This window comes from Bos taurus, chromosome 9, assembly GCF_002263795.3.
Source record: "Bos taurus isolate L1 Dominette 01449 registration number 42190680 breed Hereford chromosome 9, ARS-UCD2.0, whole genome shotgun sequence".
Lineage (NCBI taxonomy): Eukaryota > Metazoa > Chordata > Mammalia > Artiodactyla > Bovidae > Bos > Bos taurus.
Window position 1 is genome coordinate 64,122,700 of NC_037336.1, and position 72,089 is coordinate 64,194,788.

Genomic DNA, 72,089 nt, shown 5'->3' on the forward strand with positions numbered 1-72,089 from the left:
CAAGAGGCTTTTTTGTTCCTCTTCACTTTCTGCCATAAGGGTGGTGTCATCTGCATATCTGAGGTTATTGATATTTCTCCCAGCAATCTTGATTCCAGTTTGTGTTTCTTCCAGTCCAGGGTTTCTCATGATGTACTCTGTATATAAGTTAAATAAACAGGGTGACAATATAGAGCCTTGACATACTCCTTTTCCTGTTTGGAACCAGTCTGTTGTTCCATGTCCAGTTCTAACTGTTGCTTCCTGACCTGTATACGGATTTCTCAAGAGGCAGGTCAGGTGGTCTGGTATTCCCATCTCTTTCAGAATTTTCCATAGTTGATTGTGATCCACACAGTCAAAGGCTTTGGCATAGTCAATAAAGCAGAAATAGATGTTTTTCTGGAACTCTCTTGCTTTTTCCATGATCCAGCGGATGTTGGCAATTTGATCTCTGGTTCCTCTGCCTTTTCTAAAACCAGCTTGAACATCAGGAAGTTCACGGTTCACATATTGCTGAAGCCTGGCTTGGAGAATTTTGAGCATGACTTTACTATATAGGTATATACAGTATATATACACACACGTATGTAACTCTCTATATAGAGTATGTTAATGATATATATATATATATATATATATACATACATATGCTATACAGTATGTATATACACATATACATACTGTATAGCACAGGGAATTCTACTCAGTGCTCTGTGGTGACCTAAATCATAAGGAAATATAAAAACGAATCTGTATATATGTCAGGGAACATTTAACAGGAGGATTCCTGCATGCTGTTTTCTATTTCTCAAGGATTCTCTGTTCCTTATCCATATCTATTCCAAGAATGAGTAAAACTGCATGCTGTTCTCAGGACTGAAGTCATGGGATGAGACATGCAGTGACTCTTTCAGCGTCAGAGACCTTGTATGTATTAGACTATCCATATTGTGGCTATTGATAAAATTTCATCCTGTGTAATCATCTTACTAAAGACAAATAAACCTGCATTTCTGCTAATAAAGCACCTTTGCTCCATCAGAGCTTGGGTCCCCGTGTCTTTCTTTCTTTCTCTCTCTCTCTCTCCTTGGCTAATTCTCTGGAGCACATAAACCCATCGTGCTCACTCTCCTGCCCGGGCTTCTAAGACTCTCTTGAGAAGGCACCCTGTGCCTTAACCCCCCACTCAAGAGGGTGCCCAGTGCCTTCGTGAGAGATACAAGTCCTGTGTCAAGGACTTTATTGGTTATCTGCGTAAACCAGGGAGTATCAGCCTCTTTCTCTCTTTCACTTTCTTATCATTGCCTCTGGACTGCCAAGGCCTGGTCCATTAAAGGACCCTAACAAGTGGCGCCCCAGAACAGGGACACTGGTATGTATGGCATTTCGGACGGAGGGACTCGGGACCTATTGAGGTCGGTAAGTACTAAGACACGGGTTATGCTGCTAGAAAGCCCCATCATTTCTCTATTTTACTTCACCATTTGTTTAAAGCTCAGGGACTTTTGGTTCCGTGCCAATGAATAGAGGCTTGCTTTCAAACAATGGTTAAATGTAATCCTTGGCTCCCTGATAAATGCAATTTTGATTTAGAAATTTGGTACCAGGTCAAAGAAAGTGTTGAATGAGCCACCAAGCAAGGAAAAAATATTCCAATTGATTTCTGGCCATTTCAAGGTAAATTCTAGCCCTCCTAATATTCGACAACAGACAGAACACTTATTGCATGAATATGAATCAGATGATGAAACTTTACAAAAGGCCCAATTATAACAACATAAAATATTTCAAAATTTTCTTGCGAGCCCTGCCCCGGCTGCTCTAAATGCTCCTCCTCTGCCAACAGGTGCAACTCCAAAAGTCTCTCCTTTGTTGGAACCTAATGAAAGTTATGCTAAAATTTTTGCTAGATTAGAAAACTATTTCCCATACTGTAATTGCAGAAGAAACCAAGAAACAGCTAGAGAAATTACTTGTTTATGAGAATGCAAATCAGGAATGTCAAAAAGCTATCGCTGCAATTTTTGAGACTGGGACTATTACTGATTATTTGAAGGCTTATCACAATCTAGGATCAGAAACTCAAAAGATGCAAATGCTAGCTGAAACAATGGCTACTACTTTAAAAAGGGAAATGAAGGATGCTCTACATGAAGAGATAAAAACCATTTAAAAGGGGACTGCCCTAAGAAGGCTAATAAAAAACCTCCAAGAGTTCGCCCTCGCTGCCATAGAGGAATGCATTGGGCCAAAGGTTATAAATCTAAATTTGATACTAAAGGAAAACCTATTCCAAGAAACTCCAAACAGGGGACCCCCCAGGTCCCCTACAACAAAAACCAGGGGCAAATTCTATCTTTTCCCTCAAACCCTCAACATCCGGCAGTGCTGCCGTCAATATACCAGCCCTAAATGATTTTTTCCTTTACCCTGAAGCAGTCCCTTCTAGAGTACCTACTGGACTTTTTAGACCCCTGCCCCAACAAACCTTCAGTCTTTCATTGGCTGATCTAGTTGGCTTCTAAAGGAATTATTGTTCACCCTGGAATAATTGATTCAAACTATAAAGGAGAGATTCAAATTATGATGTCATCTCAGATTCTATGGCAATTCAAAAAAGGGGACAAAAATTGCTCAATTACTTCTCTTGCCTTACATTTCTATTAACTCCTCTAATAATGTACGGACAAATGGGTTTGGCAGTACAGATCAAAAACAATCCTTATGGACATCATCGGTATCTGAATATGCCGGACCAAATATAAATATCAAAATTAATCATAAAAGATTTCCTAGTCTCCTCGACACTGGATCTAATATTACTATTATTTCCAAACACTTATGGCCCAAATCCTGGCCTATACAAAAAGTCTCTTGCCAGATTGCAGGAATTTCTCAAACCAAAGTACAAGAAATTTATCAAAATGTTTAGATCTACCCATATGAAAGACCAAAAGACCAGCCTGCAACATTAAGACCTTATGTGATAGATGCACCCCTTAATCTAATAGAAAGGGACTTACTTATGCAATGGCAAACTCAGATATACATCCCACATTTTTCCTAAGGGCCACTGCTCATTTAACAAACAAAACAATTATTAAAATAACTTGGAAGAATGACGAGCCTATTTGGACAGAGCAATGGCCCTTTGCTGCTACTGCTAAGTCACTCCAGTCGTGTCCGACTCTGTGCGACCCCATAGACGGCAGCCCACCAGGCTTCCCCAGTCCCTGGGATTCTCCAAGCAAGAACACTGGAGTGGGTTGCCATTTCCTTCTCCAATGCATGAAAGTGAAAAGTGAAAGTGAAGTCACTCAGTCATGTCCGACTCTAGTGACTCCATGGACTGCAGCCTACCAGGCTCCTCCGTCCATGGGATTTTCTAGGCAAAAGTACTGGAGTGGGGTGCCATTGCCTTCTCCTTACGAAAGATAAATTTCAGGCTACTAAAGAACTTATAGACACACAATTAGAATTAAAACATATTGAGGAATCTTTCTCTCCTTAGAACTTTCCTATTTTTATTATAAAAAAGAAATCTGACAAATGGTATCTCTTAACAGACCTTAGAAGAGTTAATGCATCTATGAAACCTATGGATACATTACAACTAGAGATCCCATCACCTATTACTATTCCTCAAAATTGGCACATTATTATTACTGATTTACAAGATTGCCTTTTTAATATACCTTTACATCCTTTAGACCAGGAGAGATTCACTTTCTCTCTCCCTTATCCTAATCATATCGGGCCTCATAAAAGATTTCAATAAGCTATATTACTTCAAAATATGCTTAACAATCCTAATATTTGTCAAAAATTTTGTAGCCAAGGCTTAACTCCAATGTGACAGCAATTCCCTCATGCATATATCATTAATAATACACTGTAACTACAAAAAGGAGAAATGATATTTTTGACACTGAATGGCCATGATATTCTTTAGACTCCAGAGAAAACTGATTAAAGTAAAATCTTTTTTGAAATTGCAAAACCAATTCTTCTTACATGTGTGGTTAAGAAAAGGTTAACTTCTTAAAATATTTTTTGGAGCTCCAATTCTGTCTGGGAAACAAAACAGGCCTAAGGAAAAAACCTAAAGTTAACTCTTACCATGTCCTTTGGATACACAACCAAAGGATACATAAACCAAAGTTTATGGGACTCCAGCCATAAACAAGTTGGTGAATAAAAATAAAAATTTTTTTAAGCGGAAAAGGTATTTCAAGCTGAAAACTATGCCTATCTATGTCTCAATGTATGTCTTTTTTTTTTTTTGGATAATATGAAGTTAATGAGCTCTATTTAAATTTAGGTTCACATGAACTGAAAAATATTCAATATTAAATATAATGTTTATTTAAATATAAATATAATTTAAATATAATTGTTTCCTAATCTAATTAAGACATGTCTTAAATCATCAACACTATGTAATACTTTTATTATGCCTAGGTTTAAGGTAAACTAAATTTGTCAACAAAAGGGTAACTTTATATATATATATATATATATATAAGATGAAAACTTTTGGATAATCTCTACTAAAAATAATGATATTTTTCATAGAATAATGTATTATTATAATCTAAAATAATCTCTTAGGATCGGGGTAGCTTAAGTTTCTGGAGTTATACTAAACTAAATTATAAAAGTTTATTAAACAGCTAGGTCATTTCCAAATAAATAATATTTTAAAACATTAATTACTGAACATTAACTTCCTCTTACAAAAAGTTTTTCTTATAGAAAAACTAAAGATATTTTAGACTATTAATAAATATATATATTATAATATATAATATGATATAATAAATATATTCACCAATCTATAAAATACTAACATATAAGACACTTCATAGTTGCTAAAGAAAAGTAAGATATATACTTTTAATAAAAGGATATAAGAAATGGCAAATAAAATGATGAATACAAAAATACAAAAAGGGTTTAACAAATGAAAGAAAATTTTATGACAAATGGATTTAACTCATTACCCTGAACTTACTTCCTCTTCCTTCTTACATGTCTTGATTAATACAAATTCTTCTTTTATATGGGCCATGCCTCTCCAAGGTAAAACTACACAACATGTTATAACCTACCTATCAACTTATTTTGCAATAATGAGAACACCTAATTCTATAGGTTCGTGACATTGTACAGGAGACTGGGATCAAGACTATCCCCATGGAAAAGAAATGCAAAAAAGCAAAATGGCTGTCTGGGGAGGCCTTACAAATAGCTGTGAAAAGAAGAGAAGCAAAAAGCAAAGGAGAAAAGGAAAGATATAAGCATCTGAATGCAGAGTTCCAAAGAATAGCAAGGAGAGATAAGAAAGGCTTCCTCAGCAATCAGTGCAAAGAAATAGAGGAAAACAACAGAATGGGAAAGACTAGAGATCTCTTTAAGAAAATAAGAGATACCAAGGCAACATTTCATGCAAAGATGGGCTCGATAAAGGACAGAAATGGTATGGACCTAACAGAAGCAGATGATATTAAGAAGAGGTGGCAAGAATACACAGAAAAACTGTACAAAAAAGATCTTCACGACCCAGATAATCATGATGGTGTGATCACTGACCTAGAGCCAGACATCCTGGAATGGGAAGTCAAGTGGGCCTTAGAAAACATCAGTATGAACAAAGCTAGTGGAGGTGATGGAATTCCAGTGGAGCTATTTCAAATGCTGAAAGATAATGCTGTGAAAGTGCTGCACTCAATATGCCAGAAAATTTGGAAAACTTAGCAGTTGCCACAGGACTGGAAAAAGTCAGTTTTCATTCCAATCCCAAAGAAAGGCAATGCCAAAGAATGCTCAAACTACCGCACAATTGCACTCATCTCACATGTTAGTAAAGTAATGCTCAAAATCTCCAAGCCAGGCTTCAGCAATATGTGAACCGTGAACTTCCTGATGTTCAAGCTGGCGTTAGAAAAGGCAGAGGAACCAGAGATCAAATTGCCAACATCCGCTGGATCATGGAAAAAGCAAGAGAGTTCCAGAAAAACATCTATTTCTGCTTTATTGACTATGACAAAGCCTTTGACTGTGTGGATCACAATAAACTGGAAAATTCTGAAAGAGATGGGAATACCAGACCACCTGACCTGCCTCTTGAGAAATCTGTATGCAGGTCAGGAAGCAACAGTTAGAACTGGACATGGAACAATAGACTGTTTCCAAATAGGAAAAGGAGTACGTCATGGCTGTATATTGTCACCCTGCTTATTTAACTTCTATGCAGAGTACATCATTAGTAATGCTGGACTGGAAGAAACACAAGCTGGAATCAAGATTGCTGGGAGAAATATCAATAACCTCAGATATGCAGATGACACCACCCTTATGGCAGAAAGTGAAGAGGAACAAAAAAGCCTCTTGATGAAGGTGAAAGAGGAGAGTGAAAAAGTTGGCTTAAAACTCAACATTCAGAAAACGAAGATCATGGCATCTGGTCCCACCACTTCATGGGAAATAGATGGGGAAACAGTGGAAACAGTGTCAGACTTTATTTTTCTGGGTTCCAAAATCACTGCAGATGGTGATTGCAGCCATGAAATTAAAAGACGCTTACTCCTTGGAAGGAAAGTTATGACCAACCTAGATAGCATATTCAAAAGCAGAGACATTACTTTGCCAACAAAGGTCCATCTAGTCAAGGCTATGGTTTTTCCGGTGGTCATGTATGAATGTGAGAGTTGGACTGTGAAGAAAGCTGAGAGCCGAAGAATTGATGCTTTTGAAGTGTGGTGTAGGAAAAGACTCTTGAGAGTCACTTGGAATGCAAGGAGATCCAACCAGTCCATTCTGAAAGAGATCAGCCCTGGGATTTCTTTGGAAGGAATGATTCTAAAGCTGAAACTCCAGTCCTTTGGCCACCTCATGCAAGAGTTGGCTCATTGGAAAAGACTCTGATGCTGGGAGGGATTGGGGGCAGGAGGAGAAGGGGACGACAGAGCATGAGATGGCTGGATGGCATCACTGACTAGATGGACGTGAGTCTGAGTGAACTCTGGGAGTTGGTGATGGACAGGGAGGCCTGGCGTGCTGCGATTCATGGGGTCACAAAGAGTCGGACATGACTGAGCGACTGAACTGAACTGAACTGAACTGAACTTAACTGACTGAATTCTATGAAAACAGACAATGGCCCTGCCTATATTTCTAAGCAAATTGAAACAATTTTTACATTCATCCTCTATTAAACAGATAACAAACATTCCTTATAATCCACAAACACAAGACATAATTAAACAAACACATTACACACTGTAACTGCAAATAAAAAATTAAATAAGAGGATATACACAGGAACACTTTTATCTTCCTTATCCAGAACAGACTTTACTACATTCTAATGCAGTATAGTCTTTAAGCCTATAACTATTATTAATATAGCTTTATTTCTGTTTCCAATCTGTGAGATTCTTAAAACAAAATAACATCAACTTCAATGCCTGTTTCACAATACAAAACAAAAACAACATAAAAAAGACACCAGTTGCCAAATAAGTTATTTGTTCCTAAGAATATCAAAAGTGCAAAATATTCACCTTCTTTTCAGGTCTGTCTTGAAAATATAATCATCTCCCTTGACACACTGAACAGAGAGATTCAACAGCTACCAGGCTGCATTTCTTTTCCAAGAACAAGGTCAAATATATTTAGATATGAGCAACATTTCATTTATCAAGTTGTTCTGCATCAACTTTTCAATAATTTCACTTAGGAAAAAATATTTGAGTGTTTGCTCCTAATCTTTTGCCCCAAATAACACAAACCACTTAAAACACAGTCAGATTCCATTTCTCTTTATATCAGAAAAATGTATATACTGAGTGAAGAGAAAATCAATCCATTAATTCAAAACCACAGCCAAATACCAGTCCCAAACAGATTTCTAGATGATTTTTTTTTTTTATTTTGGACTGAAATATTTCCTAAGTGGACTTCCCTGGTGGCTTAGATGATAAAGCATCTGCCTACAATGCGGGAGACCCAGGTTCGATCCCTGGGTTGGGAAGATCCTCTGGAGAAGGAAATGGCAACCCATTCCAGTACTCTTGCCTGGATAATCCCATGGACGGAGGAGGGTTGTAGGTTACAGTCCATGGGGTCGCAAAGAGTCGGACACGACTGAGCGACTTCACTTCACTTCACTGTTTCCTATGAATGTTTTCATCATTATCACTTTCCTTTCTTTCTATAACTATTGTTAATATAGCTTTATTTGTTTTAAGTTTTTTAAACTTACCACAAGGAAATATTTTGACTAAAGCAGAAAAACATTATGAAACATTAAAGGACACCTCCCTTCCTTTGACCATTTGATATCAAGATGGATTAACTAATCAATAGAAATCTAAAAAACTAATCTCACAGGGAAAGGGGTATGCTTCTATTTCTCCAGATGGATCCAACGAACTCATATGACTTCCTCTTCAGAAGATTCAACCTAAGGGGGCCCCCAACATTCAAACTAGAGACAAAACAACAAAAACCCCAGGAAGAAGAAATTCCAATACAAGCCATGGCAGCTTTAAAAATTTCCAAAAAACGCCATACTTGGCATCACCGACCTTATGATCTCCCTACTTGGGGACAGATAAAAACCCTTACTAATCAAGCTGAAAATGTGATTTCTCAACAGGGACTGCCTTGGAATCCTGAAAATATTTTTCTTCACTATGGTTGCTTTGCTTGCTTTTGCTTCCCCCATGCAGGCTGACTTGATTGATCACACTTAATGGGTTTATGCACCTAACTCCCTCTTTTTTATTGTAGGTTATAGAATGGACAGATATAGGACCAATCATATCCACTAATAACTCAACACATATGCCCCCTCCTTGGAGCTTGGAGGGGCCCTTTCATCATGAGAAAGTAGGAAAACTAAGATTTCTCTAGGCTATGAAATCCTACCCTTATGCATGGGCTCAACAAAATTATATATTAGTGTGAATCAACAAACTTGGGCTTTCATCCTGCCTCCAAAAGAAGACTTTCGGACACTGCTTGGATTATTTACTGCTCTTTCTTTGTCCATGAACCATGTTTATACTACCGAAACTTTAGGGAAAGAATTAAGGAAAGACCAAAGAACACTATGCAAAGGGTTTGCTAATAAGAACTTTAAATATATTCCTATTCATTGGGACAAATGTCAGGCCAAATCAGGAAAATTAATGTTAATGCTAATCATACAATTGACTATTAGGGGCCCAATGGTATGTGGTTATCTAACTGCTCAGATGATATTAACAGCCTGTGTGTGATTATGTTACTCAAGTGGCATAGAAGGTTACTAAGACTACAATGGAGCATTACCATGACAGAGGACCTCTTGGATGGCTTGACGGTGGAATGGACCCCCCTCGTCCTCGAATCGTCCTTGATAAACAAATTGGGCCTGAACAATGGGACATCTGGAAACTTGCTGCAAGCATTGAGGAACTTGGGACTTGGACTGGACGTTTCACAGGGACCAGTCATAGCCATGGCCATTATTTCTTTTGCTATGATCAATCATATTTTGTACAAGCCTGTGTTCCACTTCCTTTTGTTGTAGCTATAGGAAATTTACAATTCAATAAGACTTTACATTCTGTAACTTGCATAAATTGTAAATTATATACTTGTCTTAACTCCTCTATTTACTTGAGAAATGACTCCCTTTGGATTCTTCGATCTCGACATAATCTGTGGTTACCAATAAATCTCCAGTGGCCCTGGGAAGAAGGTCCCATGGCTGGACTTGCTTCCCGGTTACTTACTAAATTGCTCCGGTGATCTAAACGATTTATTGGATGGCTGAGTTTTGGCATTTTGGGATTAATAGCTATCTGCACCACTGCTGCTGTCACTGGTGTTGCTTTACAAACTTCAATTCAAACACATAATTTTATTCAAAATTGGACTAAAGATGCCCATACTATGTGGGCCACTCAGGCTCAGATAGATGAGAATATTCAAGAGAAAATACAGGAACTAAAAACAGCCATCAAATGGGTTGGAGATCAATTAACAGATGTACAAAAACAGGTAATGCTAAAATGTGATTGGAATTCTACTCAATTTTGTGTTACTCCTGTTCATTTCAATAATAGTGCCTAAATATGCATAATAATGCCTCTCTGAATGTACAATTATTACAAAAAGAAATATTTGAAACATTTTCTAATAATCTTCCCTCTTCCACTAATTTGAAAACTTTAGCTGAACAACTAGCTGATCAATTATCTGAGTTAGATCAACACGGATGGTTTCAAAGCATTACTCACAGCATTGGGTCTAAAACTGTAATTTTGGTGATTGTCTTAACAATTATATTTGTCATCTACCATTGCCTTCATGCAAAGATTGTTAAACTAAACAAACTCTAATGGTCAGAACTCTTTTTACGTATATTATAAATAAATAAGGGGGAATTGTCGGGGAGTGTTTAACAGGAGGATTCCTACGTGCTGTTTCTCACAAGTCCTTTGTTTCTTTCTAAGCAGAACAGTAGGCTGCTCCCAGGAACTGAGGTCATTGTGTGAGCCAGGCTTGAATCTCCTTTAGTAAACATTCTCTTTACGACAAACTCAATTAATCAAGACCCTTTTTACAAATATAAAAAGTAAGGGGGAATTGTCAGGGAACATTTAACAGGAGGATTCCTGCATCCTGTTTTCTACTTCTCAAGGATTCTCTGTTCCTTATCAGTTCCTATTCCAAGAATGACTAAAGCTACATGCAGTTCTCAGGACTGAAGTCATGGGATGAGATATACAGTGACTCTTTCCAGCGTCAGAGACCTTGTATGTATTAGACTATCCATATTGTGGCTATTGACAAAATTTCATCCTGTGTTATCATCTTACTAAAGATATATAAGCCTGCATTTCTGCTAATAAAGCACCTTTGCTCCATCAGAGCCTGTGTCTTTCTTTCTTTCTCTCTCTCTCCTCGGCTAATTCTCTGGAGCACAGAAACCTGTCTTGTTCACTCTCCTGCCAGGGCTTCTAAGACTCTCATGAGAAGGTGCCCCGTGCCTTCATTTCCCCCTTGAGAGGGTGCCTGGTGCCTTCTGAGAGACGCAAGTCCTGTGTCAAGGACTTTATTGGTTCTCTGCGTAAACCAGGGAGTATCAGCCTCTTTCTCTCTTTCACGTTCTTATCATCGCTTCCGGACCACCAGGTCCCGGTCCACTAAAGGACCCCAACATATATGAATACCTATGGGCTTCATGGTGGCTCAGTGGATAAAGAATCTGCCTGCAATGGAGGGGACACTGGTTCAATCCCCAGGTCAGGAAGATCCCCTGGTGGAGGGCATGGCAACCCACTCCAGTATTCTTGCCTAGAGAATTCCCATGGACAGAAGGAGCCTGGAGGGCTACAGTCGATAGGATTGCAAAGAGTCGGACATGACTGAAGTGACCAAGCGTGCATGCCTGTATATCTATAGCTGATTCAATTTGCTGTAGAGCATAAATACAACATTGTAAAGCAACTATATTAAAAAAAAATCCAGGGGTTGGATAATGGACTTTTGGTGTCTGTAACTCAGGGACATGGTGCTCACCTGAGGGAAAGGACTCTATACAGGTGTCCAATCAAACAAGCCACCATGTTAGAAGGTAGCAATTGCATTCACAATGGGAGGGGGAATGAAATCTTGAAAAAGATCATAGCACTTGGCATCTGATGTGCTTTTCTTCTAGTTGAGATACACCTTGGTTTTACTTGGAGGAGGGAAGGGATATGTGTGCAGTAAAAGTGAGGTGAACAAAATTTGGAGTTCTAGCAACTACTAATAGTTTTTACAAAATGGTTTCAACCTTATTATTTTTCTTAAAGAGAAAATTATACTCCTCAAGTTTGGTCTTATTAGAGTCAAATTGTATGCTTTCAAATGTACATTTCTAGTTATAATAATTGTACATTTTTAGCAAACAAGGAGCTTGATGATTCATACTAATAGGGATGTGTTTGAAGATCTGAAAGATTGAATAATTGTTCTTGATAAAAATACAAATACCCTGTGAGTCTTGCTGTGACCCTCAGGAGCTGTGAGCGAATCAAGTAAGCACAGAGTTACCGAAGGCTCAGAGCAAAGCCCTCAGAGAATTTGAAACTAAAAGTTGAAAATAAGGCTTAACCACCCAGGATTAAATGACAGACAAATGGAAGCCAAAGCTCTCCACGCCTGCTGCTTAGAAACAGAAAACAAGCAGAACCTGGGTGATTTCCAGGTGAATCATAAAGACCGTGGTGTTAAAAGGAGCAGAGGGGTAGGGAGTAATGTAGAAGTCCTCTCTGCCTTTGACTCTAAGTTACTTTGACCTCTTTCCATATCCATTAAAACAGGAACATAGCATATGATCCAACAGTTGTACTCCTTGGTATTTACCCAAATGAATTGAAAACTTAAGTCTATGCAAAAACTTATACACAGTGCTTCCCTGGTGGCTCAGTGGTAAAGAATCTGCCTGCCAATGCAGGAGACACAGTTTCAATCCTGGGTCCGGGAAAATCCCACAAGATGTGGGGCAACTAAGTCCATGTGCCACAACTATTGAGCCTGTGCTGCTCTAGAACCTGGGAGTTGCAACTGCTGAGCCCACATGCCACAACTACTGAAGCCCGCCACCCTAGAGCCTGTGCTCCACACTAAGAAAAGCCACCATAATGAGAAGGCCATGCACCTCAACAAGAGAAAAACCTGCACAGCAGCGAAGACCCAGAACAGACAAAAACAAAAACAAACCCTCCCACCAAAACAAAAAAAACACTTATACATAGATGTTGATAGCAGCTTTATTCATTGCCAAGTCTTGGAAGCAATCAAGATGTCCCTCAGTAGGTGAATAAATAAACAAACTGTGGTACACCCAACCAGTGGAATATTATTCACTGATAAAAAGAAATGTGCTATCCGGCCATGGAAAGACATGCTGCTGCTAAGTTGCTTCAGTCGTGTCCGACTCTGTGCAACCCATAGACAGCAGCCCACCAGGCTTTCCTGTCCCTGGGATTCTCCAGGCAAGAACAATGGAGTGGGTTGCCAGTTCCTTCTCCAATACATGAAAGTGAAAAGTGAAAGTGAAGTTGCTCAGTCGTGTCCGACTCTTAGCGACCCCATGGACTGCAGCCCAACAGGCTCCTCCGTCCATGGGATTTTCGAGGCAAGAGTACTGGAGTGGGGTGCCATTGCCTTCTCCGATGGAAAGACATAGAGGACCCTTAAATGGATGTTAATAGGTGAAAGAAGCCAATATTAAAAGGCTGTATAGTGTATGATTCAAACTATATGGCAATTTTCAAAAAGGCAGAATATAGAGACAGTAAAGAGATTGGTAGCTATCAGAGTTTGAGGGACAAGGATTGGTATTAATTAATAGGCAGAGCACAGGAATTTTAGGGTGGTGAAACTAATTGGAAAATCTGTTGGGCTGACTTCCAGGTTTGCATTTATAAGGTACATATTGAAATCTCTGAAAACTCAGCTACAGTGATAGAAGACCCATGTTACCTGAAACAAGCCATATCTGTAGTCTGTGTTCGATAGTCTTCCAATCAGGCTCTGATGTGGATGGAGAAGATCAATCTGACCAGCCCAGGAGTTCTGGTTTCCTGCATCAGAGCGCATTTCATCTGAGTGAATGCTTTGGGGAGGAGTTTCCCTGCCTCTTTTCTGTTTTTCCCTAGTCTCTTATTATTTTTCCAGCTTTTATACAGATTTTTCAGGCCATTAAGCAAGGTTCAACCTCTTCCTCTTCCAAATTCCAGCAGTACACTTTTATGTTGTCTCCAGCCATTTAAAAGGCAGAGCTAAGCACTATGAAGATTCCTATGGGAATCCACTCTCATCAGTCAATGACAGTTTGAGACTTGGAGTTTGAGTATCTGTTTACACTGTGGTGTGGACTCCACCCAAAGTTCTAAGCTCAAAGGGCAGAAATCCCAGAATCCCAGAAATCATGGTACCTAAGACTTCATGGCTCTAAACATTTTATGTTATAGATAAGACAAAGAATTTGAAACTTACAGTTGTTAAAATAACACAGATAAGATTTGAAAATGGAAAGCAGTTTCCAAAAGTGATACAGGTTTCATTGGCATATTTTTGTATTAATAGCTCAAAATTAAAACACAGTTGAGTCTCACAGGAAAATATCCATAGCCAACAGTTGTTTTCCAGGAAAATTAAACTTTGGGAATTAGAAAGCTTTGTAATGTATTTCCTGAAACTTTAGGAATCAGATGGAAAACCCTAAAGAAGTCTTGCAGAAGTTGCTAAGTGATTTGTGTTGGTTTATAGGACATGACCCTGGCTTCTCCGAGCTTGAGTCTGGGCGGAATGTTCGAGGAGTGGGTAACAGTCACGGGGCGTCAGAACTCCCATAAGCCTCAAGTCCTGGGAATCAGTGGCCACATGTGGTCAGTGGCTCCCATACTGGATAGTGTAGATAAAGAACGTTTTCATCATCATAGAGAGTTTTACTGGATGGTGCTGCTTTATAGGAGGGGTTGGCAAATGTTTCCAATAAAAGACCTGGCAGTATATGTATCTTAGGCTTTGCAGGTTGAGACCAAATCGAAGTGACTGTGTGTCTCTGTGGCAATGACTCAACTGCTCAGAAGCAGCCGCAGATGCTGTGTAAACAAGTGGGTGTGGCTGTGTTCCATTAAGACTCATTGCACAAATAGACACTGGGCCTATTTGCTAAGCCCTGGTTTATGGAGTTGGCTTCTGCAGTACTTGTGGCGTCAGCATAAACCATCCTGATCTGTCTAATGCTTCTGTCTCCAGTGGGTGGTCAACAAAATGTACCTTTGACATCATTCCAGCAATTTCACACAAACATTATCTACATGCACTAAAAACAAATGTAAAGAATTAGAGCTTAAAGTTTCTTTTGGGGAGGGGGGATTAAAAATACCCCCGCTTCAGCCCAGTTCTCTAATTTTATCAGTGTGTAAATTCTTCATCTCTGGTTCTTTCCTCAAGCCTTAACGTCATCTTCATGATGAACTAAGCGTCCAGTTGAACATGATGAGATCTTACAACTGGCACAAGGGATCATTAGTATAAATATCACCCATGATCCGATTTAGACTAATCTTATTTCTTTTGTCTGCTGTACTCTGTGCAGGGCTGCTAACAGACCTCCCAGAGTGCTGAACTGGAAGTCAGAGAGGGTAAACATTAACTAGCTTTGTGACCTTGGGCAAAAATGCACATGATCAAGTTTGTGGTTTCTGATTTTTACCTTCTAGCACTTAAAATCTCTGTCAGAGACCTTTCGCAATAATCTAGTTGTCCAAAGCCTCCCCCTGCATCTGTACTCTTTTTACTAGATGATGTCGCCCTCTTCTGGATGCCTTCTGTATCTGCACCATGGTTTCTTTCCAGTGCACCCTTTGCCTTGTTGCCACTTGCTCAGGCTGAACTCCTTTGTATTCTCATGTCATGAGCCGCAGTATTTCATTCATGATTAATAAGACATAAGTGAAGAGACAGAATTTAAATAGTCCCTTCACTTGTTATATTACTATAATAAAAAAGCTACACTGTAGTCTAGATTTACAGTTTACAGAAGCCCTTAGACAGCCTTCCAAAAATCTCCAACAAATACCATATACTGCTTTCAAATAAATAATTACACTGTGAGAAATTTTTTTAAAAAGGCATAAGCAGTACATATCAACTTCAGGGCGGAGGTTGCTCCTGGGGAGGGAGAGAGGTAAGTGGTATTCTGAAGAGGCATATGTGCTGTCTTTTCAGTCATGTCCAACTCTTTGCAACCCTATGCATGGTAGCCCACCAGGCTCCTCTGTCCATGGGATTTTCCCGGCAAGAATACAGGAGTGCATTGCCATGCCCGCTTTCAGGGAATCTTCCCGACCCAGGGATTAAGCCCACATCTCCTGTGTCTCCTGCAGGTGAATTCTTCACTCGCTGAGCCACTGGGGACTGAAGAAGGGACTTTGTTAAATTTTATTTATTGAATAGAAAGATCTGAGGACAGAATTGGAGGACAGTATGACAAAATATTTAGTAGCAGCTGGGATTGGTGGAGGTAGACCTCACAGGATACTTTTATGTTTTCACACTACTTTTTTTTCATGTGTGTGTGTAAATCTCCTTGTCCTACCCCTGGATAGTATTTTGGGCAGATCCCAGAGTTTTTGCTGTCACTTTTAGGCATTAAAAGTTGAATACCAGAAGAGGGGCTCAAGAGGGAGGGGATATATGTGTAGATATAGGTGATTCACTTTGTTGTACAGCAGAAACTAACACAACATTGTGAAACAACTATTGATCTGTTAGTCTCTCAGTTGTGTCCGAGTCTTTGCGACCCCATGGACTGTAGCCTGCCAGTCCCCTCTGTCCATGGAATTCTCCAGGCAAGAATACTGGAGTGGGTTGCCATTACCTTCTCCAGGGGATCTTCCTGACCCAGGGATTGAACCCGGGTCTCCTACATTGCAGGCAGACTCTTTACAGTCAGATCCACCACTATACTCCAATAATAAAATTAAAAATTTTAATACCTTTAAAAGTTTTCAAAAAGCTCAATCTGATTTAAACAGAAGCTTTAACATGTCCTTCAAGCATCCCCCTGCCATGTCTGGTGCCTGGACCTACAGGCTCAGCATCTCTCTTGCTGTCTCCTGTTCCTTGAGCACCAGCACAGCTGCACACACACATGCGTGCACACACTCTTACACACACACATGCCCATACACATGCAAAGAAGAGGCAGGAAGGAGAGGTCAAGAGAGAAAAATTGGGTCCAACTCACTCAGTTGTGGTGTGTGTGCTGATACCCACTGGTTGAGCAGATGTATACGTGATGTGGGACACATCTGGGCTATTTGGAGTATCCTCCTCATCAGGGAACCTCCCGCCACGTGCTGTCCTCTGTTCGTCTTTCTGGTAGTTCTCCTGGCCCAGGGCCTTTCTGCTGGGGTCCCACTGTCTTTCACGGGTCCCTTCTGGCCAGGGGAAACACACTGCCTGGTGTCAGCTGCTCTCAGCAAGGTCTCCTCCCCTCCCTTGGCCACTGGGTGGTCACTGGGGTAGCACATACTCTTACCTTAACTTGCTGATGTGTCCCCTGGACTCCTGGGGCTCAGGCAAGCTCTCTGTGCAAGTTGGATCTGCCCACCCTTGGTGTGAATCCCGGGGAAGCTCAGTCCTCTGACATCTCTCTGGCCAGAGCTCTTCTCTGCCGATCTTAGGGAGCTTTAGCTCTTCCTTTCATAGCCTGGAGGTTGATGGACTTAAATGGCAGAATATATTTTGGGATGCCCTCAGTCAGTCCTGCATCAATGACCTTGTGCCTCTTTTTAGAAAAGGTGACACATAGTATTCTGTGTTCCCAGCTGAAGTCCAGAGCCCCATTTGAACACATCTGTTTACTCAGTCACTTCTTGGCCAGGTGCTTGAGCTCTTGCAAGCACCCAGATCCAAGCAGCAGATCTCTGTCTACAATCCTGTATCTATAATTTCCAGCTATAGGCACATGAGTTCCATGCTATTCAGGGCTATTGTCACACCATTCCACCTTTTATTGGATTGGCCTAAAAGTTCGTTCATATTTTTCTGCAAGATGTTATGGAAAAACCCAAATGGCGTTTTTGGCCAATCCAGTATCAGTCTGGGCCCTTTTGTCTTAACTTATTTATTTTTAACTGGAGAATGATTACTTCCCAATATTGTGTTGGTTTCTGCCGTATATCAATGTGACTCAGCCACTGTTGTTGTTCAGTTGCTCAGTTGTGTCCAACTCTGTGATCCCATGGACTGCAGCACGCCAGGCTTCCCTGTCCTTCACCATCTCCCAAGGCTTGCTCAAACTCATGTCCATCGAGTTGGTGATGTCATCCAACCATCTCATCCTCTGTCATCTCCTTCTTTGCCTGCCTTCAATCTTTCCCAGTATAAGGGTCTTTTCTAATGAGTCAGGTCTTCACATTAGGTGGCCAGAGTATCGGAGCTTTGGCTTCAGCATCAGTCCTTCCAATGAATATTCAGGACTGATTTCCTTTAGGATGGACTGGTTGGATCTCCTTGTAGCCCAAGGGACTCTCAAGAGTCTTATCCAACACCACAATTCAAAAGTATCAATTCTTCAGCACTCAGCCTTTTTTATGGTCCAACTCTCACATCCATACATGACTACTGGAAAAACCATAGCTTTGACTGTATGGACCTTTGTCAGCAAAGTAATGTCTCTGCTTTTTAATACGCTGAATAGGTTTGTTGTAGCTTTTCTTCCAAGGAGCAAGCATCTTTTAATTTCATGGCTTCAGTCACCATTAGCAGTGATTTTGGAGCCCAAGAAAATAAAGTCTGTGACTGTTTCCATTGTTTCCCCATCTATTTTCCATGAAATTGTGGGGCTGGATGCCTTGATCTTCATTTTTTGAATGTTAAGTTTTAAGCCAGCTTTTTCACTCTCCTCTTTCACATTCATCAAGAGGCTCTTCTGTTCCTCTTTGCTTTCTGCCATAAGGGTGGTGTCATCTGCATATCTGAGGTTATTGATATTTCTTCCAGCAGTCTTGATTCCAGCTTGTGCTTCATCCAGCCTGGCATTTCGTGTGATGTACTCTGCATATAAGTTAAATAAGCAGGGTGACAATATACAGCCTTGACATACTTCTTTCTCAGTTTTGAACCAGTCCATTGTTCCATGTCTGGTTCTAACTGTTGCTTCTTGACCTGAATACAGGTTTCTCAAGAGGCAGGTAAGGTGGTTTGGTATTCCCAACTCTTGAAGAATTTTCCACAGTTTGTTGTAATCCACACAGTCAAAGGCTTTAGCATAGTCAGTGAAGCAGAAGTAGATGTTTTTCTCGAATTCTCTTTCTTTTTCTATGATCCAATGGATGTTGGCAATTTGATCTCTGGCTCCTCTGCCTTTTCTAAATCCAGCTTGAACATCTGGAAGTCCTCTGTTCATGTACTGTTGAAGCCTAGTTTGGAGAATTTTGAGCATTACTTTGCTAGCATGTGAAATGAGTGCAGTTGTGCAGTAGTTTGAACATTCTTTGGCATTGTCTTTCTTTGGAATTGGAATGAAAACTGACCGTTTCCAGTCCTGTGGTCACTGCTGTTTTCCAAATTTACTGGCATATTGAGTGAAGCACTTTCACAGCATCATCTTTTAGGATCTGAAATAGGTGGAAGTAGGAAGTCAAGGGATACGTAAAGTAACAGGCAAGTTTCCATCACCTTCACTAGCTTTGTTCATTGTGATGCTTTCTAAGGCCCACTTGACTTTAGACTCCAGGATGTCTGGCTCTAGGTGAGTGATCACACCATCGTGGTTATCTGAGTCATGCAGATCTTTTTTGTATAGTTTTTCTGTGTATTCTTACCATCTCTTCTTAATATCTTCTGCTTCTCTTAGGTCCATACCATTTCTGTCCTTTATTGAGCCCATCTTTGCATGAAATGTTCCCTTGGTGTCTCTAATTTTCTTGAAGAGATCTCTAGTCTTCCCCATTCTATTGTTTTCCTCTATTTCTTTTCATTGATCACTGACGAAGGCTTTCTTATCTCTCCTTGCTATTCTTTGGAACTCTGCATTCTGATGGGTATGTCTTTCCTTTTCTTCTTTGCCTTTAGCTTCTCTTCTTTTCTCAGCTATTTGTAAGGGCTCCTCAGAAAACCATCTGGCCTTTTTGCATTTTTTCCCCTTAGGGATTGTTTTGGTCACTGCCTCCTGTACAGTGTTACAAATCCCCATCCGTAGTTCTTCAGGCACTCTGACTATCAGATCCCTTAAATCTATTTGTCACTTCCACTGTATAATCATAAGGGACTTGATTTAGGTCATACCTGAATGGTCTAGTGGTTTTCCCTACTTTCTTCAAGTCTGAATTTGGCAATAAGGAGTTCATGATTTGAGCCACAGTCAGCTCCTGGTCTTGTTTTTGCTGACTGTATAGAGCTTCTCCATCTTTGGCTGCAAAGAATATAATCAATCTGATTTTGGTATTGACCATCTGGTGATGTCCATGTGTAGACATCTTGTGTTGTTGGAAGAGGGTGTCTGCTATGACTAGTGTGTTCTCTTGGCAAAACTGTTAGCCTTTTCCCTGCTTCATTTTGTAAAGGCCAAACTTGCCTGTTACTTTAGGTATCCCTTGACTTCCTACTTTTGCATTCCAGTCCAGATGAAAAGGACATCTTTTTTTGGTGTTAGTTCCAGACGATCTTGTAGGTCTTCAGAAACTGTTCAACTTCAGCTTCTTCAGTGTTAATGGTTGGGGCATAGACTTGGATTACTGTCATATTGAATGGTTTGCCCTGAATCAGCAATAGGTATACACAGGTCCCCTCCCTCTGGAGCCTCCCTCCCACCTCCCACCCCATCCCACCCTTCTAGATTGTCACAGAGCCCTGGTTTGTGTTCCTTGAGTCATATACCAAATTCCCACTGGTTATCTATTTAACACGTGGTAGTGTATATGTTTCCATGCAATGTCTCCATTCATCCCACGTCTCCTCCCACCTGCCCCATGTTCATAAGTCTGTTCTCTATGCCTGCATCTCCACTGTTGCCTGGCAAATAGATTCATCAGTACCATCTTTCTAGATTCCATATATATGCCTTGATATATGATATTTATTTTTATCTTTTTTACTTACTTCACTCTGTATAATAGGCTCAAGATTCATCCACCTCATTAGCACTGACTCAAATGCATTCCTTTTTAAGGCTGAGTAATATTCATTTGTATATATGTACCACAGCTTCTTTATCCATTCATCTGTCGATGGACATCTAGGTTGCTTCCTTGCCCTAGCTATTGTAAATAGTGCTGCAGTGAACATTGGGGTACAAGTTATGGTATTCTCAGGGTATATGCAGTCTGGGCCTTTTTTGATGATCCCAGGTAACAGGGTTACCAATACATTTGTGAAGTCTGGTTTTTTAGGTACATGATAATTGTCATACTACTTTTTATTTTCACTGTATGGAAATACTTTAAAATATAATTTAAGAAGTTTTTCTAATCCATTACAGTCTATTCTACTCTTAATAGTAAGGAGACTGAGATCCAGAAAGGCTGAAGCCATCTGCCCTGCATCGCACACCCCCAGATCCCCAGCCTTGGCTTTGTGACCTGAAAATTTGTTATACATTTGGCCAGAACACAGAAAGAGTAGTTCTGTTTTTTTGAATTTGTATGAGTATGAGGTTAAAAATATTCTTAGTTTATTTAATAGCAAGAGACCAGCTATCATGTATTCTTAGAAGGTATTAAGTTAGGGGGTAACTTCCTGAGTATGGGAGTATTTGGACTCTTCAGTTCAGTTCAATTGCTCAGTCATGTCCAACTCTTTGTGACCCCATGGACTGCAGTACGCTAGGCTTTCCTGTCCATCACCAACTCCCGGAGCTTGCTCAAACTCATGTCCATCGAATTGGTGATGCCATCCAACCATCTCATCCTCTGTCATCCCCTTCTCCTCCTGCCTTCAATCTTTCCCAGCATCAGGGTCTTTTCTAAGGAGTCAGTTCTTCACATCAGGTGGCCAAAGTATTGGAGCTTCTTACTCATCTGGGAAAGAATAGCAACACACATACAAATAAAGGTCCTGAGTGTACACACATGGTGATTTGTTGAAACCAAAGATATATTGTTCCCGTTACATAAGGGTTACGGTAATTAACAGTTAGTCTCATTTCATAAAACGTAAACATGTAAGTTGTGGTCCAACACAGAGCCCATTAGCCACTTTATTATGGTACTGACAATGTGAACAACTTTCTTCCATCTTCCTGGGATACTCATCCATTTGTCCATCCATGAATCCAACACATTTATTTAGAGCCTTGTATGTCTGTCTCCCTCCTGCCCCCATCCCTGATAACTTTGCTTTATGAAACACATCCCACCTGGGTATCAGCTTCCTTGGTCAGCTAGCCACTGCTGGTCATCTTTTCTCTACTCTGCCAGAAGACGATGACTTCAAGTTACTGGAGCTTGTTTAGGGTCAGTGATGAGAATAATTGTGAAGACTCTCTGAATGGAATTTTAGTAAGTATTGGATTTTTAAAAACTTTTAACTTTGTGCTGGAGTATAACCAATAACAATGTTGTGAGTTTCAGGTGCACAGCAACGGGACTCAGCCGTACATACACATGTATCCACTCTCAATACTGGAGGTTTTGATTACATTTCTCTCCTGTCCCGTCTTCCTGCTTGTGAACAGATGTGCCTGGCATTGAGGAGGCATGTGTGTTGCCAGGCCAGGGGTGTATGCTCGTGCAAGTATGTATGTGTGCAAAAAGCCCAGAGTTCCAACTTTTAAATGAGGTTCCTCTAGAAATCTCTTTTACCTTTAATGAATTTTTAAATAGCTGGAACTCAGAATGCCTCCGAGCGCAGCCACATTTTCACAAATCATTTTTAAGATTTTTAAAGTTATTTACGAAGTTCATTGTGTGATTTGAAGTAGATTCTGTAATTTAGTTATATATTAGGATGAATTATATTCTCTTAGGAGAACAGCTGCTTCCTTCAGTTCGTTGATGGAAAGAGACTAAACGCTTGGATATTTTGGATCTCTTGTTAATAGTTTGTCAGCATGTGGAATGTGTGCGCGTTTGCAGGAATAGAGGAGGTTGCAGAGAGAGGGTGGGGTTGAGGAGCGAGCACAGCTGGCTGTCTAGGAAGGTACTCCCAGAACACGCCTCATGGTGCAGCCACGGAGGGCGCAGGGCAAGTGCTTGGCTTTGTTGTTCTTGTTCAGTCTCTTAAGTTGCGTCTGACCCTTTATGACCCCATGGACCGTGGGACACCAGTCTTCCCTATCCTTCACTGTCTCCCAGAGTTTGTTCAGATTCATGTCTATTGAGTCAGTGATGCTATCTAACCATCTCATCTCCTGTCGCCCCCTTCTCCTTTTGCCCTCAATCTTTCCCAGTATCAGGGTCTTTTCCAATGGCTCTTCACATCAGGTGGCCAAAGTATTGGAGCTTCAGCATCAGTCCTTCCAATGAATATTCAGGGTTGATTTCCTTTAGGATTGACTGGTTTGATCTTGCAGTCCAAGGGACTCTCAAGAGTCTTCTCCAAAACCACAAGCTTAGCCTGACTCCCCCTGAAATGAAAATGTGTGAGTGTTGGGAGTTAATTCTACTAACATGCCATAGATTTACTTTTTCTTGAAAATCAATTTGAGAAATTCTGTTCTTGGTGACAAATAATGGTCATTGTAATCAGCACCTTCTTTTTCTAGAATGGCACCAGAAATTACCATGGGATTTATAGACTCTCTCTCCTCTGGCATCAACGAACTCTATCTTTCTGTGTGGATACACATCTCAATCATAGAAATAGTTTATAAAAACAGCTTACGTTGTGGTTTCCTTACAGAGATTTGGAAGATACTCCTCTCCCTGTATGAACTGCGGGAAGCATCTCATTCTCAGTGGGGTACTCCTGTAGGTGACTCATCTCACTTCTGTATTCATGTTTACTGGCTTCACGGTTGGAGGCTGTAGTGAGTTAATAGTGTCTCTCCCAAATTCATGTCCATCTGTAACCTCAGAATGTTCTTTATTTGGAAATAGGGCCTTGGAAGATGAAATTAGTTAATGAACTTGAGATGAAGTCCTCCTGGATTTAAGGTCGATGGGTCCTAAGTACAATAATTGGTGTCTTTGTAGAGGAAAGAAGAGGAGGATTTGGATGGAGAAGAGACACAGGTATGATGGCTGTGTGAAGAGACAGCAGAGGATGGAGTGAAGCAGCTGAAAGCCAAAGAGTGCCTCGGATTGCTGGGAGGGACCAGAAGCTGGAAGAGCCTTCAGAGGGAGTGTGGCCCCCTGACACCTTGCTTTCAGCCTTTTGACCTCCAAAATGTGAGTGAATAAGTTTTTTCTCATTTTAAGCCACCACATTTGTAATAATTTGTTGGAGCAGCCCTACAAAACTAACACAGAGGATGTTATTTCTTGGTATTTCTTCCCAAATTATTCTTTAGCTTACAACTCTTTGACTACATCCAGTGCAGGTGTTCTATTGAACAAATTGGACAAAGTTTGGAACTTAGCCTACGTTTTTCACATAGATTACTAGAACCAACCAGGCCTAATTTTTTTAAAGCATTGTTTGGTCAACGTCCTCCTCCTTCACCTGCTTTAACTCTACCCCTAACTCTGCCTGATTCCAGAAAGGATGCTATGCTCTAAAATTATTATTGTCATCACTACCCATTCCCACCCCGACCTTGCAAACAAAGTTCACTCCCTGTGCAGTTTGTATTTTATGATGTGGTTAATCAGATTGCTTCTAATTCTAATGGATGAATTCTTGACTTTCTTATAAATCAGGAACATTAGCCTTTTAAGAGGATACTTAGGTATTTGTTACCTGGCTTACTTCTAGCCACTGAAAGGTTGGAATGATCCTTAATGCTTCATCTTTTTTAAAAAGTTAATTGAAAAATTGAATTGTTAATTTACAATATTGGGTCAGTTTCAGGTGTACAGCAAAGTGATCCTATATATATTTAAATATATATATAAAAAATATATATATACACATACATTGTTCAGTTGCTAAGTCATGTCCAACTCTTTTGCAACCTCATGGACTAGAGCCCACTAGGCTCTTCTGTCCATGGGATTTCCCAGGCAAGAATACTGGAGGGGGTTGCCATTTCCTTCTCCAGGGATACACACACATATACATATACATATACATATACATATACATATACATATATCTTCTTTTTCAGATTCTTTTCCATCATAGGCTATTATAAGATATTGAATATAGTTTCCTGTGCTTTACATAGTAAATCCTTTTTGTTTATCTGTTCTACACATAGTAACCAGTATTTGCTAATTCCATACTGCTAATTTATCCCTCCTGCTCCATTTCCCCTTTGGCAACCATAGGTTTGTTTTCTATGTCTGTAAATCTGTTTTGTAAATATGCTCATTGGGATTATTTTTAAAATTTCACATATAAGTGATATTGTGTGATATTAGTCTTTCTCTGACTTACTTTGCTTAGTATAATAATCTCTAGGTCCACCCATGTAGCTGCAAATGGCATTCTTTGTTTATGGTTGAGTCGTATTCTATTGTATACATGTATCACATCTTCTTTATCCATTCATCTTTTGATGGACACTTAGGTTGTTTCCATGTCCTGGCTATTTTAAATACTGCTGCTTTGAGCATTGAGGCACATGTATCTTTTCAAATTAGTGTTTTCTCCAGATATATGCCCAAGGGTGGGATTGCAGGATCATATGGCAGTTTCTAGTTTTAGTTTTTTGAGGAACCTACATACTGTTTTCCACAGTGGTGGCACCAATTTACATTCCCCCCATCAGTGTCAGAGGGTTTCCTTTCCCCCACACCCTCTCTAGCACTTAATGCGTCATCTTTAAAAGCCAAGCAGTTTCAGCAGAATGCTGCAGTGCCTTTGACTGTTCTTAGATTGGCCTGTTGGGAACCAGAGTTGCACTGTCTCTGGGATGGGGGTATCAGTCAATGGTCTGAGGGCCTCATCTGGAAGACTCAAAGAGGGGCAGGGTCTAGTTTCAAGCGACTGAGGCCAAGTGGAGGAGACTGGGCACTGGGTAGTGGGTCCAGTTGTACAGACTAGGACGTGGATCTCATCATCAGAGCTCTAGCTGGCCTGGTACTGGGGACTGGGCATGAAGGTGAGGAGAGGAGCCAGGCTAGTCACCCAGCATCGTGGTACGGAGGAAAGAAATAGAAAAGAATGACCTCGTATACTCTCCCTTTTTGTGTAGATTGAGATCTAAAAAAGTTAATGCCATCCATATCTTTAAAAAGTCCAAATTGGTTTTTTGATCTCAAATACAAGTAAAACATGCTCAATCTGAATAAAGAAAAAGTGACAAGTATGACCTTGTTCTCTCCTTTCTCATCTCCTCGGGGTGACTAACCAATCAACAGCTGGTGCTTTTCCTTCCATGTAGAGACACACATGTTGTTCTTACTGTTGATCTTGTTTGGCTTGTTTCCACAAAAATGAATTATGGCTATAAACATTTTGTGACGCTTGCTTTTGCTCAGTCATATATCATGGACATCTCTCTGGGCAACATGACTATGGACCTTGTGTGCTCTGTTCAAGTGTTAGGACCTATTGAACTTTATGTAGTCATTTCCTTATGAATGGATCCTTAGTTCCCCCTCCAGGTTTTTGACACTAAAAATGTTCTTGCACAACATCTGTGTATATTCTTTGTAGCATAAGATTCCCCTAAGCGGAATTCCTGGGCAACAGAATATGTGTATCTTAATAAATACTTCCAATTTACTTTCCAGAAACATGATCACATTTCACACTCTGATCCACAGTATAAGAAGGTCTGTTTCTGATAATCTTGCCAGCATTGGATGGTATCAGTCTTTTCTATTCTTGCCAGCCAGATGAATGAATGAGTGATGTTTTCTCCTTGCTGATTTTACTTGTTTTTCTCATCTGTAAGGCCTCAAGAAGAACACTTTTGGGCTTTGGAAAAAAGTGATAGATCTAAGTCCTGACTCTACTAATTCCTAGCTGTGTGGTCTTGGCAAAGTTAGTTAACTTTTTTAGTTCTCAGTCTTACAATCTGTAAAATTGTTGAAATTATTAAATGAAATACATGTAAAACTCAATGCAATCTCTAACAGCTACCAGAACTCAATACATGGTAGCTTTTATTGTTATAATTAATAAATAGTGGTATAAAGGGCTGGAGATTGAATTGCAGATTATTACATTATTTCTCTTGATTGCTAATGTGGTCACCTCAATTAACAAACTAAGTTTAAATGAATTAAAATACGTCTAAACTCTCTATATTTGACTTTATCCTGTAGGGGTAATTTATTATTCATTAAGTTATTAATGCAGTTACTCGTATCTTTGCAAACCATTCTAAAATCTTGGTAGTCTAAACAACATGGCTTACTCCTCGCTCTCACTGTGTGTCTCCTGGGGGTCACTCTGGGTCATCTAGTCTTGACTTGGGGTATGGTGAGAGAGTAGCTGCTCTCTGGCAGAGAGGAAAGACTTTGTGGCAAATGCACATTGATTCACTGGCCAAAGAAATTCATGATAGAAAAGAGCCATTCTACTGGGAAGGAGATACTTGGATTATTTAACTGTCCTGGTGACAACCACAGAATATAAAGATGAAAAAGACATGGTTTTGACTTTGAAGGAGTTCCCAGTTGGAGGAAGGGAAGAACAACACTAAGAAAAATTATTTATTTTTTTAATGAGAAGATTTAAGATTTTTAAAAATTGAAGTATAGTTGATTTACAACATTGTGTTAATTTCTGCTATACAGCAAAGGGATTCAGTTATTCATATACAGATATCCTTTTTAATATTCTTTTCCATTCTGGTTTATCACAGGATACTGAATACCTTTCCCTGTGCTATACAGTAGGGCCATGTGGTTTATCTATCTTATGTGTAATAGTTTGCATCTGCTAATCCCAAACTCCCACCTCTCCCTCCCCTTTGGCAACCACAAGTCCGTTTTCTGTCTGTGAATCTGTTTCTATTTCATAGATACATTCATTTGTGTCATGTTTTAGATTCCCCATGTAAGTGGTATCATATGGTATTTGTGAGACAAATAATTCTAATTAGGTACTAGGTGTAGTAAGAGCTCAGAGGAAGGAAGGACAAATTCTGTTGGTGCTGGGAAGTGGGAAAGATTTTCACAGAGATGTTAATACTTGAGGTTTAAACATTTACAATTATTTTTAATGCTCCAGTTTTTAAATTAAAAAATTGTAAAACACACATAAAATTTACCACCCTAATCATTTAAAAATGTACAATGCCACTAAATACATTATCATTCCTGTGCTGCCATCCCCACCATCCATCCACAGAGCTTTCATCTCACAAAACTGAATCTCCACACCCAATAAACAATAAATTCTCATTCTCTCCTCCCCAAGCCCCTGGCAACCTCAGCTCTACTTTCTGTCTCTATGATTTGACCACTCTAGATTCCTTAAAATAGAATCATACAATATTCATTTTTTTGTGATTGGTTTATTTCACTTAGCATAATGTCCTCAAGGTTTATCCATTTTTGTAGCATATGTCAGAATTTCCTTCCTTTTTAAGGCTACATAGTAATCCATTTTATATTCACACCCCATTTCTTTATGTAGGCATCCGCTGATGGACACGTGGGCTGTGTCCACATTTTGGTAGTCGTGAACAGTGCTGCTATGAATACGGGTGTGCCTATAACTCTTGGAGTTTCCACTTTCAGTTCTTTTGGGTATATATCCAGAAGGGGAATTGCTGGATCTGATGCCTGTATTTTTTTTTTTTTAATTTTATTTTATTTTTAAACTTTACATAATTGTATTAGTTTTGCCAAATATCAAAATGAATCCACCACAGGCATACATGTGTTCCCCATCCTGAACCCTCCTCCCTCCTCCCTCCCCACACCATCCCTCTGGGTCGTCCCAGTGCACCAGCCCCAAGCATCCAGTATCGCGCATCGAACCTGGACTGGCAACTCGTTTCTTACATGATATTCTACATGTTTCAATGTCACTCTCCCAAATCTTCCCACCCTCTCCCTCTCCCACAGAGTCCATAAGACTGTTCTATACATCAGTGTCTCTTTTGCTGTCTCGTACACCAGGTTATTGTTACCATCTTTCTAAATTCCATATATATGCGTTAGTATACTGTATTTCTGTTTTTCCTTCTGGCTTACTTCACTCTGTATAATAGGCTCCAGTTTCATCTACCTCATTAGAACTGATTCAAATGTATTCTTTTTAATGGCTGAGTAATACTCCATTGTGTATATGTACCACAGCTTTCTTATCCATTCATCTGCTGATGGACATCTAGGTTGCTTTCATGTCCTGGCTATTATAAACAGTGCTGCGATGAACATTGGGGTACACGTGTCTCTTTCCCTTCTGGTTTCCTCAGTGTGTATGCCCAGCAGTGGGATTGCTGGATCATAAGGCAGTTCTATTTCCAGTTTTTTAAGGAATCTCCACACTGTTCTCCATAGTGTGATGCCTGTATTTTAATGGATAAGAAATTCACTAGGCAGACCAGTTGGGAAGGGTGTGCCAAGCAGGGAGAAGAGAGAGTACCAAGGCTAGGAAATTAGAGGGGCCTGAGCCTTGGGGAGCAGTAGACAGTTGCTGTGGTTGGAAGACCGAATGGTGGAGAAGTGTTTGGAGCCAGGCAGAGCCAGAGGATGGAGACAGTATCCCACTAGAGGGTGAAGGCAGAGCCTTACGTGCTGGCTTAGGGTCTTGGCTTTGACTCAACAGCTATGGGGGGATGGTCTTAATGACAGTGTCACCCTATCAGCTGAACACATGCTCTGCAAGGTCTGAGGAGAGCCCTTCTTAAAGAGTTTGCATTATTTTTTTCTTAATCAGTCCCTTTCAAATAATTTAAAAAGTGTCTAGTATGTTGTTGACACTCAATAAATTACTTAATAATGGTAATTTTATAGAAGAAAATAGAGGAGAAAATTCCTATGATCTTCAAACTCTGAGTTTCTTTAATGCGCCACAGACTTCCTGCATCCTTTTCCAATTAAATAAAATGCAATATCGGGCAGCTGTTGTCACAAATGGCCAAATTGCTTTTCTTAAGTGGCCAAGTTTATACCCTTTTCTGCTGCCAGACAGAACTTTAATAGCATTAAGTCCACTCAGACAGAAGAAAGTAAATAAAAATTTCCAATAGCTGTTAACTTTGGACATCTAACATGTCACGGTCTCACGCCAGCTCCACTTACCCAGAGGTTCTCGGGACTCGTATCAGAGAAAAAGTTATTAAAATCTTTATAAAGGCAAAAATGTGCCATGGAAATCTAAATGTGTCAGTATTTTATTAAGAACCAAGTAATTTGTGTTAAATGTATACATCCAAGGTGCTTGTAAAAACCACTAGCTGGAGAGAGGGGGCTGGTAGCAGTCCAGAATCATATTCTTAGAAATAGTATTAGAAATAGGCCAGCATTCTCTACTGGCCTTCCTCAAGTCAGGAATTTGTTGGTTCTACCACAACCATCCTTTTCAGGGCCATGTGTTATTTAAGGACAATGTTTGATTTTCTTAAACAGACTTGGGAAAAGGCAGGTGGAAGAACCCATGTTTCAGATGAACCCACAGAAATGATTTTGTCCCCAAAGATTGAGCTTAATGAATGTGCCATCTTTGGAGGGGGCAAACCTTGGGAAAAATCAGTTTCTTCCCAAATTCCCAACCTTAGTGGAGGCAGAATCAGGCCTAATGAGCAATAGAGCAATGTTGGTGGAGAGAAAACATCCAAAGAACGACTTGAATTAGAAGGTGTGTTTTGGTGGTGGTGGCAGCTGGATTTTATGGAGCACATGAGTGCTTATGCTTATATTTCCGTCTTTGTATGTTTCTTTCTTCAGTGAAAGAAAGCATGACTGCCTTTTTCTAAACTTGTGTGGTAGTATTTGGGGAGAAAATATTTCATCCTTTGGTTGGAATCTTTGTAGCCTGCTTTCATAGGAGGCCAGAAAGCTTTTGGCTCATGAGTTCTTAGAAAAATGAGGATCTTTTGTCTTTAAAATGAAATGTTTCCTGTGTTGTCTGTTTGATGAGGATGGAGGGTGAGTGAAGACTAGTTCTTTTTTCCTCTCTTTTTAAATTGGAATTACTTTACAATGGTGTATTAGTTTCTGCTGTACAACGAAGTGAATCAGCTATATGCATACATATATCCCCTTTCTCTCAGACCTCCTCCGGCATCCCACCCCATCGAGGTCTTCAGAGAACACTGAGCCGAACTCCCTGTATTATACAGCAGTTTCCCACTAGCTCTCTATTTTACACATGGTAGTGTATATATGTCTAACCTAATCTCCCAGTTCATCCCACCCTCTCCTTCCTGGCTGTGTCCATGTCTGTTCTCTATGTCTGCGTCTCTGTTCCTGCCTTGGAAATAGGTTCATCTGTATATATGATGGAATATTATTCAGTCATTCAAAGGAGTGAAACTGGGTCATTTGTAGAGATGTGGATGGACATAGAGTCTGTCATACAGAGTGAAATCAGAAAAAGAAAACCAAATATCATATGCTGACGCATATATGTGGAGACTCGTTCTGACTGACTGTTCTCTGGTCAGTCAGTACAGATGTATTGGCACTTCAGCTGCTGGTCGGAGGTCAGCCTTCTGTTAGCATAATCCAGTATCTACCAAATGCACAGTCAAAATGCTGATACGTGAGCAATGAAATCATTGTTTTGTTTCTGTTAGCATGTTAAGCATGAAGTCCAGGAGTTCTAAGCTCCAATCCCATGTGGAGTGAGATGTGCCTAGGAGATCCAGACTCCAGTCAGAATTCCCCTGATGACTTGTGTGACTGGGATTTGTTTTCAACATCTGTATAAAGGGACCACTGCTGCCTGTTGGGCTGACCTCACAGTGTAGCTGTACATGTCACATAGATGTGAAATATGAAGTCCCATGCAAGTGTAAAGGACTTTTTGGGAAATTAATATTCTTTTTTCTTAGTTTTTAAGTTTTTCAATTAGAGGATAATTACTTAACAATATTGTGATGGTTTTTGCCATACATCAACATGAATCAGCCCTAGGTATACATATGTCTTCTCCCCCTTGAACCCCCTTCTTACCTCCCTCCCCATCCCACCCCTCTATGTTGTCACAGAGCACTCACTGGCTTTGTGTTCCCTGCATCATACATCAAACTCCCACTGGCATCCATTTTGCATATGGTAATGTATATGTTTCAGTGCTATTTTCTTAAATCATCCCACACTCCCCTTCCTCCACTGTGTCCCAAAGTCTGTTCTTTATGTCTATGTCTCCTTTGCTGCCCTGCATGTAGGATCATCTGTACTATCTTTCTAGGTTCCATCAGATCAGATCAGATCAGTCGCTCAGTCGTGTCCGCCTCTTTGTGACCCCATGAATCGCAGCAGGCCAGGCCTCCCTGTCCATCACCAACTCCCGGAGTTCACTCAGACTCACGTCCATCGAGTCAGTGATGCCATCCAGCCATCTCATCCTCTGTCGTCCCCTTCTCCTCCTGCCCCCAATCCCTCCCAGCATCAGAGTCTTTTCCAATGAGTCAACTCTTCGCATGAGGTGGCCAAAGTACTGGAGTTTCAGCTTTAGAATCATTCCTTCCAAAGAAATCCCAGGGCTGATCTCCTTCAGAATGGACTGGTTGGATCTCCTTGCAGTCCAAGGGACTCTCAACAGTCTTCTCCAACACCACAGTTCAAAAGCATCAATTCTTCGGCACTCAGCCTTCTTCACAGTCCAACTCTCACATCCATACATGACCACAGGAAAAACCACAGCCTTGACTAGACGGACGTTTGTTGGCAAAGTAATGTCTCTGCTTTTGAATATGCTATCTAGGTTGGTCATAACTTTCCTTCCAAGGAGTAAGCGTCTTTTAATTTCATGGCTGCAGTCACCATCTGTAGTGATTTTGGAGCCCAGAAAAATAAAGTCTGACACTGTTTCCACTGTTTCCCCATCTATTTCCCATGAAGTGATGGGACCGGATGCCGTGATCTTAGTTTTCTGAATGTTGAGCTTTAAGCCCACTTTTTCACTCTCCACTTTCACTTTCATCAAGAGGCTTTTGAGTTCCTCTTCACTTTCTGCCATAAGGGTGGTGTCATCTGCATATCTGAGGTTATTGATATTTCTCCTGGTAATCTTGATTCCAACTTGTGTTTCTTCCCGTCCAGCATTTCTCATGATGTACTCTGCATATAAGTTAAATAAACAGGGTGACAATATACAGCCTTGACGAACTCCTTTTCCTATTTGGAACCAGTCTGTTGTTCCATGTCCAGTTCTAACTGTTGCTTCCTGACCTGCATAAAAATTTCTCAAGAGGCAGATCAGGTGGTCTGGTATTCCCATCTCTTTCAGAATTTTCCACAGTTTATTGTGATCCACACAGTCAAAGGCTTTGGCATAGTCAATAAAGCAGAAATAGATGTTTTTCTGGAACTCTCTTTCTTTTTCCATGATCCAGCGGATGTTGGCAATTTAATCTCTGGTTCCTCTGCCTTTTCTAAAACCTAGCCTTTTCTAGGTTCCATATATATGCATTAATATACAATATTTGTCTTTCTCTTTCTGACTTACTTCACTCTGTATAATAGGCTCTAGGTTCATCCACCTCATTAGAACTGACTCAGATATGCTCCTTTTTATAGCTGAGTAATATCCATTGTGTGTATATGTACCACAACTTCCTTATCCATTTGTCTGCTGATGAACATCTAGGTTGCTTCCATGTCCTAGCTATTGTCAATAGTGCTGCAGTGAATATTGGGGTACATGTGTCTTTTTCAATTCTGGTTTCCTCCAGGATTATATGGGCTTCCCTTGTGGCTTCCCTCCCTTGTGGCTCAGCTGGTAAAGAATCCACCTGCAATGCCGGAGACCTGGGTTGGGAAGATCCCCTGGAGAAGGGAAAGGCTACCCACTCCAGTATTCTGGCCTGGAGAATTCCATGAACTCTATAGTCCATGGGATTGCAAAGAGTCGAACATGACTGAGTGACTTTCACTTTCAGGGTATATGCCCAGTAGTAGAACTTCTGGGTCGTATGGTAGTTTTATTCCTAGTTTTTTCTTTTTTTTTTTTTAAGGAATCTCCATACTGTTCTCTATTATTTGATAAAAATGAAAATATAGGCATGGGTAAATGTGACTAGGGGGAAAGGAGAGAGCTCGAGTGGACTCACAGGGTATCACTGCACTTGCAGTTAGGAAGACTAGAAGGATGCCTGTTTCCTAAATTGGTGTGGAATCTGCTTCTTGCCCTTTAAGCCATGGTGACTGACCCACACTCACTTCACGCTCCAGGTAACTTGGGCTTCTTTTTTCCTGGGGTCAGCTTCTCTTGCTCTGGTCTTCTTTTTGCCAGATGTGAGCTCCTGGCTCCTTGCTCCTGTTCTGATTCTGCATCTGGATCTGCTGTTTGTAATTTGTTCTCCCCGAGGTCGGAAGAGTCTTTAGAATGTACAATGCATACAATCTGACATTCAGAGAAGTCATAGCTCTGCAGATTAGGCAAAGAAATCTAATGTCTTCTTGGTGGATATAGCCTCATCCTTTCCTTTGTTGAGTGGATGACCTCTGGCGGTTGCCACAGCCCTCTCAGCTGACAACTGGTCTGGTTCAGCCACTGCCCCACCATGAGTAGGGAACTGGCCCCTCTGAGGGTTAAATGCTGGAACCAGCCTTCCTGTAGGGTGAGACAATAAACTTGGATTGGCTCTGTAGAAGGATGTGAGTGGAAGCCTTGATGTTCTGGGATTTTTTTCTATTTCAGTGATTTCCCAACTCCCTTGTAAGTCTGCTCAACCTCAATAGAGATGTATCCTCAGTGTGGGAGCAGATGCACACAGGAGCCATCTGACTTGAAGGTGTAGCTTGATGTGCTGGACAGGGCAATGAGGGTTTCTGTGGTAGACCCAGATTTTATAGTTTTAGCTGCAGATTTTATCCTAATTATCAGTGTCTGTAGAGACCTTCCCTAGTTCTTTGTCTCTGTTTTGTGAATATTCTTATCATTCTGTCTTCTCATCTGGCCCAGCACTGGGTGTGAGAGACCTCTATGTTCCAGAGTCAGGATATGATGGGGGTGGTGATGCCCAGACCTCATTCTGGGAGAATCTGGGATGATACACTTCCATTCTGTGTGGTACCTATGGCTGGGGAGGGACACGGAGAAGGAGGAAGGCAGCAGGATGGGAGGGGGGACAGAGTGGCTGTCTCAGTTTACAAACACCTTACCCTTTCTTACTGTGTGCACAGTTCTCCCATGTGTATTCCAGTACCTCATCACTCCCTGTGAAATGGTATCCCTGGTCCGTTTTTACAGAGGAGGAAACTAAGGATTTAAAAGGGCTACATGACAATTCACAATCTCATAGTTAAACTGTATCTCCTACTTTTGGGAACCCTTCCTCATGCTGCTCCAGCCACAGTGGCCTCCTGGCTGTCTCCCAAACCAGCCTAGTGTTCTCCTGCTTTAGTGCCTTTGTTTTTGCTATTCTTTCTGCCTGGAATGCTCTTCCCCCATTTATCTACCGCATATACACAAATGCCCTCTGCTCCAGGACACTTGATCACCTTTCCCATTTTTACTTTATCCACAACAATTTCTACCCTCTAATATATTTCACTTGTTAATTTTATTTATTGTCTGTCTACTTCAAATAGTTTGTAAACACCGTGAAGGCTGGGATTCTTGTCTGTTTTATTAACTGTTGTGTTCCTAACACTTTGCCCTACTCTTGGCAAGGAAGAGGTCCTCAATAAATAGTTGTTGAATGAATAAATGAAGGTAAAGATCCCAGGGCCAAACCCAGTCCAGCTGACTTCAAGTCCTGCCTTCTATCAACATTACATGAGGCCGCTGGATTCTGAAATGATATACAGATTGATGCAGACATGTGTTGGCATGACTGATGGAAATGGCAACTTACCATCCTGGAACACCTTCAAATAGGTTGATTTCTTTTGGCTCTAATACTTTAGAATGTAGAATGCATATAACTTGACATTCAGAGTTGTCATAACTCTGCAGATTCTGATCAGATCAGATCAGTCGCTCAGTTGTGTCCAACTCTTTGTGACCCCATGAATCGCAGCACGTCAGGCCTCCCTGTCCATCACCAACTCCCGGAGTTCACTCAGACTCACGTCCATCAAGTCAGTGATGCCATCCAGCCATCTCATCCTCTGTCGTCCCCTTCTACTCTTGCCCCCAATCCCTCCCAGCATCAGAGTCTTTTCCAACGAGTCAACTCTTTGCACGAGGTGGCCAAAGTCCTGGAGTTTCAGCTTTAGCATCATTCCTTCCAAAGAAATCCCAGGGCTGATCTCCTTCACAATGGACTGGTTGGATCTCCTTGCAGTCCAAGGGACTCTCAAGAGTCTTCTCCAACACCACAGTTCAAAAGCATCAATTCTTCGGCGCTCAGCCTTCTTCACAGTTCAACTCTCACATCCATACAATGTCTTCTTGGTGGATATAGCCTCATGCCAACATGCAATCTACACAACTGTATAAAGAGGCTTTATCCCAGTTCCAACTGAGAAAACACTGCCACATGCTGAAGTGGGTCTCGGGGCCTGTTGGCTGCTGAGTTGTAGGGGAGTGGGTTACTTTGGTTTTCTCTTTGCACAGTGCCCATTGTGGTCATCAGAGCTGCAGGCATGTTTGGTGGGTGAGAAAGGAGTGTATTATAGAGAAGAAGAAGATTTCACTCGTGTCTCCTGCCTCGGAAATGCAGGGAGCAAGGAACCTGTGGGAAAACATGGGAGCATAAGGGTTTGTGTGCTCTGAGAGGCTCTTGTGAGGGACCATGACTCCCTGCTCCAAAGGAAGTTAGGGAACTAGATTTCTGAGTCAGAACAGAGGATGCCAGGGAGCTGATGGTATAATAATCTCATTATGAATCTGAGAACTCTAGGGTGAGTGTACAAAAGGGCATGGTGTGACTTTGGACCTTGGCGGAGGCCCTGGGAATTTGACCCTTTTACATCCTTTGGGCTGAGGTGTTTGCACTGGGGGAGTGAGTGACTTCCTTTGTTCTCTGGCTGCCTCCTTTAATGAAGTCTTTCTTTCCTCAAGTGAAACTGACTGACTGGAAACAAGTTTCTAAAACATGGGGCACAGGATCTACCATGTTATCTGGCCTGCAGAGGGCGAGTTTTATCCAGAGTTGCATATTTAAGAGACGATCAGCCCAGGAGAAGGGAACAGCTTGTGTTCAATAGCCCAAGGTCACTGTGGGTCACAGACTCCTCAGAGCTGGACCCGGAATGGGTTAGATCTGCTAAGACCTTTCCCGCCTAGAAAGTCCTCAGAACTGGAACTGCCTCATGGTGGCACATGAACAAAGAGGCAGGAAAAGGAGAGGAACCAAGATTCCTGAGATCCCGCAAGTGCTCAGTACCCTCTCAGTTCCTTTATTATTTCTTTAAAAAAAAAATCTATTTATTTATTTGGATCTGTAGTACTCTTGCCTGGAAAATCCCATGAATGGAGGAGCCTGGAAGGCTGCAGTGAGGGTCGGATACCACTGAGCGACTTCACTTTCACTTTTCACTTTCCTGCATTGGAGAAGGAAATGGCAACCCACTCCAGTGTTCTTGCCTGGAGAATCCCAGGGACAGGGAAGCCTGGTGGGCTGCCATCTATGGGGTCGCACAGAGTTGGACATGACTGAAGTGACTTAGCAGCAGCAGGGTCTTAGTAGCAGTACGCGGGATCCTCAGTCTTCATTGCAGCATGTGGGATCCAGTTCTCTGGCCAGGGATGGAACCCAGGCCCCCTGCATTGGGAGCGCAGAGTCTTAACCACTGGACCACCAGAGAAGTCTTCCCTCTCAGTTACTTTAAATAGTAGTTTATTTTCAGTTGTTCAAAACCTTGTCAAGTGTGTTTTCTCTCTTTCTACTGATGAAGGAACTAGACCCAGACCAGTAGACTCAGCTATGAACGTTACAGAGCTCATCAGGGGTAGAATTAGTTTGCAAACTTGAAGCTGACTTTCTTCTGGGCTACACATTGGCCACTTCCTGATGGGGCTAGGCTAGAACCAGATACCCACCCACTTGAAGCTTTCTGAAACTGGGCCTGGGCTCCAAGGTCCACATAGCTCAGTTCTGTGGCTGAGATTTCCTTGACAGACTGGATATACAAACAGACAATACCCAGACCATGTGTAAAAATAGAACTCTGACCCAGAGTCTGTTGAAATCAGCCCAGGAAACTAACTTACTATCCATAACTCAGACTTGTAGGAAGTAAGCCCTCTGTCTCCTGCAGCTGGTCTAGGAAGCCAAAACCCCTGTGACCAACGGCCCAAACAACCAAGGCTTGATTCATAACTGACCACCCCTCACTTCCAACTTAGGGCCAACTGGAGAAAGTCAAATATACACCCCTAACCAACCAATGTCCCTTGTCCACCTTTCTCACCTACGGCTTCCCCAGGTTGGTAGCCTCCAGCCAGGGCATACATGAAGCCTCCCTTTTTTTCCACAGTGAAACTTTCCTGCTCCTCTGCCTACTTTTGAGTCCTTGCCAAATGCAAGTGATGGTGGCTAACTCTCTTGCTATAGTTAGCTTTGAATAAAAAAATAAATGAAAATGTTTTAATTCACAAAAAAGATGTCCATCAACAGATGATTGAATAGAGAATACATGGTACATATATACAATGGGATACTACTCATTCCTAAAAAAGAATGAAATAATACCATTTGCAGCAACATGAAAGGAACTAGAGATGATCATACTAAGTGAAGAAAGAGGAAGAACCATACTAAATCAGAAAGAGGAAGACAAATACCATGTGATATCTTCATATGTGGAATCTAAAATATAATACAAGCAAACCTTTCTATGAAACAGAAATAGACTCACAGACATAGAGAACTGACTTGTGGTTGCCAAAGTGGTGTGGGGAAGGGATGTAGTGGGAGTTTGGTGCTAGCAGATGCAAACTAGTATATACAGAATGGATAACAACAAGGTCCTACTGAATAGCACAGGAAAATATCAATATATTAAATATCCTGTGATAAACCATAATGGAAAAAATATATATACAAGAATGTTTATGTATGTATAACTGAATCACTTTGCTATACAGCAGAAATTAACACAAGATTGTAAATCAACTATATTTCAATGAAAAATTAACTTAAAAAGCCTTTGCTTGTTTGCATTTGAATGGCCTTCATTTACCCTTGCTCTTAAGTAATTTCCTGCAAGGAGATTGCCTAACTCTTCAAGCTACACTGATATAGTAGCTTCCTTTGATATGAATCTTTTTGGTGTTTGTGTGTCTTATATCCATAATGAAACATTAGACTTTTTGACAGAAGGTATGCTAATATTTTCTCTAATGTCTTCTCCAAGAGCAGCACAATTCTATCTACTTAGTCAACACTAATTAATATGTAGTTGATGAATTTATTTTACTTCCATATTTCCATTTCTGTGGCAAAGTTAAACTAGATGTTCACAATTCTTTCCTTTTTTGGGGAGCATATAGGAAAATGGTATTTCTCAGGTTCCATGAGTTTAGGCTGGGAATATTGTTTGAATTCTGGTCAATGAGATCATGAGCAAAGGGCTTCCTCTATTCTTTCTCCCCTCCTTGTGACTAGAGGCAAAGAACTCCAAGATGGTAGAGTTGGAAGATGGAAGCTCCAGAGATGCTCAGAGTAAATCATCAGGGGACTATTGCCTGACCTGCCTCCAACAGTGAAATGAACAAGAGATAGATCTGAGGTGAACCTCTGAGATATTGTCTCCCCTCATCACCCCAAAGTGTTCATGGAACCTTGACTAATGGTACAGTCTCCTTATTTCATTGATCACTGGGGAGGTCTGTCTACTGTGCCCTGTGAAGTGAAGTGAAGTCGCTCAGTTGTGTCCAACTCTTTGTGATCCCATGGACTGTAACCTACCAGGCTCCTCCGTCCATGGGATTTTCCAGCCAAGATACTGGAGTGTGTTGCCATTTCCTTCTCCAGGAGATCTTCTCCACCCAGGGATAGAACCCAGGTTTCCCGCATTGTAGACAGACACTTGACCATCTGAGCCACCAGGGAAGTCTGTGGCTATACTTCTGTAGAGGGTACTGTGCTCTGTACCCTCTACTAAAACTTTTACCAACATAAACAATTTAATGATATTTTCACCATTGCAAAATGTGTAATTGGTGTGATCACTTCAAATACACACGCGCAGGGTCGGTTTCACAGGCACACAGGCTATGCAGTTGCACGGGGCCAGTGTGCTTAGAAGGGTCCCACATTTAATTTTAAGCTCTGATATTGCTGTCTTAAAATTCTTGTTTTGAACAAAGGGTCCCATATTTTCATTTTGTACTGGGCCTTGAAAATGATGTATCCAGTTCTGATTGGGTGAAATGAGAAGGGATTAGAAATCAGGATCAGCTGTGGTAAAGGCAGGGTAGATTGCTCTTTCAATGATGACAAGACCCAATATTTAAATCCTAGAATTTGAGATTTCCCTGGTGATCCAGTGGTTAAGAATCTGCCTTCCAACTCAGGGGACACAGGTTCGATTCCTGGTCAGGGAATTAAGCATTTAAATGCAGTGGGTCAACTAAGCCCAAGAAAAGCAATTACTGAGCCTGTGTGCCCCAGAGCCTGTGTGCCCCAACTAGAGAAGACCATGTGCTGCAATGAAGACCCAGCACAGCCAAAAGTAGAAGTAAAAAAAAATCCTAGAACTTAATGAATTTGAGAATAACATATGCATGTTAAAACGTTTCCATGGAGCTTCCCTGGTGGTTCAGTGGTTAAGACTCCAAGCTCCCAATGCAGGGGGCCCAGGTTCGATCCCTGGTCAGGAAACTAGATTCCACGTGCTACAACTAAAGATCCCGTGTGCTGCAACTAGGACCTGGAACAGCCAAATAAATGGATAAACAAAAATAAATATTAAAAAATAAAACTTTCCCACAGCCCTCCATTACATAAAATTCATGCTAAGATCAGAAAATCATGACCCAGAAGAAACTAAGGAAGTCCTGGTTCTTTGTTCTCCACAAGGCTGGTGCTATGGAGAAGCATCTCTCTGGAACATCCATGAGTATGGGGAAAACTGGCATATATCTTGTAGGTCAATACATTTTCTAAATTTACTTTTACATATGGATGTCTTGGGCTTCCCAGGTGGTGCTAATGGTAAAGAACTCACCTGCCAATGCAGGAGATGTAAAAGATACAGGTTCAATCCCTGGGTCGGGAAGATTCCCTGGAGGAGGGCATGGCAACCCACTCCAGTATTCTTGCCTGGAGAATCCCATGGACAGAGGAGCCTGGTGGGCCATGGTCCATAGGGTTGCACAGAATCAGACATGACTGAAGCAACTTAGGATGCACACATGGATATCTTAAATCTGTTCTAAAGTGAAATAAGGTATAAAAATATGAACATGGTATAGGTAATGTATTGAATTGTGCCCCACTCCCCTAAAAAAGTTATGTTGGAATCCCAAACCACGGTGCCTCATAATGTGACCTTATTTGGAAATAGTATCATAATAGACTTAATTAAGTTAAACTAGGTCTTGGGTGGCCCTAATCCAAAATGACTGGTGTCCTTAGGAAAAGGGGAAATTTGGACACAGAGACAGACAAGCGTAGAGGGAAAATGACATTGAGAGACACTGAGAGAAGATCATCTACAAGCCAAGGAGAAGGACCTGGAGTAGATCCTTGCCTTACAGTCTTCAGAAGGAACCAACATTGCCAATACCTTGCTTTTGGTCTTGTAGCCTCCAAACCGTACGACAATAACTTTGTCTTGTTAAAGCCACCCACTCTGTGGCACTTTGTTAAAGCAGCCCTAGAAAACTAACACAGCTGTTGTTGTTTGGCCACTAAGTCGAGTCCAGCTCTTTTGCTACCCATGGACTGTAGCCCACCAGACTCCTCGGTCCAGGGGGTTTCCCAGACAAGAATACTAGAGTGGGTTGCCATTTCCTTCTCCAGGGGATCTTCCTGACCCAGGTATTGAATTGAACCCATGTCTCTTGTGTTGGCAGGCAGGTTCTTTACCACTGAGCTACCTGGGCAGCCCACTAAGCTAATATGGTATGTGTATGTAAACATAATATCATCATAGTAATTTTATCATTGCTTATTTAGCCAAGCTATCTAAGATGGGTATACTAAAAATCTAATTCCACAAAGCACAAATGAAAGTTAGCTTTATTGGTCATAAAATGGTGTTCATGTTCAGTCATGTCCAACTCTTTGCAACCCCATGGACTGTAGCCCGCCAGGCTCCTCTGTCCATGGGATTTTTCAGGCAAGTATACTGGAGCAGGTTGCCATTTCCTCCTGCATGGGATCTTCCTGACCCAGGGATTGAACCTGCATCTCCTGAGTCTCCTGCATTAGCAGGCAGATTCTTTACCATTGCATATTGAATATAATCACCCTCTAAATAAAGAAAGAGATCTGGATTGATGCCATGAAATACATTTACCTTCACGTGCCTGAATTATGCCATGAGGAGCCACAATATTCTTCCCTTTATACTTTTCTGAATGCTTAAGGGCATTTATTTCCTGACTAAAAGTCGTGAATTGGCTGTTCTCCCATAGTCTCAGCGTGGATTTCGGTGTTACGTCTTCCTTGAACTCTTCCATTTATTTCTTCCAGTTTGGGTCTGTATTTGTTAGTTAATGTTGGCATCCATCAAATTGGAAAGAACACTTGGGTTTCAGCTCAGACTTTGTTTAAAAATATTGTGAAAGGTAATACAGCAGTTACAAGATGATTATTGTCCATCTCATTCTTCTTGGATACCTTGTTGATCACACCTCTTATGTCAGTTGGTTTTAATTCTGCAAACTGATAGAAGACTATTTATGGAGGCAAGAGAGAAAGGGCATCCTGAAGAAGAGGAAGAAATTTTCCTGTTATGAAGTTAAGTGGTCCAACAGCTATAAAGAAATCAATCCAAGCAAAACCCTAGTTATTGGCAAAATGAACTTCATTAGGGTGGGGATATTTGACTCTGAAGTGGATGATAAATTCAGGAGCTAAGATTTTGGATGTTGGGTTGTTTGGTTTTGCCCTAGATGTAAAACCAGATGAACAATTCTAGGCACTTAAGAATTTGGAAACCACATTTTCTTTTGGCATCAAATAAGAAGTAAAATCTCAGTTGAGGCAGTGGGGTCCAAACTAATTTCAAATGTGAGAAGTCTGTAAATCACAATGCCAGGACCTGAAACCCAGGGACTCTGGCCATAGGCTGTGGTTGAAGACTTCAAGCCAATGTCAGGACTGTGGCCACAAGACAGGAAGTAAGACCAGGAAACTGCACAGGGGCAGACATTCCTACTGAAGGCACAGCCAGTTTGGTAAGCCAGGAGTGAGACAGCCAAGAGCACCAGGGTAGCATTCAGACAGGACTCTGGTCAAGCAGAGACAGAGGTGGAATCAGGGCCTGGGAGAAACAGACAGTCCTCAAGGCTTTCCCCTCCTCTGTGGCACAGGTGCCCAAGGGGATGTGAGTGGGCAAAGGTAGCATGGGGAAATGAGAGTAGGCGGTCCCTAGTTTAGAGGTTCAAAAACAAAATGGGGACCAAGTAGCTCTGAAATATCCATGCCAAAGTTAGGACTTTCTAAAACACCAGTGCTTCAATATGGATCTATGTAGGTTATGGCCAGAGTCCCCCAACCTCCGGGCCACGGACTGCTACTGGTCCGTGGCCTGTTTAGGAACTGGGCCGCAGAGCAGGAGGTGAGTGGGGCCAAGCTAGTGAAGCTTCATCTGTGTTTACAACCGCCCCCCTTCAGTCACATTAACTCCTGAACTCTACTTCTTGTCACATCAGTGGTGGCATTAGATCCTCATAGGACCATGAACCCTACTGTGAACTATGCATGCAAGAGATCTAGGTTGCATGCTCCTTATAAGAATTATCCCAAAACCATCCACCACATACTCCCAGTCCATGGAAAAATTGTCTTTCATAAAACCAGTCCTTGGTGCCCAAAAGGTTGGGGACCACTGGATTATGAGACCAATCTCAAAATTTATATTATGCATAATATATAATAATTGTATATGGATTATTGGATATAAACTAGGTAACATCTAAGTCTCATTGCATTACCTTGAAATACTTATTAATGATGGGAAAAAGAGCTGAGGGGCTTTCATTCAACAAGTAATTGTTAAGTTTCTTCTATGAACCCAATTCTATATGATGCTCTGTGGGTACAGAGATGAAAAAGAAAGACTCCATTTCTGCTCTTAAAGAGCTCACAGACTAGAAAGGCAGATGGAAGGCAGATACCACAGTGTGGCCTGATTTGCAGTCCAGGGCTATGTACCCGGTGTGGATCTGGAGTGTAAGAAGGGCTTGCAGGCAGCGGTCTCACTGAGGAATCATGACTACAGGGGGACTTGTCCTGAAGCTGAGTTTGCAGATTATTTCTTACCCTTGATTGTTTGCTTATTTAGGGTAGTGTGAGGATGGATTTTGGCACCAGAAGAACTGGATCTAGGGTAAGATGTGTGAGGTATTTGCCTTAAGTGCAACATATAAGGGAGTGCCAAAAAATAATCAGTAATCCAGACAAATGAAATTTTAATGCAAAATTTAAAAAAATCAAAATTAATACAAAAAATCTATGATTAACAAAATATTTAAAATTTCAGTAAAGATAGGATCAGTTCTGAGCCATATTGGATCCTCAAGCAAGAGGAAAAATCAGTGATACTGATCCTATTTTTACCTAAAATTTTGATGCTTTATTCCTCTTGAATTGTTTGCATTAATTTTGATTATTAAAAGAATTGCATTGGAACTTCCCTGGTGGTCCAGTGGTTAAGATTCAGCACTTGTACTGCATGGAACTCGAATTCAATCCCTGGTCAGGAAACTAAGATTCTGCATGCCCTTTGGCGTGCGGCCAAACCTCTCCCCGCCCAAAGCCCAACGCCTACCACCCCAAAACCATTGCATTTAAGTATTATTTATCTTCATTTTGTTAGGCTAGTTGAAAAATACTCATATGCAGTACGCAGACTAGGCAAATTCCTAGAGACAGAAAGTAGAATAGTTTTTACCAGAGGCTAGAGTGAAAGGAGAAGGGAGTTTAATGGGTGCAGAGGTTCTGTTGGGAAGATGAATAATTCTGGAAATGGAAAGTGGTGATGGTTGCATAACATTGTAGATAGACTTAATGCCACTGAATTCTACACTTTAAATGATTAAAACAGTAAATTTTATGTTAGGTATATTCTCCCACAATAAAAACATTATTCATCTCAATTACTGGGTGTTTTGACATGTCCTGAAATGTGCCCCTTCATCAGATGCCCCACTTTCCTCACTCCAGTTCCCAGCCTGGCACCAGCAACTTATGCACAAGGTTTAGAGGTATCACAAAGAAAAGGAAGATCCTGTGTGGGGTGGGGAGGGAGCATGCAGGGTGTCAGGAGGCCTGGCAAGGGAGTTATTACCTGAGCCTCAAAGAGGAGAATGGGAAGACTTCCCAGGAGGAGGACCAGCACGTGGACAGCACGGAAGTGTTAGCTCCTGGAGGAAGGCAGTGGGCCAGTGATACTGGAGGAGCAAGTGTGATAGGGTGGAGATTTGGGAAATGAGATAGCAGAAGTAGGCTGGGACCAACTCGTGGAGGACCCTATGTAGGGTTAACTTCCCTGTAGGCAGTGGTGGGCTGGTGAAGGTTATACCCAGAACAAACATTTGTTTCTAGAGCGCTATGAATGGTGTGGGGAGTGAATGAGAAGGGAAGAAGACCTGGAGCCCAGAGAGCACGTAGGATGCTGTGATGATCACCAGGGAGAATGGAACGGGGCTGGTGCAAAAGCCAACAGGAGGGAGACAAAGACTTGAGATAGACTTAGGAGGTAGAATGATAGTCTATCCTTCTGAGACATGGACTTTACAACTAGGTAAAAAAAGGGCTGTTGCTTGAATGATTCTTAAGATTTACTGTTAACAAGAGGAGGCTGCCTGGAGTGATAGTTTTGAGCTTGGTTTCTAGAAGCCAAATTATGTCTCTGCCACCTACTGACTGACTTTAGAAAAGTTTCTCGTCTTCTGGGTGCCTCAATTTCTCCATTAGTAATGTGTGAATAATGTTAGTAACTACCTCATAGGATTGTCATGAGGATTAAATGAGTTACTATTTGTGAAGCACTTAGCACTGGGCACACATGCGCTCAGTCACTTCAGTTGTGTCCGACTGTTTGTGACCCTACGGACTGTAGCCCACCAGGCTCCTCTGTCCATGGGATTCTCCAGGCAAGAATGCTGGAGTGGGTTGCCTTGCCCTCCTCCAGGAGATCTTACTGACCCAGGAATCAAACCCATAACTTTTATGTCTCCTGCATTGGCAGGCAGGTTCTTTACCACTACCGGGCACATATTAAGTTCTAAATGAGTGCTTGTTAAAATAGCTGCAATAAAATATCTTTCCAAGGCATTGTCAAAGATTAGGATGAAATTCTGGGACTTTGTAGTGTGGAGTCACCATGAAGTATAGGAAGAATGCCTGGGTCTGGGAAGTTGAGAGATCCGGAGTCTGTTATTTGTACAGAGACAACAACAGTGGGATCCAGAACTTTCAGCCAGTAGACTTTAGGACCGGAGGACTGCCCATTTTGTAGAAGGCTTGGCCACTATTCTCTCATTTCCGGAGACAAAATCTGATGACTCAATTTGCTGCAGGAATTTGGTGAATTGCTGGGAAAGATTTATTGGCTTTTACAATATTTTTTGGAGTTAGTTTTTATAGAAACGCTGTCATAAAGGCATGGACACCCATGGCAGTTTCACATCCAATGACTTGACCGTCTCTGCCTGGCAGTTAGTTGCTTTTCATAGGCTCATTGCTCTGCCTGGAATGCTCCCTCTCAACCTCCAGTAACTCCCCTTCTTTCTCCTGGTCTCAGTTCTAATGTCACTTCCTCGGCGACACTGTGTCCACCCTCCCAGACTTTATATGCCCTGTGATGCCATGTGCCTTTCCCCTGTGTTCTTTGCTGTGGCTTGTAATATGTTCATTCTGGACAACAAGCAGGTTTTATTGATTTATTTTTGTTCACCCTTATATTATTGATGTCTGTGCAGTGCCAGGGCATTGTCAGTACTCACTAAATGTTTGCTGAACACAATGATATTTTTGTTGAATAGTGAGTGACTGTGCTTTTACCAGGCTATACACCCCAGCCACCCAAAGGGTCTCTTGGTTTTCTAGATCCATAGACATTCTTTTGGTAGTAAATGGTCAGGGATTTTAGCTATGTTCAGGTCAGGTTTTGTAATCTGTACGGGGTCTGATGCTTAGGGATTTCTTCCTGCAGACTCAAGTTCTTCGCCGTGTCTGGAGCACAAGCTGAGTAAGACAGAGTCAGAGCCTGCCATCTCAAGGGGGCTGTCCTTGTCCTGCTGTGGCTCTCCAGGGACCACCTCAAAGATTGCCAGTGATGCTGGCCTCTTGTCCAGGGGTGGGAGTATTACACAGAGTCGAAAGAGTTGAGGCCTCATAGTTTTGTCACACCCCATAAGTAATGGGGAACAATGCCATGGAGGTGTCCTCAGTTCTAATGTGACTGGCTATATTAAATGCTAGAAATAATAATGAGAGAAATGTGAGCCTCTCTTTGCTGCAGTGTGTGTTGCTGAGGAAATGAAGAACGTTGTATTCAAACCCTCATTTCCCCTCTTAACTACAAGGGATTTCAGCATCAAACGACTTTGTACCAAGATTTCCCACTTGTAAAAACTCATCCTGCAAGGCATACCAGCAGGGGGCGCTGCTCCCCTTCCTAAGAATCATGTGGATCGCACTGGAAGACCCTGACATCTGGATTATGGACCAAAGATGATCAAGTCTGCTATTTATGACAGTCTAGTTACAAACCCCCAAAGAGAAAGCTTTATGATGGTGTAATTTATGTGCTTTATTTAAAAGTCACATGAAGCTAGTTTGTGTAAGCAATCTGTTGGCCATGTAAAAATGTCCTCTTTTAGTCTGGGCAAGTTACCATGTGAAAGAAAGGAAGACCCCAGCTTTGGGAACACTGATTTAACAGGATCCAAATTCGCACATCAGTTCAAGGTCATCTGAGTTGTTAGAGGTCATAGTAACTTGGATGTGAGTTTTCAGTGAACAGGGATACAAGTTGAAAGATGATTATGATAAATGAAGGGGGGGCATTTCATAGTTGTTACACTAAATATCTCAATCTGATTTTAGCTTAAGGGAGGCCTTCAGAGGAAACTTAAAATGAGTGGAAAGTTAAAGAGAAGCAAGTGGTTTCACCTGCAAGGGTGTAGATGGTTTAATCTAACTCTCTGGGATACAGTTTTGGTTTGAGGAGTCTGGGCTTTTGAAAGTCTGAGCCATCTGACTGGAGATTGCTCCTGAAGGCTTCTCCAGTTCCAGCTAGGTCTTGGGTTTCTTCCAGGGTTGTGTCATTGAAGACTGGAGGGGATAGTCACATCAGTAACCCCGGGCTCCTTCTCTTCACATAGCTTGAGGCCTCTCTGCTTCAGAGAGGCTGAAACAGAGGCTGATAGTGAAAGAGGGCTCCACTTCCCCCAGGGGGTGATGGCTCTTCACCAATCTCCAGGATGGACTGCTGAAGGTTAGGGGTGCAGTAATTACTCCACTCTTTACATGATCCAAGCTGCTTTGATTACTTTTTGATAATTCTCCAATTTCCCTGTTGGCTATTTGATAATCACTATGAGGGAATGTTACTAATTCCTTGTATGCATGCTAAGTTTTTTCAGTCATATCTGACTCTTTGTGACCCTATGGATGTAGCCTGCCAGGCTCCTCTGTCCATGGGATTCTCCAGGCAAGAATATTGGGGTGGGTTGCCATGCCCTTCTCCAGGGAAGGAAATGGCAACCCACTCCAGTATTTTTGCCTGGAAAGTCCCATGGACGGAGAGGTCTGGTGGGCTATGGTCCATGGGGTTGCAAAGAGCAGGACATGACTGAAGCACTGAGCACGCACATGTGAGGGAATGCTGAGTCACTGCCAGGGAAAGTGGAGGCGAGGCTGTTCCAGGGAAAGTGGAGGCAAGGCTGTTCCAGGAACCCCTCTGAGGCGGAATGGTAATGGTGGGTGACAGAGGAAGGCAGGTGATCCCTCCAGCTGAAGGTGTGTGTCTCATTCGGTTTTCTGGCCATAAACATTTCCCAGCAACCAGCATCGTTAGTACCTGTTTCTTTAGTCCTGGGGCTGTTTCTAGCACCTCAGTTCTTTCATATTAATGAGGGACACAAGTTTACTTCCCTGCTGCTTCAAGCTGGCAGAGTGGGAATTCTGTTAGAAGCTGGACCTGCAAACCTTGAGGCTTGGTTGGAAGTTTGATTTGGGGAAGCTAAATAATGATCAATCCATTGTTATTAAAAAAAAAAAAAGGCCAATATTTCATATCAGGTGCCACATGCAGCCTCCCTAATAGGTGATCTGTGAGGCTTTTTTTCCTTGTGAAGAATAAGACCTTCCAGGGACTTCCCCAGTGGTCCAGTGGTTAAGAGTGTTTCAAATGCAGGAGGTGTGGGCTCCATTCCCGGTTGGAGAACTAAGATCCCACATGCATGGTACTGCTAAACAAACAAACAAAAAACATCCAAAGCTCCCCAGTGTTCAGAAATTTGCCTTCCCTCATGGTGGCCTGTCTGAAGCAGAGGTACTGCTGATGGTCACGTGGGGGCTGACCGGAGGCGCAGGGAAATGACCCACACCTGTGTCTTGACCCCAACTTAGAACAGGGCTTTGCTGATTTGCCTTTTCATACTGTTCATGGGGTTCTCAAGGCAAGAATACTGAAGTGGTTTGCCATTCCCTTCTCCAGTGGACCACAGGAGTTGGAGATGGACAGGGAAGCCTGGCATGCTGCAGTCCATGGGGTCGAAAAGAGTTGGACATGACTGAGCGATTGAACTGAACTGAACTTGCTGACTTGGGGGGGGATTGGGCAAGCCAGGCACCGGAGTGCAGGCAAATGTTGGGATGTTTAGAGCAGAGACAAGGGGCCTGTTCCTCTTTGCTGGGGTGGGATTGATTAATGGGGGTGGGGCCAATGCAGATTCAACCAGCTGAGTCTCCTGCTGGCAGGAGAGCTCGTGTTTGAATACTTTTTGTAAAGACTTCGTGGAGGTCTTTAAAAATAGGATAAAGTCCCCATGTGTCTGGAGGTTTAGTGGGAGGTCTTCCTATAAGTCTGGGTGTGGATTCGATGAATCCTCAAAGTTTTTCAACATTCTGATTCTGTGGTCAAGATTCGACAGACACATGTGGCCACAAAGGAAATAAAATAGGGATCTAATGGAAAGTATGTTGTATATCTTTAGTTCTTGCCTATTTCCAAATGGGAGATAATCTGCTTGCTGGATGCTGCAAGATTGGGCCTGTTCTGTCTCTGTTTCAAGAGCTCAGTGGGGTTGAGCTCTTGAAACAGTGGGGTGTCTCTTCATCTTAGTCTTAGCATTCTACCTTAACATAGAAACATTTATTTCAAATTCTTCTTAAAAACCTGAAGCAAAGGATCTGAGAACATTTACATTTCAGGATGTTATAGATGTACTTATTTGTTTATTTATTTATTTATATTTTACATTTTCTTGGATTGAGGTATAATTGATATTCTTGTCTGGGAAATCCCCTGGACAGAGGCTTCTGGCAAGGTATTCTCCACGGGGTTGAAAAGAGTTGGACATGACTTAGTAACTAAGCAATAAGAACAAATAGTTGGTGTACAATATTACATAAGTTACATATTACTTACGTATTACATAAGTATAATATTACATAATATTACATAGTGATTCACAATCTCGTTCCATCACTTCATGGCAAATAGAGGGGGAAAAAGTGGAAGCAGTGACAGATTTTATGTTCTTGGGCTCCAAAATCACTGTAGACAGTGACTGCAACCATGAAATTAAAAGACGTTTGCTCCTTGGAAGGAAAGCTATGATAAACCTAGAAAGTGAAGAAAGTGAAAGTCTCTCAGTTATATCTGACTGTTTGCAAGCCCATGGACTGTACAGTCCATGGAATTCTTCAGGCCAGAATACTGGAGAACTGGGTAGCCATTCCCTTCTCCAGGGGCTCTTCCCAACCCAGGGATCGAACCCAGGTCTCCTGCATTGCAGGTGGATTTTTTACCATCGGAGCACCAGGGAAGCCCAAGAATACTGGAGTGGGTAGCCATTCCCTTCTCCAGGGGCTCTTCCAACCCAGGGATCGAACCCAGGTCTCCTGCATTGCAGGTGGATTTTTTACCATCGGAGCACCAGGGAAGCCCAAGAATACTGGAGTGGGTAGCCATTCCCTTCTCCAGGGGCTCTTCCCAACCCAGGGATCGAACCCAGGTCTCCTGCATTGCAGGTGGATTTTTTACCATCGGAGCACCAGGGAAGCCCAAGAATACTGGAGTGGGTAGCCTATCCCTTCTCCAGTGGATCTTCCTGACCCAGGAATTGAACCAAAGTCTCCTGCATTGCAGGCGGATTTTTCATCAGCTGAGCTACCAATGAAGCCCATGATAAACCTAGAGAATGTATTAAAAAGCAGAGACATCACCTTGCCAACAAAGGTCCATCTAGTCAAAGCTATGGTCTTTCCAGTAGTCATATTCTGATGTGAGAATTGGACTGTAAAGAAGACTGAGCACTGAAGAACTGATGCATTTGAATTGTGGTGCTGAAGAAGACTCATGAGAGTCCCTTGGACTGCAAGGAGATCAAACCAGTCAATCCTTAAGGAAATCAACCCTGAATATTCATTGGAAGGACTGGTGCTGAAGGTGAAACTCCAATACTTTGGCCACCTGATGCACAGAGCCGACTCACTGGAAAAGACCTTGATACTGGGAAAGACCTTGATGCTGGAAAAGATTGAGGGCAGGAGGAGAAGGGGATGACAGAGGATGCGATGGTTGGCTGGCATCACTGACTGAATGGACATGATCTGAGCAAACTCTGAGAGAGAGTGAAGGACAGAAGAGCCTGGTGTGCTGCAGTCCATGGGGTTGAAAAGAATCACACATGATTTAGGGACTGAAAAACAACAGTAACAAATTATTCCATTTATAGTTTATTCCATTTATTATGGAATACTGGCTATATTCCCTGTGTTGAACAATGTCTACTTATAGAGTAATTTTAAGGATTTTCCTTATTTATTAATTTTGGCAGTGCTGGGTTTTCGTTGCTGTGGAGGCTACTTTCTGTTTGATGCGTGAGCTTCCAGTTGTTTCTCTTGTGGTTTCTCTTGTTGCAGAGCACAGAGTCTAGGCCAAGCCGGCTTCAGTAGTCGCGACACGTGGGCTCAGTAGCTGAGGCTCCTGGGCGCTAGAGCACAGGCTCAGTGGTTGTGGTGCACAGGCTTAGCTGCTCTCTGGCATGTAGGATCTTCCCAGACCACAGATCGAACCCACGTCTCCTGCATCGGCAGGTGAATTCTTTATCACTGAACCACCAGGGAAGCTTGAGTGTTTATTTTATACGTAATGGTTCATACCTCTTAATCTTCTGGCCCGCTCACCACCCCGCTTCCCTCTCCCCACTGGTAATCATTAGTTTGCTCTCTGTATTTGTGAGTCTGCTATTTTTCATTAGATCCACTAGTTTGTTTAATTTTTAAATCCCACATATAAGTAATTTAATACAGGATTTGTCTTTTTCTTTCAGACTTATTTCATTTAGCATAACACTCTCCAAGTTCATGCATGTTGTTGCAAATGGCAACCTTTCCTTCCTTTTTATGGCTGAGTAGTATGCCATTGATTATTTACATCATATCTTTATCCATTCATCTGGTGATGGACACATCTTGGCAATTGTAAATAATGCTGCTTTGGGATGCATGTATCTTTTCAAATCAGGGTTTTTGTTTTTTCCAATATATACCCAGGAGTAGAATTGCTGGATCATATGGTAGTTCTATTTTTAGTTTTTTGAGACATCTCCATACTTTTTCCCACAGTGGCTGTAAACTATTTACATTCCCACCAACACTGTGTGATGGTTCCCTTTTCTTCACATTACAGATGCACTTTTTGGAAATCATTCATTTCTATCCCTTACTCCTTAATTCCATAAAAATAATTTGGTTTCTCTGTTAACATCTAAAATTTGTCCCAAAAGAAATAACAAGTGTCCAACAAGTGTTTTACAGAAAGTATCTTTTTCTTTCTAGATGTTTCTTGCTTGAAACAAGAGGATCTTGTGGTTGGATAAAATATGTTTTGAATACCCAGGGAGGGCCTCCTTTTGAAGGCGTATATACTGCCGTCTCTCTCAAGATTTGAACTTATTCAGAGAAGAAAGGTGAACTGCATTTGTTCCAAGTAAAATATACATCTGTATGATTCACCATCACACCCCTATTTCATTATAAATAAATACTGACCTTGTTCTTCTGATGTGAAGCCAGAGTGGGTGTGAAATATAGCAAGGAGAACAGTCGGATGCAGAAATAAGAACATTCCAAGTAATAGAAACACAATATTTAAAAGCAGTAAAGAAAGTCCCAATTTGATCTTTCTAATTCCTGTTCTGCTACTGACCTTGGGGAAAGTCAGGCAGTAGTGATCAGTCACTTAGGGAAAATTGCCTACATTATTTCAGATTGCCAGTTGGATTATTTTGTCTTTAGGATCTATTTGTTGGAAGGTTTTTTCTTTCTTTAGACCTTAAGGACGTCTTTTGAGAACTCTTTTTCTTTTGTGTGTGTGAACTTTTGACCTAAATACCAGTTTCCATTTGGATGCTGAACAAATTCTCTCCTTTCAATGGGGCTGGGAGCTACTCCCCACCATGATTTTTCTGAGTGTGACATCCCGGTAAAAGGCTTTTGAATGGTAGAGAAACTTGGCAAATGTTATATTAGAAGAAAAAGAGGAACATAAGTTGGGAAAAGATGCTCCAGATGTGGGATTTTAGCATCAAATGAAAACCACTCCCAGGGTTCAGCGTCCTTTTTTGTAAAGCAGGGATAAAAGGAGGATTAAATGAGATAATATAGTTGTTTCTTCTACAATGTAATAGATATTTTATTAAAAATTGAGACATGATAGAATTTCATCTAATAAAAATGATAGGGCTTATGGGAAAAATAGAATTGGGTGGAACATTCAACACCTGTAGAGTCTAGTAAGGAATGCTCTTCTAAAAACCCAATAAAAGTTTTAAACATTTTAAGTCCCTAATACATTTTTAAAAGATTGCAGTACCTAGAGCACTTCACCTTTCAGAAAGCATGAGGTGTTCTTGGTGGACCTGTACAGTGAAATGTGCAGGCTTCTGAGTTATGGAGAGGAGGGGGAGGGAAGGGAACTGAAGGACAGCATGCTATGGCTCCAGGGGTGCTCTGGTTTGCTTGTCCTATTTTCCTTCTGCATTAACTTAAAAAAGAAATCCAGTGTTTGTTGTTTTGCCATTTCCTTCTTTCCTTATGGAGCTGCACCTGTGGCTCCAGGTGAGATGCAAAGTCACAATCTGCTGGCTGCTCTGCATGGTGTTGGAGTCGTGGCTGTCCGGGCCACACAGGTGCCTGTCGCCTGATGCCTGCGGCCTTCAGCTTGAGTGTGCTCAGCCCTGGTGCTCAGCCACACCATCAATGTCTGCGTCAGCAGTAGGCTTTACAATATTGTGTTAGTTCTGCTGTACAGCAGAGTGAATCAGCTATACATACACATATATCCCCTCTTCCTTGGATTCCCTTCTCATTTAGGTCACCACAGAGCACTGAGTTCCCTGTGCAATGCAGTAGGTTCTCATTAGTTATCTATTTTATCAGATCAGATCAGTCGCTCCGTCATGTCCAACTCTTTGCGACCCCATGAATCGCAACACGCCAAGCCTCCCTGTCCATCACCAACTCCCGGAGTTCACTCAGACTCACGTCCATTGAGTCAGTGATGCCATCCAGCCATCTCATCTTCTGTCGTCCCCTTCTCCTCCTGTCCCCAATCCCTCCCAGCATCAGAGTCTTTTCCAACGAGTCAACTCTTCGCATGAGGTGGCCAAAGTACTGGAGTTTCAGCTTTAGCATCATTCCTTCCAAAGAAATCCCAGGGCTGATCTCCTTCAGAATGGACTGGTTGGATCTCCTTGCAGTCCAAGGGACTCTCAAGAGTCTTCTATTTTGTACATAGTATCAATAGTTATATTTGTCAATCCCAATCTCCCAGTCCATCCCACCCACCCCTTTCCCCTCTTAGTATCCATACATTTGTTCTCTGCATCTGTGTCTATTTCTGCTTTGCAGGTAAGTTCACCTGTACCCTTTTTCTAGATTCCACATGTATGCATTAACATATGATATTTGTTTTCATTTCTGACTTTTTCCATCCTGAGTGACAGTCTCTAGGTCCATCCATGTCTCTGCAAATGCCATAATTTATTTCCTTTTTAGGACTGAGTAATATCTTATTTTATATATATGTACCACATCCTCTTTATCCATTCCTCTGTTAATGGACATTCAGGTTGCTTCCATGTCCTGACTGTTAAAAACAGAGCAGCACAGCTTTTTGCAGCCTGTTCAGGCTTGTTTGAGAGACCCTGCAGGCCTTACCATTCCTCCTGCTCAAAACCTTTCTTTGGTTTGTGCTACATTGTCACTGATGGTGCATTTCAATTTTCTTGGGCCTCTTGTTCTTGTGATAAAACAAGTTCTCCTGTTTCTTTCTATGTTTTATCATTGTAAGCTTCAGCAACAGACTACCCTGTCTTCTGAGAACATTTACCTTGCTTCACATGACAGGTTGAAAGTTGTATATAAGTAAAAAGAAATACAACATCATTAAAGTTGCATAGGAATAAAAAAAGTTAATTGAATATTGCTTTTTTTTTAAGTCATACCGTGTGGCATGCGGGATCTTAGTTCCCCAACCAGGGAGCGAATCTGTGCCCCCAGCAGTGAATGCATGGAGCCTTAACCCCTGGACTGCCAAGAAAGTCCCTGAATCATGTTTTCTTTTTGAAAACTAGTGCATTTATTCCTAAACCTATATGCAAACTAAACTCTAGGTAAGGTATTTAAAAATAAGGATTCCACTTCTGTGTCTCTATTTCTGTTTTCCTTTAAGATCACCTATATCATTTTTTTGTTTTTTTGTTTTTTTTTTAGTACGGACACCCTAGAGGGGAATGGGGTGGGGTTAAATTGGGAGATTGGGACTGATGTATAAACACTAGTGATACTATTTATAAAATAGATAACTAATGAGAACCTACTGTATAGCACAGGGAAGTCTACTCAGTGTTCTGTGGTGACCTAAATGGGCAATTTAAAAAAGAGGGGGTAATGTGTATGTATAGCTGATTCACTTTGCTGTACTTTGTTTGTAGTAGAAACTAATACAGCATTGTAAAGCAACTATACACCAATAAATAACAATTAAAAAAAATAAGAATTTCAGAGCCCACCCCTAGACCATGCTCAATCAGCCCCTCCAGGTGTGGGAATCAGCATGTCATGTTCAAAATCTCTCCAGGCTACTCAGAGGCACACCCCTGGCTAAGAAATGTTGACTTAGAAATTCGACATGAGTCATTAATATCGACATGCAGTTAATGTCAGGCTGATAAATTATTGACGGAAATGCCAAATGTAAAAACGTGTGAATCTTAAGGGCTGATTAAAACTTGAAGTTGGCCTTGCACTCAAGTCTTTCAAGGCATATTTTGGATATGTTAACCAGTTATCAATTCTGCATGATTAGTTTTGCATATGTTTATTTTTCCAATGCACTCGTTCTTCTTAATGAATTAAATTAGATTGTTATGTGTTGAAGGATCATGCACCCATGATGACCATAATGGTCCTTATTAATCATTTAGGAACTTCCCCCAATATTTTGCAAACACTATGTCTTGAAGACTAGTGCATTTATTCCTAACTTGACACAATTGAAATTAAATCGACACAAAATATCACCATACCATCAGGAATGTTTTCCAGACCCTTGGCACTCCCCAGCACACACAGCATTACTGCTGGGGGTTACCCTCTAAGATTCCTAATAGCTCTGTCTTAAGCATTTTCTGTCCACTTGGCAAGCCTGGCTGGTCACATGGAGGCCATTCACAGCCACACGTGGTCCTCGTTAGCACTTCATTGCTCTGCATCACAAAGTCTAATTCCCCATTGATTAATTGAACACTATCAGCAGCTTTGGAGTAGACTTACTGAGAAGGCAAGCCCACTAAATGCAGGCTGAAGGTGCCATGGTGTAGCATAAAGTCTCTGTTTAAGGCACTTCTATTTTATGATGACTAGCGTTTAATGTGTGGACTTTCCCCCAGAGTGGGAGGTGCCTGTTTAATGATTCCCTCTGCTTCATATAATTGGGAAACACCTTCTCCATTTAAAAATTCATGTTTGGAGGGTTTTTTAAGAGCCCATGGCAAAAAAAAAAAAAGGTAGACATTTATTTTCTTTGAGTGGTGAGCAGAGAGCTGAAAAAACAAGTGTGAATTCCCATTTTTGCCACCTTTACCCATGATTTGACAGTTGGTACAGATGATGAACATTAGTTTAGGCAACCTCTGGGAGACAGTGAAGGACAGGGAAGCCAGGTGTGTGGCAGTTCATGGGATCACAAAGAGTCGGACACGACTTAGTGATGGAACAACTACAGATGATGAAAAATGAAGTTTGAAATTTGGGAAATTTGTGTGAAGGGATACTTCAGAGAAACTGTGTTGTATGAAAGCATGTTGGATATAAAAGGGGAAATTTGATTTCTAGTCCCTGGAGGGCAAAGTGCTTAGACTGCAGTGTTCTGTTGCTGCTGCTGCTAAGTCGCTTCAGTCGTGTCCAACTCTGTGCAACCCCATAGACGGCAGCCCACCAGGCTCCGCCATCCCTGGGATTCTCCAGGCAAGAACACTGGAGTGGGTTGCCATTTCCTTCTCCAATGCATGAAAGTGTTCTGGAGAAGTTCAAAACATATCTTAACTATGTTAATGTGTTCTAATGATTTTCATTCAATCAGGCACATGTCATTTTGAGCCAAATAAAAGCTGATATTATTTGGATGTATGCAAATCAACAGCCAGCCAGTTTGGGCCATGATAATAAGAAGAAATGGTGATGGGGGAGTACGTGTGGATACCATCTCAGCTGTGTGCATGAGGGAACCTTTTAGACTCTTGAGGGTACATGTGCTACTGCTCCAGTGGAAGTTGGGCTGGTCCTTAAATGGGCCAAAGGTTTGCAGGGTTTTTTTTTTTTAATTAATTAATTTGTTTAGCTGGCTGTGCCAGTCTTAGTTGTGGCATTGAAGATCTTGGTTGCAGAATGTGTGGTCCTTTAGTTGTGGCATGTGGGATCTAGTTCCCTGACCAGGGATTGAACCGTGCACCCTGCAATGAGAGGCAGAGTCTTAGCCACTGGACCATCAGGGAAGTCCCAATACAACTTTCTTTTCACAGGATCCCTGTGTCCCCATGCGTCTTACTCCATTCAGGCTATTGTAACAAAATACCAACAGATGGAGTAGCTTATAAACAACAGAAATTTATTTCCTATGGTTCTGGAGGCTAGAAGTCCAAGGTCAGGGTGGCCGCATAGTTGGGCGAGGGTGCTCTTCTGGGTTGCAGAATTCTTGTTGCGTCTTTACAGGGCAAAAGGGCAAAAGAAAGCTGTGGGGTTGGAGGGTGGTTCTTATATTTATAAAACAGAAATAGAGTCACAAATTTAGAAAACAGACTTATGGATACCAAAGTGGGGAAGGGTGGGGAAGGATAAATTGGGAAATTTGGGATTGACATATACACACTACTATGTATAAAATAGATGCCTCATAAGAACCTATTGTATATCACAGGGAGATCTACTCAATACTCTCTAGGCCTATATGAGAATAGATTCTAAAAAAGAGTGGATATACATAAAAGTGTAACTGATTGACTTTGCTGTTGTAACATAAAGTAAAACAACATTGTAAATCAACAATATTCCAATAAGAATGAATTTTAAAAAAAGCACTAATCCATCATGAGGGCTCCACCCTCATGACCTAATAGCATAACGCACCTCCTAACTTCATGACACTGGGTTAGGATTCGGGCGTGTGGATATTGGAAGGATGTACATTCAGACCACAGCGCCATGTAAGTGAACTCATTCTTAGATGCTGGGTGAGGGAATACCCCTGAATCCACACCCAGCCCTCTGTTGGGCTAGGTACCCTTAGGACCACCCAACTACAAATGCATGCTAATGACCAGCTGGTGGGGAATGTGGAACCTAGCAGGGGTTCACCCGCAGTTGGGTGTCCTTTTCTTCAAGGGAACACACTCATTTGTTAATGTTTAGCCTCAAATTCCCAGAATTTTCATGGGTTGCTTTTTATTGGAGAAGTTTTGATAAGTACCCTGGCTCATTAAGAAACTGTAAACACCCAGAGAGAACGAATGGAGAAATGAATTTCTGGAAACTTTTAGCAGAATATGAGAGACATTTTTAAAGAGTGGCAGGGTGGAGCCTGGGTGGCAGAGGAGACACCCTGGAGTTGGGAAGGGGCTAGTTAGGGAAGTGAGTGATTAGGGGACCTCCCAAGAGTAGGGGAACTAAGATGGCAAATGTACAGTGGGACTCAGCCTGCCTCAGCCCCGGAGCACAAGCTGACCTTCTGGAGTGTTGGTTTACAACCCTATGACAAAGTCTATTGGAAGTTTTTTCTAGTGGGGGGGATAAAACCTTCCATTTCATAATAAAATCAAAGTAAGAGCTGGGTTATTATCACACTCTTTGGTGCAAGCTTTGCGGCACTGTGTTGTTGTGGAAATATGTCTATTTAAATGTTGACTTCTTACTTTCTTTACCTGTGAAATTAGCCCATTTGCCAGGAGCTAGAGAAAAGTCTCGGAGAAGGCAATGGCACCCCACTCCAGTACTCTTGCCTGGAAAATCCCATGGATGGAGGAGCCTGGTGGGCTGCAGTCCATGGGGTCGCTAAGAGTCGGACACGACTGAGCGACTTCACTTTCACTTTTCACTTTCATGCATTGGAGAAGGAAATGGCAACCCACTCCAGTGTTCTTGCCTGGAGAATCCCAGGGACGGGGGAGCCCGGTGGGCTGCTGTCTATGGGGTTGCCCAGAGTCGGACACGACTGAAGCGACTTAGCAGCAGCAGCAGCAGCAGCAGAGAAAAGTCTGATGACCATAAAGGGAATCAGGAAGTATGTATAGAGAATGAACGCTGTTTGCCTGTTTCCAAGAATAATATTATGTCTGTCTGTCTGATCTCCATCTCTGTGTAATCACATGCAGCACAGGCACTGACTAGTCAGAGTGTCTGCCTCTGTAGGTGCTAAGCATTAACCCCTTATTTGCTGGACTATACGACGGTTGGAGAGGAAGGGAGAGAGGGAGCAGTCAGGTAGTCTAGAAATGGTTCCACCTTTTAACAACTGGTGCAGCTATATGGCACCCCACTCCAGCACTCTTGCCTGGAAAATCCCATGGATGGAGGAGCCTGGTGGGCTGCAGTCCATGGGGTTGCAAAGAGTCGGACACGACTGAGCGACTTCCCTTTCACTTTTCACTTTCCTGCACTGGAGAAGGAAATGGCAACCCACTCCAGTGTTCTTGCCTGGAGAATCCCAGGGACGGGGGAGCCTGGTGGGCTACCGTCTACGGGGTCGCACAGAGTCGGACACGACTGAAGTGACTTAGCAGCAGCAGCAGCTATATTGGTGATTATCTGCTTAAAACTTATGTAGACTTTCCTTTAATTAGTATTTGGTTTGTTTATTATGATTTTGTTTGGGGTTGGGGACAGGAGATGAGATGATGCCTGTGTTTTGTTTTTTCTTTATATTAGACATATGGGCAATGATGGAAACTTCGGGAGATCTGGGTTGTCTGAATATGGCCAAGGCCAAGGAAACCACTGGAAGTCAATGGTTGTGTTATTGGAGGCTTCCTGGTTTTTGAAAGCTGTTTTCAAGATGATTTATTTGCAAAGAAGTACTGCAGGAAAGGTTTTTTAATATCTGCTGTTGAAGGCCACCCAGTTCAACAGTGTAAAAGTTCCTAGAATCAAGTATGATTTCAGACTCACTGTTTAGTTATTCGAAGACTCATTGGTCTTTTTAAGAGGGTGAATGGAATTTTTAAAAATGGGTAAGGCCTTTTTCTGCTCCATTTAGTTCAAATAGTCCAAAAGTGCCAAGAAAATGTTCTCAAGTTCATGTCTTATGTGGTAGACAACTTTGAGCTTGAAGGACTGTAATATTTATCATTTTAGTGTTTTTATGATGCTGTTCCTCATGGTGGGACAGGAACATCATTTTTCTAGGGGAGCGACATGGAGCCACTTTTCATTTCTAAACTCTAATTAAATCTCAGAGATTGAAAAGTATAACGATACTTCTTTTCTCAGGATTGTACTGCAAATTCGAGCCTTTTATCTTACAACTGCTGGAGTCATATATAGTTTTTGGTTTGAAGTAGAACAGAAGTATTATTCATGGTTCAATTAAGGTAAGAAATCCTATTCCTTTCACTGAAAGTGCTGTAGTAGAGCTGAAGTCCACCTGTGAATGCTGGGAAGAGTGGTTCTTGTATTAATAATTACATTTCCTTTTGTGGACCACCCAGCCCTCTAGCATCAGTTACAATCCATACTCATTATTTTCTCCCCAAATCATCACTTCTGTCAAAAGATAGCTTTTTCCCTTTTGAATTCACCCTACTCAGTGCCTCACTTTTGGAATTCCTTATGGCAAATAGTTTGTACCATAGCAAATTGTGATGAAAGATTATTTGCTCATTAGACTCTGACTTCAGACATGAGTCTTTCTATTCATTCATTCAGCCCACAAATATTTCTTGAATGTCTGATATGTGCTCTATGTCTTTTATATGATAAGGGCTGAATAACTATTGGGAGAAAGAATGAATAAATACCAGTCTATTGATGCCAGCCATCCAGCACTGAGTAGAAGAGAGACAAGCTTTCAGACCTTGTGGAACTTACAATCTGGTAGAGAAAGAAGATAGATATTAAAAATGACACACAATTACATAAGCAATATTTTAAATATTTTATAATTATATAGCTAATCATTTAGCTATTACTATTTAAGAGCTAGTAAGGAAAAGCATTTGATGTGTTGAAAATGGTTAATAAAGGGATTTGACCTAATCTGAGAGTGAGGACAGGTTTCCTTGAAGAGGTGGCATTTGAAATTGAGACCAGAAGGATGAATAGACATTACACCAATAAAACTTACGGGAGAAAATGTTTTTTCTGAGGAGTACTCAGAGTTCTCCAAATATAATGGTATCTTTGCATCTCTTGAGTCTAGCCTAGTGCCTTGTAACAAGTAGGTACTCAATAAATGAGAATAAGTAAATCTAAAAAATGAGTACTAAAAACCTATTATGGGTCACCCACTTTAACCTTTATGGAAGTTGGCTTAAAGCTCAACATTCAGAAAACTAAGATCGTGGCATCTGGTCCCATCACTTCATGGCAAACAGATGGGGAAACAGTGGAAACAGTGTCAGACTTTATTTTTTGGGGCTCCAAAATCACTGCAGATGGTGATTGCAGCCATGATATTAAAAGACGCTTACTCCTTGGAAGGAAAGTTATGACCAACCTAGATAGCATATTCAAAAGCAGAGACATTACTTTGCCAACAAAGGTCCGTCTAGTCAAGGCTATGGTTTCTCCAGTGGTCATGTATGGGTGTGAGAGTTGGACTCTGAAGAAAGCTGAGCACCGAAGAATTGATGCTTTTGAACTGTGGTGTTGGAGAAGACTCTTGAGAGTCCCTTGGACTGCAAGGAGATCCAACCAGTCCATCCAAAGGAGATCAGTCCTGGGTGTTCATTGGAGGGACTGATGCTGAAGCTGAAACTCTAGTACTTTGGCCATCTCATGCGAAGAGTTGACTCATTGGAAAAGACCCTGATTCTGGGAAAGATTAAGGGCACGAGGGGAAGGGGATGAAAGAGGATGAGATGGTTGGATGGCATCACTGACTTGATGGACATGAGTTTGGGTGAACTCCGGGAGTTGGTGATGGACAGGGAGGCCTGGCGTGCTGCGATTCATGGGGTCACAAAGAATCAGACATGACTGAGCGACTGAACTGAACTGAACTGAACCTGGGAGGTGAGTATGGGATTTGATCGTATCTTCAGTGCTGCCCTCCTACCAGCGTTCTGTGGCTCCTTCTGTATGTCTTTGGTTATAGAATATCTTTTTTGGTAGGTTCCAGTCTTTTTTACTTTGTTCAGCAGTTGTGATTTTGGTGTGGTCTTGAGAGGAGCACAAGGTCCTTCCGCTCTGCCATTTTGTCTTCCTTATACTAAACACCTGTTTTGAACTAGGCACCATGCTGTGTTGTAGGGATGGTGTGGGTAGTGCTGAGGTTGTGGAGTGGGGCAGTGGAGTTGTGGAGTGGGAATTTCTCTCAACATCTTTCCCAAACATCATGGCCACTCTCTTTCACTTTCTCTTAACAGATTCCCTTGGCTGCCTCCTTTCAGAAGAACTGAGTCCATTGAAATGAACTTTCTCAACTTTCTGCTTCTATTCTGTGAGTGTCTTCTCTCTGCCCTCTCCCTCCTCAACCTTATCACTGATCTTGGGGGGCATCTCTTCCCTATCCAGACTGATTTATCCACTCATGCTCTTGATCAGTCTCTCCTGGACCTCTTTCAGGAGCCAAAGCCATCCTTATTAACCCTCTTTTTTGTTTATGTCCTTGGAGGAGTTTGACCCTATTGACTGGCTCTTTGTTCTTGAAGTGCTCTCCAGCCTCAGAGACTCTTGACCTGTTAACATGGCCTCTTGGTCTTACTCCAGCTGATGAAAAGTCTATTCTTCCCAATCTACTGGCCTGTCCTCCTCCACTTGCCCCTAGTATGGTGGGGTGGGGGACACCAGGTTCTATCTTCTGCTTTATTCTCTTTCTACATACTCCCTCAGAAGGCTTACTACTCCTTTGCCTTAAACTGCCACCATGTGCAAATGGAACCCAAATCCATAGTTTCAGTCCAGACTTCATTCCTGGTCTCCAAAATGATTTACCCATTGCCTTCTGGGCATCTCCACTTGTCTTTTTTAAAATTATTTAATTAATTAAAAATTGTTTTTTGGTGGTGTTGGGTCTTTGGTGCTGTGTGTGAGTTTTTTCTAGTTGTGGCAAGTGGGATCTTCTCTTGTCACAGAGCGTGGGCTCTAGGGTGTGTGGGGTTCTGTAGTTGTGGCACATGGGCTTTGTTGCTCCAAGGTATGTGGAATCTTCCCAGATCAGAGATCAAACCCCCGTCCCCTGCATTGGCAGGCAGATTCTTAACCACTGTACCACTGGGGAAGTCTGCCACTTGTCTTTTATACAGTTGCTTCAAATTCAGCATGTCCAGCACTGAACTCATTCTTTGCCCCCACCAGCCAAACCTGTTCTTCATGTTGTGAATATCATTGCTTTATGCCCTGTAATTCCAACTGGAAAACTGACAGTCATCTCTAGCTCTGCCCTTTCTGTTTCAGTTCCTAATTGTTGAAGATGGTGTGTACCTTCTTCAAAGCCTCTTTTTTATGACCCTCCTATCTCTTCTACTGCTGATTAATTACAGGCTTTCCTCATTTCTTACCTGGATCATTCCAACAGACTTCTAATTGAGACTCCTTCACTCAGTCTCTGAAGTGTCCATCCATCTTCCATGCTACTGTTAGAATGAGCTTTCCAAGGTACAGATATGATCAGGTCTCTCTTACTTTAAACCATGACTAAGGATAAACTCCAAACTTTTAGGTGGCTTTCAAGGTATTTCATATCTGGACCTTGTCCACTCTTCTGTTCTTAACACTTTCTATGCCTCACTGTATGCTGTAGTTTCTCATACTATTTCATGACTCTGTGCTTTGCACTTGTGTTTTTCTCTGTGTGGAAAAGCTGTTTTTTCCTTCAACTGCTGTGTTAATATTTGGCCCCTTCTTAAAATTTAATGCAAGGAACAAGCATGTCTCAGGTTTAAGTGTGTATGTATGTGTGTATGTATATGTGTGTGATTGATGTAATTCATCCTGTACACTAAGAACACAAACCCAATTAATTTAAGAGCTGCTGCTTCTACTGCTGCTAAGTCACTTCAGTCATGTCCGACTCTGTGTGACACCATAGACGGCAGCCCACCAGGCTCTGCCGTCCTTGGGATTCTCCAGGCAAGAACACTGGAGTGGGTTTCCATTTCCTTCTCCAATGCATGAAAGTGAAAAGTGAAAGTGAAGTCTCTCAGTCATGTCCAACTCTTAGCGAACCCATGGACTGCAGCCTACCAGGTTCCTCCATCCATGGGATTTTCCAGGCAAGAGTACTGGAGTGGGTTGCCATTGCCTTCTCCAAATGTAAGAGCTAGGGAGGGATATACCCATATTATAGGTCTTTGTGGGGAGTCTTCGGGTTATGCACATATCATCCTTCTTAAATTGTTAATATCCCTCTTAAACACAGGGTCCTAATGTATTGGCTAGAAATTCCACATTATTAGGCCCTCAGTAAAAACAGATGGTGACCAGTTATCTGACATATAGTGGGTCAAAAGGCATTCACAGCTCAATGATTCTGAAGGGATGGGTTGGAGGGTGGGGCATGTGACTAAGGCCCCAGAAAAGTGAAGAAAAAATAGGAGGCTTTGTGTCTGTTGCTGATTTCCTCGTTCAGTGTCCTGGAATGTTGATAGAGTGAAGCGACAGCTGGTCATCAGGGGTTAAATACCCCTGTCGCCAGGGCAGTGGGTAGAATGTGGATCTTCCTGATGATTCCATGTCATTTCTTATTTCAGCAAAGTGAACCCATGGGTCAAAGGCTAAGTTTATTATCTCAAAGCTATTTCCTAACATCTATTTCTTTTAATGAACGTGAAAGAAAAGATAGCACTAGAAAAATACACATACCTCTCCAAGTCTGAGGACACACAGGCTCCTGAGAACAAGTCTGTTCAGTGACTCTGAGAATGCCTGCTAAACTCCAATAAAGCTCAAGAAGACAACTTGGTATTTCTTTCTGGTTGGCAGAGGAAAAGGCCGTTGGGGTATAGATGAAAGCCAGTGTTAATAAATAGGATAGAAAGCTTGACTCTTTCTAAATGTGCTGTGCAATTTGCTAATAAAACCACTTATTTATTTTAGCAAAGCCATAGGTTTAGCCAGACTTTGGTTTTATGGGTTTAATATAATTTCAGCATCATTTACTGTAGGCTAGCTCTTAAAGTTTTTGATCTTAAGAATCCTAAGAAGAAATAAAGTGGGAAATATACTGGACGTATAAAAAGTGGAGGCAAAATTTTCAATGGAAATTCAAAAGTAAAGAGTCAGTTGGAAGCATATTTCAACTTGGTTCTCAAATTAATTTTCATCTGAGAGAGTTTCTAGAGGAACAAGCCTATTTATTTGGCTATGTGAAATGTCAGACTCCAGGCAGGCGGTCAAACTCCCTAATTCTGTCAGGTTTTCTCCCCAAATAGGAAGGGAAAAAAGAACCCGAAGAACTTGGTAGGGCTGCTCTGGAGAATAATTTTAAATCAATGTGAATTTGAAGCGAAGCTCCTGTTGATCCTCCTAAATCTCTGCTCAAGGAGAATAGCCGCCACCTAACTTCTGAGGTTTATAGTGTTCATAGCCTGAACACCATTCATTGGAATGACTAGAAAATCTGTTCTTACCATCAAGACTCCTTGCTGGCAGCACAATCCTTGAAACACTTCCATCATGGACTCTCATGGCCTGTTGTAGGGATTCTTTTGAGTTCCTTTGAATCCAGCAGATGAAGCATCTTGCATGTCTAAGGAATCTCAAAGGTCAATCAGTCCACCAGGCTTCTTCCTCAGGAGTCCACTTATAGGTCCAGAAGAACCAACTATTTCCTCATATCCAGGGTTTTCCAACATCTTTGCAGACATTCAGTTCAGTTCAGTTCAGTTGCTCAGTCTTGTCTGACTCTTTGTGACCCCATGAACTGCAGCACGCCAGGCCTCCCTGTCCATCACCAACTTCCAGAGTTCACCCAAACGCATGTCCATTGAGTCGGTGATGCCATCCAACCATCTCATCCTCTGTTGTCCCCTTCTCCTCCTGCCCTCAAATCTTTCCCAGAATCAGGGTCTTTTCAAATGAGTCAACTCTTCACATGAGGTGGCCAAAGTATTGGAATTTCAGCTTCAACATCAGTCCTTCCAATGAACACCCAGGACTGATCTCCTTTGGGATGGACTGGTTGGATCTCCTTGCAGTCCAAGGGACTCTCAAGAGTCTTCTCCAATACCACAGTTCAAAAGAATCAATTCTTCGGCACTCAATTTTCTTTATAGTCCAACTCTCACATTCATACATGACCACTGGAAAAACCATAGCCTTGACTAGATGGACCTTTGTTGACAAAGTAATGTCTCTGCTTTTTAATATGCTGTCTAAGTTGGTCATAACTTTCCTTCCAAGGAGTAAGCGTCTTTTAATTTCATGGCTGCAGTCACCATCTGCAGCGATTTTGGAGCCCAGAAAAATAAAGTCAGCCACTGTCTCCACTGTTTTCCCATCTATTTGCCATGAAGTGATGGGACTGGATGCCATGATATTAGTTTTTTGAACGTTGAGCTTTAAGCCAACTTTTTCACTCTCCTCTTTCACTTTCATCAAGAGGGTCTTAAGTTCTCCTTCACTTTCTGCCATAAGGGTGGTGTCATCTGCGTATCTGAGGCTACTGATATTTCTTCCAGCAATCTTGATTCCAGCTTGTGCTTCTTCCAGCCCAGCGTTTCTCATGATGTACTCTGCATATAAGTTAAATAATCAGGGTGACAGTATACAGCCTTGACGTACTCCTTTTCCCATTTGGAACCCCTGTGTTATTCCATGTCTAGTTCTAACTGTTGCTTCCTGACCTGCATACAGGTTTCTCAAGAGGCAGATCAGGTGGTCTCTTTCAGAATTTTCTTATCTCTTTCAGAATTTTCCACAGTTTATTGTGATCCACACAGTCAAAGGCTTTGGCATAGTCAATAAAGCAGAAATGGATGTTTTTCTGGAACTCTCTTGCTTTTTTGATGATCCAGCAGATGTTGGCAATTTGATCTCTGGTTCCTCTGCCTTATCTAAAACCAGCTTGAACATCAGGAAGTTCATGGTTCACATATTGCTGAAGCCTGGCTTGGAGAATTTTAAGCGTTACTTTACTAGTGTGTGAGATGAGTGCAACTGTGCGGTGGTTTGAGCATTCTTCGGCATTGCCTTTCTTTGGAGATGTTAAACCATGTTAATTTGATTTGATGGTTTTTAATCTCCCAGGTGGTAAAGAACCCCCCTACCAATGCAGGTAGATGTAAGACACGCTGGCTCGATTCCTGGCTCAGGAAGATTCCTTGGAGGAGGGCATGGCAACCCACTCCAGTATTCCCGCTTGGAGAATCCCATGGGCAGAGGAGACTGGCGGGCTACACAGGAGACTGGCGGGATCACACAGAGTTGGACACAACTGAAGCAACTTAGCACACAGCTTGCACAATCTCCCTCAGATATTCAGGATGCCTCACGTTCAGTTTGAGAGGTGTGAGCCAGCACCTGAGGAAGCCTCCTCACAAGTCTTGTGCGCTGGCAGTGCTCAGTTAACCCGTCCTGGTGACCATCTTCCCCATGGAATACATGTGGACACTGACATGTACAACACAAGGCTGATTGGTTTTAACCTACACATGGAATGCAAACCCAACAAAGGGATCCTAAGTTTCTGCAAAGGAGAACAAAGCAGCAAGAATATCCAGGAAGCTCTGTAAAAAGAAGAGTAATGAGGAGGATGAGTTCTATCAGATGTTAAGACCTATTAAAAGGCTTCTATTGGTGGCTCAGACTAAAGAACTGGCCAGCAATGGAGGAGATCCAGGTTTAATCCCTGCTGGGGAAGATCCCCTGGAGAAGGGAATGGCAACTCATTCCAGTACCTGGAAAACCTCATGGACAGAGGAGCCTGGTGGGCTACAGTCCATGGGGTCACAAAGAGTTGGAACACAACTGAGTGACTAACACATAAGGCTTCTATGATTAAAACTGTTGTAGTGTTGGTTTATAGAAAATGGAATAGTATACTGCTGCTACTGCTAAGTCACTTCAGTTGCATCCGACTCTGTATGACCCCACAGATGGCGGCCCACCAGGTTCCCCCTTCCCTGGGATTCTCCAGGCAAGAACACTGGAGTGGGTTGTCATTTCCTTCTCGATGCATGAAAGTGAAAAGTGAAAGTGAAGTCAGTCGTGCCCGACCCTCAGCGACCCCATGGACTGCATGCAGCCTTCCAGGCTCCTCCGTCCATGGGGTTTTCCAGGCAAGAGTACTGGAATGGGGTGCCATTGCCTTCTCCGATGGAATAGTATAAATAATTGCAAATGGAAACAGTGATTATGATGCAGGCAGCATATGAGCTCAGTGGGCTTGGGTAGAATTTTGTTTTGTTATTTTGAATAGCATAAAGAACTCCCATATAACCTTCCCCAAGGTTTATGTTGTCATTCCCATTCCATCTCCCCACTACTTTGCCCCCCAAATTTATGTATATATTTTTTCTGAACCATTGGAGAAGAATTGCACACATAATGTCCCTTTGTCTGATAATATTTCAGTATGAATGTCCTAAGGACAAGAATATTCTCACACGTACCCACAGTATGGATATCAAATTTAATACATCTAACATTGAAACAGGAGCTTCCCAGGTGGTGCTAGTGGTAAAGATTTGCCTACTAATACAAGAGACATAAGAGATGTGGGTTTATCCCTGGGTGGGGAAGATCCCTGGAGGAAAGCATGGCAACACACTCCAGTATTTCTCTCTGGAGAATCCCATGGAAGGAGGAACCTGGAGGGTTACGGTCCATCGTGTCCCAGAGTCAGACAGGACTGAAGCGACTTAGTGCGCATGCACACTGAACCAGCACTTTAGTATACAATTCATATTCCAGTTCTGTCAATTATCCCAGCAGTGTCCTTCAGAGTAAGTCTTTCTCTAGTTCAGTATGCCAACTGGAATCACATATTGCTGTTCATTATCTTTTCTCTTCAGTTGCTTTTCTCTGCTTTTGTACCATTTGCTTATGTGCTATATTTTGAAGAATACAGGCCAGTAATTTTAGAGAATTAGTTTCTCTTAATTTTAGGTTTCTGTGATGTTTCCTCTTGATTAGATTCTGATTATAGATTTTCAGTTTTATTTTACTTTTTTCTTCCAGTTATGTTGAGATATAATAGACATCAGCACTGTATGAGTTTAAGGTGTATGGAATAATGATTTGACTTACATCATGATATCATTACCACAATAAATTTGATATCCATCAACTCCATATATATAGAAAATTAAAGAAATGGAAAATTTTGTTTTCCTTTGTGATGAGAACTCTTAGGACTTTCTCTTGTAACAACTTTCATATATCATGCGGCTAAGTCACTTCAGTTGTGTCCGACTCTGTGCGACCCCATAGACGGCAGTATATCATATGGCAATGTTAATTTTATTCATCACACTGTACTTTACATCCCTGAACTTACAAATCTTATAACTGAAAGTTTGAACCTTTTGATTGCTGCTCTAATTCCCCTTCCACCCACCTCCACCTCTGGTAACCACAAACCTTTTTCTATGAGTTTGTGTTTGAAGTATAATTGACCTACAAGACTCTGGTAGTTTCTGTAACATAACATAGTGATTCAGTATTTCTATATATTTCAAAATGATTGTCATAATAGGTAGGATAGACTTTTAAATGAATGGTATTAGGACGACAGGCTAACCATGTGGAAAAGGATACCACATACCAGGATAAATTCTGAATGTATTAGGGATTTACATAAAAAAATGAAACCATATAATCACCAGATTAAAACATAGATGAGTTTCTCTATAAGCTAGGAAAATAGTTCCTGTGATTCAAAATCCATAAACAATGTGAGTTGATAAATATGGAGGAAAAAAATAATTTTATTCCCTTCACCATATAACATTCATAAATAAAAGGGCAACCTGGCAAAATCTTTGCAACTTTTGTCACAGATAAAGGATTAATACCCTGCTATTTAAAGGGCTTCTAAAAACAAAAAAGGCCAGCAATCCTACAAAACAATAAATAAGGGAGATTGAAAACTCATAGCACAAGAAGTTCAAATAGTTTTTAGAAATTTGAGAATATGTTGTCTTATTTTTAACAAGGAAAATGTAAATTAAAACATCTCTGAGATAAAAATTCTCAGCTATCACACTTGCAAAAATGCAAAAGTTTGACATTAAACACTCCAATTTGTGGAGAAATAAGTAGTCGTAGGTTTTACTAGTGGGAATGTGAACTATTGCAGGGTTTTGATAATACATAGCAAAGTTACAGTTGCACTTATTCATTGGTCAGGCAATCTCACATTTAGGAATCTGTCCCAGAAACACTAACTATCCCCAATGTTATGTCCCTGAATTGTGCACAGGACAATTAGATGAAGCAGTATTTGTAATAGCAAAGAACTAGAAACAACCCATGTGTCCTTCAGCAGAGGACTGATTGTATAAATTATACAATTATAAATTATAAACCACCCAATGGAGTATTATGTAATCAGAAAAAATAAATGAGACTACTAGGTAACTATAAAAACAAGTAAATGTAAATGAGTATGTCTATATACTTCCACAAGTGATCACCAGGATATATTATTCATAAATTGTTAAATGAAAAAAGTAAGATGATTAAAACAATCTCTAAAATCTCAAATAAAAAGTGAAACAAATGAATCCAACCAAGTATCAAGTTGGCGACATTACCATATATTAAATAAAATCTATTACCAGAGACATTAAAACACATCCCTAATTGTTTTACACCCTATGGAAAAAAACATGTTCCGGAGAGAATTGTCTGACTTCAGCTCTGGGACTACAAAACACACAAGGTAAGCCTGAAACATCTTACTGTAACAGAAAGCAAGGATTTTATTTAAGAATATGGGATCTTGACAAAAGAACTCAGGAACCAACTTGAAGGGATTCTTTTAGTTAAAAATGAGCATCAGTGAGCAATAGACTAATAACTGCGATAGGTTGAAACATACAAAATACTCTTAAATTCATGAATTAACTCATTTTTTAAAAAAATTAACTCATTCTTTTGGAAGTTGATTAAAGGAAAGAATTAAGCATTTTACCTTCTTTCCTGTGTAAGGTGTACTTTAGGGTAATAGTTGGCAGAAGAACCATTTTCTTTAAGAAAGATTCAAGCGAAGCAAAGAATAGAGTGAGAATATCTCCATTTTTCAACCATTGATGAAACAATTCACTGCAACCACTGATGAGACAATTTACTGCAGACAGTGTTCTGCAGTGGCTGCTAACATTATAAAAAGAGAGACAACCAGCCATGGTTTGCTTCCTAATGCCTAGTATTTACTCATTTAAGAAGTTTTTTTGTCTAAAAA

The 72,089-nt window shown here is 41.5% G+C and overlaps 1 long non-coding RNA gene and 1 other non-coding gene across 2 annotated transcripts; one reads left to right on the forward strand and one right to left on the reverse strand.

Moving 5' to 3' along the window:
* Nucleotides 1-835: 835 nt before the first annotated feature.
* On the forward strand, nt 836-10,907 carry LOC112448059 (uncharacterized). Its single transcript, XR_003036404.1, has 2 exons — nt 836-1,401; nt 8,779-10,907. It is a non-coding gene; the product is annotated as an uncharacterized lncRNA (long non-coding RNA).
* A 26,438-nt stretch (nt 10,908-37,345) lies between these two features.
* Nucleotides 37,346-37,418, reverse strand: TRNAG-CCC (transfer RNA glycine (anticodon CCC)). The gene has a single exon. It is a non-coding gene; the product is annotated as a tRNA-Gly (tRNA).
* Between the last annotated feature and the right edge of the window lie 34,671 nt (nt 37,419-72,089).